This window comes from Thunnus albacares, chromosome 10 (assembly GCF_914725855.1).
Source record: "Thunnus albacares chromosome 10, fThuAlb1.1, whole genome shotgun sequence".
NCBI classification, from domain to species: Eukaryota; Metazoa; Chordata; class Actinopteri; order Scombriformes; family Scombridae; genus Thunnus; species Thunnus albacares.
The window spans coordinates 29,867,396-29,924,629 of NC_058115.1; the positions used below are offsets into that span (position 1 = coordinate 29,867,396).

Sequence of the window (57,234 nt, forward strand, 5' to 3'; positions counted from 1 at the left end):
CTCAGTATGATCACATTAATGATAAAGAGAAGGCATCCTCAGTCAACTTTCCCTGGAAAAACAAGATAAAATAAAGCAAACTTTATTGAAAATAATAGAGATATCACTTTATGAAAAAAAAAGATCTAAAGATACTAAGAAATAAGAATAAAAAGGCAACGAAGGGTGTAAATAATGAATGCAATAAAATGGGGAATATATTAAAGATCTTTCTGATGTTTAATAACTACTGTTGAATAACTAAATGCTGTGATATGATGTCATGTTGCACTGACTGTGAATACAAACAGTGTGAGTTTGGATGAAGAGAGACTGTAACTCCACTCTAGCAGGACTTTTCTGACACTAGTCAACAGGAGACATCATTTAGCCCTGAGGCACTGACTTCAGCTGATATTCCTGTGGCCAGCAGTGCCCTGGGAAGAGGATTTTATATCAGGCAAAAGAAATCTGCAGTCCATAACTACTTCAAGGCTCACTGTTTAATTATAAACTACAAGGGAGCGACTTCTACCATCTGACTTTGAATGAGGTGGAGTTCAGAGAGAATTAATAATGTTTTTATCACAGCAAAAAAAATGTCTCTTAAAAGTCACAGAGAAGCAGGACTGCAAGTGTCCTTCTCCTGTAGTTTGACACATACAGTGTGCTCAGTTGAAGTAAGGGATCATCATGGGAAGGAAAGTATCAAAAGTGGAAAACATTGTAAAAAAAAAAAAAAAAAAAAATGTGCCATGAAACTGAAGATAAACACAAAAGTCTGTTCTTAAAAACATGCATCAAATAGAAAATTAAATAATAAAATGGATAAATTGGGGCCCTTGTGGTGAGAATTTTCATATATGTCGCATTTTCATGATTTAACCATCTAAATTGTCCCTGACCTGTTTTGGGGATTATTGTAATCTATGCAAAGTGAGCTAGAGTGAAGGAACGCAGCATCCAAACCTTTTCCATAAAACTGACATTTTAAGGACAACATCATTTTTCAATGCATTAATAAGAAGTTGGAATAAAGTTGGAATAAAGTGTTCCCCAAATAGCATGTAGTGCAGCAGGAAACGGGTATTCTGGGATGCTAGAACATATCTTTCATACTTATTTTCTGCTTCATTCTGTTGTTCTTTTAATGTTTGCTTGTACCAGACTATTTTAGAAATACTCTTATTCTCATAGTGCGGTGCTGGCAGGGCTGCGCTGATGTTGACACACTTAAACACTTGATGAAGCATATCTAAAGTTTAAGGATAAATGCTACTAATTTATTGTCATCCATGTCAAACGTACAGATTCTCTTCCGTCCATATTATCGGAAAACAACTTGAGAATGTAAAGCAAAGTCAACACAGCATGTTATTACATCTGCAACTGGAAAATACAGATGTTATACTGTTACAGATGGATAAACTGGCACAAAGAGTAGATGGAGCTAGTTGCAATGGAGCATGCAGCTTATACTCTAAAACAACATTATTCTGGACCGAATACATTTTGGGTAATATGCACATAAAAACATACAGAATACTGCTATAAGGGACACATAGAATATGATTTTATTCAGGAAGAGGAATAATGACCATAATACCCCCCTCCTTCCCTATATGTGTCATGCATCTATGTCTATACTTTATGTTTTGTTGCTTATCGTCTGCAAGATATTGAAAACAATAAATAAAAAATAAAGGAAAGCATAATGCTAAAAAGATACCAGATTGTCGTATTTACGCAATCTGTAATCAATTTAAAATTTAAAATGCAGATATAAAAAAAATGTAATTCTACTCTCATTAGCTTTGATGTTTGAAAACAGTTTATTTGCTTGATTTCAAAGGAAGCAGTGGTATTTCTGATTTTTTCATTCAATCTCTGCAGTGTGCTTTTTTCATGATCTGTTATTTCAAAACAAACCACACCGGTGTAATCCTGATGCTAATTTCACAAAATTAGTTAAGTTAGTTAGTTAGTTTAATTAATTAGTTTATCAACTGACAGTTTTAGGGCTTCCATCAATACTCAAACATTGTCACTGAGATCCAGAAATCTGAATCAGCAACCTAAAAGTCACAAACTTTCTTGTCATGTCTTATTAATTCTGTACACACTGGGTTTGTTTGTTTTTTTTCTCTTTGCAGGGAGAAACCAACACTAGCACCCTACTGTACAGGATTTGTTTAGAGTCTTATCAGCTCTCCAGTGTTGGGCTGCGTGGGTTTTAATGTTGTATAAGCTTTTTACTCCACTGAATGGAGGTTTAGAAACACCTCTGCTCTCTGACATCATTCATTCCTTCCATTCTCCGCGGCCACAAAAGACATTTAGTGTTACATAATCTCTCCCTTTCACAGACGAAGCCCGAGGATATTTTTTTTTTCTTACGCCTCTTCTCAGAAGTAAATCAGCAAAATAGGATTGATAATGATTTTCAGAATAAATATTGACTGAAAGGAATATAACAACACCTTGTTCAGTGCTCTTCATTTCTAACGGCAGCCTAAAGTGATTCTGAGTAACTCGGTGAGCGAAGCAAAAACCGCAGAGGTTAAGGGTTGATTCCTTACGTGTCAGTATTTTCATATCAACAAATGTCTGTTACATACAGTAGTGATGGAACCAATTTATGAACATTTATATTTGCATAGATGTTTTCATATTTGCTGTGATAATATTCAGCGTCTTGTAGCTCTTTCTCGTTGCACAGTGATGTGTTTCTCGTTTCCAGTTTGTGTTGAAATAAACCGAAGAACAAGAAGAACATCATCAACAAAAACACCTAAGAAAAATACAGCCTGCACTTTCTGTTGATCTCTGGGAAGTGCAGAGCAAAAGCATTGTAGCAATTAGTGAAGTAAAGAATAGTAATGGATAGAATATCAATTTTAAAGATGTATTGACATCATCAAGAACATTTTGGAGACAGCAAGATTGGATTGACAGGATGGAGGCAAAAAATAGATGCTAGTTGCTCCAGGCAGCAAAAACTGACAAGAAGCTTGAAGAAGCAAGAAGACATGTCCACTCAGTGTTTCAGTTTGACAAGAAAAATCCCTGTTTACCTCAAAGCTGAATGAATGTACAGACAGCAGAAGCACAATAAATAATGAAAAGCTGTCTCATACACACACACGCACACACACACACACATGCACAGACAGGCACATGGAGTTGGTGTGTGTGTTGTTAGCTATTTATATTAGCTAATAAACACACACATGAGAAAACATTCCAGCTGTTGAGTTCACACAAATAATTTCAGATGTTAGTTTTGTGCTCAGTCTGAAAAGGCCACACTACAAATGGCAGAATGAAATTTCTTCATGTGTCATATAAAAGCCATGTAGGTAGCCTAAAGCTACCTACAGTACTAGCTTACCAGCTGCCACAAAACAAGCTAGCTAGCTCAGCAGCAAACATTTTTCAGAACACAGTTGCACTATTATTTACTCACTATACTATTATGACAAACATCAAAACATCCCAGACGACACTGCAATTGGAATTTTTATTTGTCTGGAAGATGTGTTTGAAACTAGAAAAGCTAACACTGTGACCATTTCTAAGAGATCAAAAAGATAGTTTGCTGTTGCTTCACCTGTGTTTACTGAAGCTGAACTAAACCCTTAATGTTTACTTTGCTTATGTGACCAAATCAATTCAAATTAAATGAATTTGGGGCAAAATCTTACTGTCATATGGTGGTGTGACCAACATGACCACAATTAGCAGTTATTTTCTATATAAAACATGTTACAAAATATAAAATACATACAAAAACATCCTGTTGGACTAAATTAGAGTCCATTTCTCTGCATGTCCCCCAGCTTTAAATAAAGGCTGATTATGAACTGGTATGAATTGAACCGTAAGGCACATCCAATAAAAAAGCATAAATGACTTTGTGTTACAAAACATTAATTTCAACTTTCCGATATTTTCTGACGCTTCGGGCCGATTCTGTCTCTCAATCAGTAATTAACATTCATGCTGCAAAAGCTTGAAACAACAGAGCACAGTCTGTTCCACCCGTTCAATTAGCTGCGAGCCAAATGTTTATGCATCAGAAACTTTTTAAAATGATGCTCATGCTGCTCACAGCTTGGCCTCTGTTTCACCTCTCGCAGATCACACAGAACAAAGTGAACGCACCATCCACCTGTGAGTTTCATTCAATAAAACAGCATATCCTCTATCTTGCAGTATTTGCTCTCAGGGGGGGGGATTAAATATGAATCGCTTTAATGCATATTAATAAACACATAGAGCATACATGGCAGCACAATCGCCGAACTGAATTCTATACATTGCAGGGTCAAAAATGGTTGTTTCCAGTCAGACAGGAAGACCGCTATTAGGTTTATTGTGATTTGATGGTATCGAATGAGATCACATCGAACTAATCAATGTCTGCGGCTTCCCCCGGCTGCATCAAACAACTGAGGAAGACATGACGCCACAGTCGGAGCGTTCTCTTTCTCCTCACGTCCTGCTGATCGGGCTCCCCTTTGAAGCTGGATGATGAGGAGGGGAAAGGTTGACGGATGCTCACAGTCTCCTCCTCCGTGTGTTTTACACTCCAGTCCACCAGGGTATGTATGTGTGTATATGTGTGTGTTTGTGTCTGAGTGTATGTGTGTGTGTGTGTTTTGTGGTGGAGAAACATTTGCATGTACGTGCAGTTGTCCATGTTTTTGTTCGCAGGTGTTTTCTCTGCATCAGTGAGCATTCAAGAAGAACGTCTCCTTCAGTCTGCAGCCGACTTCTGTGTTTCTGGTTTTTTGCCTGAAATGAAGTCATTGACTGTTGTTAAGCATGCAACATGTAAGATGCATTCACTGCCCTCACTCACATACCGTTAAAAAAAAAAAAAAAATTAAAAAAAACTTTGTGTGCATAGGTATATAATTTATATGTATACAGAGTGTGTCCAAACTTTTGACTGGTACTGTACATGTCAGTGTATATTCCTTGTAAATATAATATACTGAAGTTTTGTAATTCTATTTTATTGCCAATTTTATGGTTTTATTCTATTGTAATTTAAAATATTTTAATATTTGTTAACATATTTTCTGTGTGTGTAGCGTGGAGGGGGCTACAATATTGTGCGATCCTGTGTTGTATAATGATAATAAAACTGAACTTTGAACTTCGATCTTTGTCTTATCCCACAACAACAATTATCAGGATGATATTGTGGAATATCAAAATAGTGAGTGATAAAAAGTGCACCCTTTTTTTTCGTAGGCAATACGTTCATTTTAAATCAATCCACTCTATTTACTAGTCAAAGAAATGTGAGTTGTTTGATATCATCATTAATATTATAGAAGATTTTATTTTATAGTGTATAGAATTTATATTATATTGTATAATAGCTCTTAAAGCAATTGTTTTACATTTTGGTTCAATGTTGTATCTTGTTTTTTACAAAAATGGAAATGCAACCTCACTGTCACAAGACTTCAGGACCAGATATAATGTGTTTATCAGTGAGTTTTAAAGGTGCAGGTCAGCTGATTTTTTTTTAATTTTTGTTTTTAACCTTTGGACAGAACCAGGCTAGCAGTTCCCCCTGTTTCCAATCTTTATGCTAAGCTAACCTAATCAGCTGCTGGCTGTCGTCTTATATTTACTGGCCAGATAAGAGAGGTATCGATCCTCTCATCTTGGTAAGAATGCATATAAGCATATCTCCCAAAACATATAACTATTGGCTGCACCACAAGGGTAACACATTACCATAGAAAGAACAACAACACCCTCTGGGCCCTCTGTATGTGCTTGCTGCATTTTCCATGGGAATTATGGTAGTTTGGTGTGTATATGTGTGTGCAGCTTCTCCTGCAGTGAGGTATGCAGGTCACCTCTTTAAAGTCTGTGTATCTGTTTTTGATTGTACTCTTAGGTGTATTCTTTGGTATATGATAAAGAAAGGAACTTCCATTTCACTGTGATTGTACCTTACATGATTACATGTGACAAATAAACTTGATTTGATTGTTTTTTATTTATTCCTATGGGGGGATAGATAAGAAGACAAAATTAAATTAGTATTTTGCATTATTTATATGGCATTCATGGAGATGCGCATGAATACAGAGAGCAAAATCCATCATTATGATAATGGTGATAAATCTTACATACTATAAATAGGTGACAGGAACATTATTGATCCAGACAGCTTTGTCTGACCTTTTCTTTTCATACTGGAATGCAAATGAGCAAACACAGAATACAAGAACTTGATAACAAAACTCAAATTTGACATCATGTGTCAGTGACAATGTCCATATTTTTTAAAAATGGTGTGGTCACAGTAGTACAATTGATTGAAGGTCCTGAAAGGTACTTTCCATCCAAAAAACATATGAAAATTGTATCTTTAGAAGAAGAAAGTATAGCTATCAGGTGCTGAAAATAAGACTTCAAGTCATTTTACCTTGACAGACAGTATCTGATCATTTCATGCATCATTTAAAATGCAGATATGAAAAAAGGCCATCCGGCTCTCATAATCAGACTGTGACCTTTGCAAATGGGTTATTCCCTTACTTTCATTCAATTCTGACAGCGAGGTCTATTCCTATAGAGACAAAATGCCATTGAAAAAGTAATATAACACAGAGTGGTGCCATAGGACAGATGAGGAAAGGCAGTGACATTTAAGATTTCTTGTTCCATTTCTTCAGTCGTCCCCCCTGAAGAACCCTAGTGATTTTCAGCCCGATCCAATATTTGAAAAGGAACCAAGCACGCCAGTCATGTCTCTATAGATGACAACTGCCATGGGGCGCGGTGACAGTCCACCGCCCATTATTTCAGTGTGAAACCGCCTGCATGCTGGGATATGCTCCTGTGGAAGAATGAAATGTCGAGGACTTCTTTTCAAAACCAACAGGGTCTCAGAGGCCAAGTGGACAGTTGACATGTATGCTACAAAATAACTCAGTATATACAGCATTTCAGGGAAGGGGTCCTAGGGGTTTTTAGACTGACTTTGTGCTGGAAAATATAGGTTGGATAGTTCAGTATGTTCACTTTTTCATGGCTTATGTATGTTTAAGAGGGTCAGGATGCAGAATGATCTCCCCTATGTACATTAGCTTGGGTGTATCTGTCTCTCACAAAGTGCACTTATGTTTCTTACTTTGTTTGAGTGTTTATATCCCATCAACTAGCTTTGTTCCACTCCAACAGCACACCTTAATTAACCCACCATGGATGAGTTTATTCTATTATTGGATTCTCTGTACCGGTGAGTATCCCACATGTGTCTGAGTCCCCTTGTGCTTCATGCGTTCATGCGGCTCAGTTCGGCATGTTGGGATTGTACAGGAGAGAACAATGCAATGCTAATCCTTAACAAAAGACAGAAACGTTGGACCTGAATATGTTGCCCTCTTCCCCTCAGGACCGCGTTTCCTTCAGCGAGGACTGACAGAAGATGGATTTACTTATTATCGTGCCTGTGCATGCCAATGAGCGAGACACAGGGAATCAATAACTCCCTGAGAAGAGTGCGAGGGCCATACAAATGCATGGTCAAGCCAGGTTGCAAAGGAGGGAATCACTCCAGTAAAAGTAAGCAAAGACGCCTAAGTATCCGCATCCCTTCTGCTGTATAAATTATTACAGTTACTAAGAAAATTACCACGTTAATTAACTGCAAATAGCCTCCTTTTGTCTTCAGTGTTTTGCATAATAACCTCATTTCAACCTGCTGGATCTGTGAGCTCTGTTGAATGGGTTTCTGAACACAATTAGGTTTTAATTGTGAGCCTCAATAGAATGATGAGAGGCTTTGTGTGGCTCTGCACCTTGGAGGATTTTACTATATCATACCGGGAATGTGCTCCTCTAAAGGTCAGAGAAGGTTGTCAATTTGATTCTTGAGACTGGTTTAGAAGATGAGAGCAGAAAAGAAACATGTCACTCTAATAGACAGACCCCAATTTCGAACGTCTATTCTTCCTTAAATCTTGATTTAATCACAGTCATTACAGACACATAAGCCTGCAAATATGGTGCAGTTTCATGTGTGATAAGAAACCCTTACCTTCCTTACCTTCATTCCAAAAGCACAAGTATGTGTGGTTTTCTATGCAACCTAAAAAGCAGCTAACCAGGTAGTTTCTGATATAGGATAAGAGGACCTTTACATCCTGTGTGGAAGATCCAAACTTGAGAGGTTAAAGCTTTGACTATACAGTCCTAAGATACAAATATTTAGCATCTAAAGGCCTAAGTACGCTTCAAACAAAGTGGTTGTCAGATTATCACACAGTGTCTGAAACCCTCCAGATGGCAGATCGGGGAAGGGCAATATCTGACAATTCTTGTAAGTTCACTCACATTTACGCCTACTTTGCATGGCAATAGACCAGCTGTGCAAAGATGTGAAAGTTGGCAGGATATGAAATTGTCTCTCAAGATCTCTGTTTCATTCTTGACACAATTACTTCACTGTCTGTGTGTACAATCAAGTGCAACAAGGAGAGACTGTCAAAAAGTGTGCACTATTATCGCTATTATCCAAATTTCTATGATACACCACATGTGGACTTCAAAGACATACCAAGGACACAGAGTTCAGATCAGGGAGACAGTTGGATTTAACCAGAAGAGCCTGTGGTGGCCATTCAGGACAAGTATAAACACTTCTGCCTAGAGAGGTGGCCAAATGACAGGTTGTACAAACTAGTTTGCTTAAAGCATATTACAGCCTTAAGATTAATGAAAGTGTGATAATGATTACTTTATTTCAAAGCTTCCAATAAATCAGCATCACAAGAGTCACAAATCTTTGGAGCTATTGCTGTTTTTCAAGCTTTAAGTTAGGAAATTACTCTTTCCTTGGTCACACAATCTTCTATCGCACCTTTATCAAATAAACATTGCCTGATTTTTAAGGTTTTTAAAGCTCCATGTAGCCATTGTGACCCCTGTTGAAAACGTTCCTCAAATGTCCATAAAGCCCGCCAATGTATTCTCAAACAATTTGACAGAGAAGACGCCCCAAGTTGTAGATGTCAGAGTTACATGACGGTAACAAGCAGAGATAGACCAGTAAGTGAAAAGAGAGAGCTTACCCTACTCTAAACCTTCCACTTGTGTCAGCACTTTGTTGGTGGGAGCTCCGGGAGCTTTTCAGCTGACAAGAGGCAGCGGCATTCACCCGGTAAGTGGATCGTCTCTATTTACGTTGTCATGGGTAGAAAAGTCTCCCTTATCCAGACTGCTGAGAGACCAGCATATATCAGTCCACATGTGTGCTGACTAGAACACCTGCTTACAGGCACAATCCCATTTCCAGCTCAGTGCTTTATCACCTTGATGACCTGTAATTTTTCAGACACCAATGCAAGCTGCTACACCATGAATGAACCCCATTCTGCGTGTTTGTATGGGTTTGTGCACTTCCTCTTCAGAAAACTGAATACAGTTCTGCAGCACTGTTGCTCCTTATTCCTCCTGTTTTTGTGTCAAGAAGATTGAGAATATCAATAAAGGTTTCTCAACGAGTCCCTTTTGGCTTTCTAATGCGTCCATTGAGAATAATGGACATGCCAATAAGACTGACGCTCACACCCGAGCAGCAAACAGCCAACGGGAGAAATCCATCAGGATTAACCCCTCCCCCAACAAGGGAGATCCATCAAGATTTATCCCCCCCCCCGCTCCACCTCCATCGCCAATACCTCTCACATACACGCACACCTTCCACCCACTACCACTCATCCACTCATGACTAGAGGGCAAACTGACTGGCAGAGAAATCAGCCATTAGCAAGGAGCTGTGAGTAGCTTCTCAACAGCGAATTAATGGACCCTTGTTCATTGTGTTCGGCTGCTGGGTACACTCAAGGGCAAAGCTCTTAAAGAGACATAAACAAAACCAAACAAAGCAATGAGGCTTAGTCGCTTGATTTAGCTATTTTTACTGTATTCAGAGTTTTAGCTCGTAATATTCCCTGCCTTTGTCCGTTACCGGAAATGTTGTGAAATGAAGCTAGCATATGAAAATTAAAATAACCTTTTTTTAATTTTCAGTGCAACAAAGGCAAGATAAATGGGAAAAGTTCACATAAAAGAGAATAGTTGCAATAGTATGATGGATGAGTGGATGTGTCCAACAATCTGATTTCAGTTTCAGTTGCAAGCTGATTGATTTGTAAGATGAAATAATGGCTCAATTAATTGTAAATACATTCTTTATTAATGCATTATAGATCATTAAGTAGCCATTATTAGCCATTTATAACGTCAAAGCTTTGGTTTCAAAAATCTGTTGGGTGTACTATCTCCACCAGCTTTTATCAAGCTATGAGACTATCCTCACCAAAAAAAATTAAAAATGGCAGCATTAAAGTTCTTCAAGTGACGTAGATTTACAGTTTCCTTACAAGTAACCTCTTCCAGTCATGTGAATAATGACTGTCCTCCCTAAGTAGCAAATACAGAAGTAGCATTATGTTGGTTAACCTCTGCATAAAGTCTTAAGCATGAGGCTGTGGCAGAGGCTTTCATTTCATTTATTTATTCTATAAATGTGTCAGTGTTTTCAACTGTAGTCCTGTAGCGAGATGTTCTGAAACCTGAAAATGAAGCGATGGTTAAAAATTACAGCCAGAAGACAACAAGATGCCAAAATAAGCATCCTCAACAATGCACAAGCCATGCAGAGCAACAGGAAACAGCAAAACATTAGTACAATAATATAGCAACAATATCCACTATTTGGGACATGTGGTCATACAAGCAAGACAAGGCAACAAAACTCAACCAAATTATACTGATTATAACCAATTTTTGATGCATGCAGACATGCAGAGCAACAATAACAAAATATGACATAAATAAGATATGATAATCATAATGTAAATCTTGATAAAAAAAAAATTAAAAGATGCAGTTACAGGATAGTAAAAAGGTAATATCATGCACCTAACAAATAAGCCATGCAGAGCTGTAATACATAAATTGAAAAATCAAAATGTGTGATTTTGTCACATGAGACTGTGTTTCATGGCCAGTATTCTACCGACAATGGTTTATTTAACCATGAAGGCAACGTTTCCAAAACCTAGACCAAGCAGTTTATGTTGCTTTAACTTAACCAGACCGTAGCTATACAGGGGGCAGATCAAAAAATGAGCAAGAAATTGGGGGATTTTGGCACTGAGTATTTTATCATTGAGGACTTGTGTCTGGCTCTTCAATCATATCAATCATACCACAGATCATGATCCTTCTGATAAAGCTGCAGAGTGTCTGGACCGAAATCCAGGTCAATTTATAACCCCATTTAAAATAAGCACTATGAATTGGTATCAAGTTTTCTATTGCAGATACACGTCTTTGTTTACAGATTGAGTAAATCTTGTTACATCATGAATGATAGTTTGCCTAAACCTTATCTAAAAGTTTTATGTTGGTAAAATGAAACCGGAACATGTGGCTCATATTTTATTCACATAATCCCGTCATGGTAAAACACTGTAAACATCAGATCGTTCATGCTTATGTTAGTGAATCAGGCTGCAGATTTGAAGCTTGCTGCAAGAAAAAACTCTCTCCCTTCTGTCATCAGTGCTGCACTTGAACAAGGCACATAACGCTTCACTTAAGCTGTTCACAGCAGGGAACACTGAATGCGAAAGTGCTCTAGTTCCAGGTTTTTTCCTCCCTTACATGTGTCATACATTTGATCTGATACGGTCTAGTCATTGTGACCTGGAAAAGGCTGCTCGGAATCATATTTTTTTATGATTCATACTCTAATCTGGATTGTGAATCAGCAGTACAACATCTTATCCTGAGTCAAACCCCTGGCATAAAGTTTTTGGTATTTGAATCTCTGCAACCGCAGAGCTTAGCTGACAATGTGTGCAAAGCATCTTTGCTGTTCAGATCTCAGAAAAGCCAGTGCATCCTACTCCAACAACACACCTATAATCCCCTCTTTAGCTGACAAGACAATGCAAAGATTTGGTATTATTTGTAATTTATTCTTATCTGTCTTAATCCTCATTAAAGAGTAATGCAACTGAATCTCAGCAGCAGGCCTTCTCACATCCTATGTGAGTTTGTCTGCAGTTTTTCTTGCAAAAAACACAAATCATATGAATATTTTTTGTAAATGACACTGTTGATCAATAAAAAACACTTTTAAATATAATTGTATCACTCCACACAAATACAGTGACACAACACTTTGCACATTTCAGCCAACATTTAGGTATGTTCGTCACCTTCACCTCGCCTCTGCTTCACTCTGCAGTGTTGTCATCTGTTGATTCATTCATCTATTCATCTCTTAAATAAGTTGCTCTTGGCTCCATGCTTTGATTTGTTATTATTGTCAGCGGTCAAGTGTCAGTTCAGCATTTTAAATGACTGCGCTTTGTTTCCATGAGAACACAGAAGACTGGATTTGTGAAGATCGTGCCAAAAAAGCAGAGTTGTGTGAAGTGTTTTTTCCTTTTGATATAGAAGCAGTGAATTGCAGATAAGTGCTTATGTTTTGCAGATAGTTAGAGTTTGGGTTTATGTAATGTTCATACTGGCTGCTAAAAGATCCCTTTAAATGTGCTTTCAATGTAAGTGATGGAGGCCAAAATCCACAGTGTGTCCACACAGTCATTTTGTGCAAAAATGCATTTAAAAGTTGATGTGAAGCTTATATGAGGCTTCAGCAGTCTGAGTTAGTCATATCAAGTGGATATCTGACACATTTACAGTCTTTTCTGCAGGACAGTGTTTCCCTGTTGAGCTGCAGGTGGAAGTATAGTAACAAAAAGAGGGACTTTGGCACTAAAAAGACTGTAACGTTGAGAGATATCTACTTGATTTGACTCATTTGGACGACTGAAGCTTCATATTAGCTTCAGATCAACTTTTAAATACATTTTTATCACAAGGAAGGAAGGAGGACTGTGGATTTTGTCCCCCATCATGCATCATGAAGGGATCTTCTAATGGTCAGTATGAACAGGAGGAATTATTACAGCAAGAAAAACATGTTTCAATGTTCATCTGGGAACCTGACTGTTGTTTTAAGACAGACTTGAAATATTGTTAATCTGTCCTCTAAAGTATAAACACCCAACATGCACTATAAAATGACGATATTTTGCTTTTCCTGCTTGAAAATGAGGTCTTGTGGGAATCATGTGATGCTAGACATGCATACATAGCAATGACTTTCATCACTCACCAGGTAGGAGCACTATCTGTTTTCACAAAATGTTTGCTTCCTTCTTTACATACCAAAGAAAGGCTGCATTTCTTTGTGGTGGTAATGTGTCCTAATCATGATGGAAAACTGGCTAAATTTACCGCTCACCAAGAACGGCACCTCACATAAATTTAGAATTTTCTTTGTTTTTTTTCCCCAGAAAGGATGAGGTGATTACATTACAGCCTTTTATGTTCCTGTCACTCTTCCGGCGTGGCGGCATCTCCCTCATTGGTAAGCATTCCCCAAACAGCCTCTGCTTTGTCATGCCAGGAAGATGGAGAAATTATATTGTCGGCTCTCCTCTGCTCTTAGGTTAATATATTCAGAATGACTGCGGTGTTATAGTATTGCCACTCCTCCCCTTCCTGTCCTTTCTGCTTCTCCTCACCGCTTCCCAATATATTTCTCCATCTGCAAAAGCAAATGAAACCAAGTCTGCTGTGTTCTTGGTGCCAAATTCATTTTCCAATGTGGATGGGGCTCACAGTTGGATTATGTCATGATTGCCCAAAACAATCAAACCCAGGCATGGGACTGCAGACTGAAGCTGAACATCATCATAACCTTGAAAGACCTTCACTGGCAGAGAGAAGAGAGTCAAGAGGGCCGCTGGGCCATAGCTGTGCAGATAGCGCCCCCTGTTGCTTAACCTAATAAAAAACAAGCAACTGCAGTAAAGCGGGATGTGAGAGTGGACACTCTTTTTTTATGTCAAGCACACCAGATACACTTTAAACATTAAAATATAAGTAACAATTACACCATAAAAAGAACAAATGTTGATCAAAGTGCTTTAATCTAAAAAAAAAAATCACAGACATAATTATGAGGATCAAATGAAAATGAATAAAATGTAAAATAGAATAAATCAAATTTGGGCATTATGCAGAGAACAAATAAATAATAAAAGCAGAGTGTGACCAGTCATGTCTCATAATGACTTTCAATAGGCTTAAGAAAAGAGATGGGTCTTAAGACAGGTTTTAAAAAATATCAATGGATGGACAAACTATTCCATAATTTAGGGCCAACAATGGAAATGCCCAATCATACCTGGATTTTAGATAGAAGCATGGAATGACGAGTAGTGATTGGTCAGCACATCTGGGAGAATGAAGTTCAGAAAGATAAGTTGGTGCCAGTCCATGCAGTACTTTCAATACAAATTAAACCATCCTAAAATCAATTCTATATTTCACTGGAAACCAGTGAAGAGAGGCCAGTACAGGCATGATGAGGTCTCTCTTCTTGGTACCAGTGAGGAGTCTGGTTGCTGCAGCTGCAGGCGAGATAAAGCTGATTGACTAATTCCTATATAGAGAGCATTGCACTAGTCGATGCAGGAAGAATAAGGGCATGTATGTTCTCCGAATCCTTAACAGACAGAAATTATTTTGGTGTTGTGAGTGATCTGATGTTACATGAGTTACATTTAACAGAATGAAACATTCTTAAGTTACAATTTGCTTCATTTAAAAACAATATCATGTCCTATACTGGAATTAATGATTCTCTGACAGTCTTAACTACATTGCCATTGCCATCCGTGTACATGATATGTTTTTTGTCTAGGCTTTACGGTCATATTGTCTAAAATTCCCTTCAAAGTGTAGGGAAACTTCTGGAGCCTTTTTGTAGGATTAGTATATTGCTCCTATTTCATTATCTATTTTGTAACGACCCCCACATGTATAAGGTGGTGAATCACAGTCTGAACCAGGAGGACAAAATAAAATCCGCTCTTCAGTCCAGTGAAAGTTTTATTTTGAAGGTTCCTGACTCCTTCCTGTACTTCCGACTGTACTTCCGGCTGTCCTGCGTGCGTCCTGTTGCAGACTCGATAGCATCTTGTGACTGTTGTTTTGAGATAAATAACCATGTCTCTGGAGGTCGAATCCGCAGAGTAAGTGACCCAACTAATAAATTCCAATTTCAAGTCGACCATACAACAAATCGCCCGCTTATTACTCCGCATTTGATGCTATTTTCTATGAGTGAGGCCTGCGTTATCCTCTGCTGCAGTGCACTAGTGTTAGCGCGCTAAGCTAAGCTAAGTAGCTAAAGTTAACCCCATATATTGTTGCTATTTCTTAGCGTGGCAAAGAAAGCATAATTGCATTGTTGTTCATGTTAAATGAAGTCCACATGTTGGGTCTTTTTAGTCGCACCGTTTTGGAAAAAGAGGATTGAAAGCTAACGTTAGTAGAGTTAGGATAAGTTAGCATTAGCTAACATCATATTGCCAGTTGAACGAAATCATTCAAACGTCTCGCACCGAAAAAAGCATAAAAGTTGCATTATTTTATTGATATACTCAGTATCTGCGCTTTGTGTCATTATTTAACACGCTAGTGTCAACTAAGTTTCTGTAATGCTAGATTGTGTTACATTAAAGCAGCTGTTACTTACCGAATAACTTTAGATCCCAATTAATTTATTTAAACAAAGTCTTCAACTGAAATTTCTCTGTTTCATGCCTCATGTTGTCAAACTTTGTCCCTGCTGAAGTGTCTGATATTTTAAAGAAGTAAAAAGTCAGATATGAAGGTGTATTGTCTGGTATTTATGTTTGTAGTGTAGAGATTCCTTGCACACCTACTTTCTATGTACATGTAGAAAGAAAGAAGTCTGAAGAGGTCAAAACTCCAGCAACATTTAGTATATTATTAGTAGAGCTGCAACAATCAGTTGATTAATCGATTAATTACCAACTATTAAATTATTCTCCAACCATTCTGATAATTGGTTAATTGTTTTGAAACGATGCTAGTATATTTTCATTTCTGTGCCATAATTTCTCATCACTTAGGCTGACACACACCCACTGAGCACTTTATTAGGTGATAATTTTACGTATGTTTATTATTGAGGTCATTTTTTCAATCCCATTAATATACATGAGGAGGCAAAATATTAGAAACCTTTGCAGTATAATCGGTGAGTGTATGTGGCGATGCTAATATATCTGTGATAAGCTCATATTTAGCGATAATATTCATCCAATAGTTACTGAGAAAGCTGTTCTTTTGTTTTTTTTAGTTTCTATTGCTAAATGACCCACAGAAACCTCACTGTGCCCACTTGTAATCAAAGTCTTTTAACTGCGTTTCCAGTTGACTCACGTCATTTTTTGTTTTCCACAGCGTGATCCGTCTGATCATGCAGTACCTCAAAGAAAACAATCTGCACAGGACTCTGGTCACCCTGCAAGAGGAGACCACAGTGTCTCTGAACACAGTGGACAGTATAGAGAGCTTTGTTGCAGACATAAACAGCGGCCACTGGGATACTGTCCTGCAAGCCATCCAGTCCCTCAAGCTGCCAGATAAGACCCTGATCGACCTTTATGAACAGGTAAGGTGTGGCGATACTGTGGTATGAAGCTGGAGTATCCTGTTATGCGTCCTCAGCATGTTTATTGCTGTCCCTGTTGAAGTCATGTTTCAGTTCATGAACCGGAGCGTTTGTGTTGTTGCTTCCAACCAGGTGGTGCTGGAGCTGATCGAGCTGAGAGAGCTTGGTGCAGCCCGTTCGCTCCTCAGGCAGACCGATCCCATGATCATGCTGAAACAAACCCAGCCGGAGAGATACATTCACCTGGAGAACCTGCTGGCTCGCTCCTACTTCGATCCCAGAGAGGTGAGTCCAAACCAAACACACACACACAAAAAAAAAAAATCCAATCTTTGTTCATCCATCCATATAAAGATCAAGTGGTGTGGCAGATCACCTGCTTCAAGCTCTTCAATAATAAAAACCCTTTCGATTGTCTGTCAGGGAAGACACATGTTGTGTGGCTAAGCTTTAGGGAAATCCATAATGCATTATTGTAGAGGGACTGGAACATAAACAGCAGGTCTTTTGGGTTTTCTCTTTATTTTCTATCACTTGGAACAACATTCAGAACTGTCCTCGTCACATGTTGACCTCATTTACTGCCACAGAAATGACTACATTTTGGATGTATGGTGACATAAAATGTTTTTGAATTAATCTGCTTTTACAAAATCCATTTATCTTACAGTATCAATTAGAAAAAGACATTGTAGACAAGCCTTTCTAATGGGCTAAATACTGTTAAACAGGCTTCTATCTCAAGAATAACAGATAAAATATAGGACAGTAAAGTTATTATTGAAGGCATCTGTATCCACCTTTTAAAACTCACACTGGTTAGATTCATTCTGTTGTACAAGCAGAAACACATGGCCGGTTGAAGTTGTGCGGAGTGTGATTGTTGATGTTTGCCCTCCAGGCGTACCCGGACGGCAGCAGTAAGGAGAAGCGCCGGGCAGCCATCGCTCAGGCGCTCGCTGGGGAGGTCAGCGTGGTGCCGCCCTCTCGTCTCATGGCTCTGCTCGGACAAGTAAGAGATCTGGAAGCCTGCGAGTGCAACGAGAGAGTTTGGTTATTATGATTCCCTAGAAAGTTACACTATCATCTAAACAAAGTGCTGATTTTGGTGTCGTCCACTGTCTCCATTCCTCTTCTCTCAGTCTCTGAAGTGGCAGCAGCATCAAGGTCTTCTGCCTCCTGGAATGACCATCGATTTGTTCAGGGGTAAAGCTGCCGTCAAAGATGTGGAAGAAGAGCGTTTCCCCACGCAGCTCAGCAGACACATCAAGGTACCTACCTGTCCTAAAGTGTGAATGCTGGGAGACAACGTTGATGTATCGCTTCCCTGATCTGATTAATGCAGTCTGTTCAGCCAAAAAGCTCTCAGCCTATCTCAGTATCAACCTGGTGATACTTTTTTAATCATATAAATGTTTAAAATGTTGTGACGTGGCCTCTTTTCTCTCATCCTCCCTCCACAGTTTGGACAGAAATCCCATGTAGAGTGTTCCCGGTTCTCCCCTGATGGTCAGTACCTGGTCACCGGCTCTGTGGACGGCTTCATCGAGGTTTGGAACTTCACAACAGGCAAAATCAGAAAGGTAAGTGATGCACAAGAAAGACACAGAAACCAGACTGTCCAACGAGATTAATGACTACATTCACGCTTGATATTTCAAAGTGATTTCTGTTTATTTTTGAAATGAAAAAGTCAAGTGAAGTGTTGCATTTGCATGTTTGCAGCAGAGGGCAGAAGCACGTTAACAACACCAGTTAAAATGAACTGATTGAAGTCATTTGTGATTCATGTAAAACACAAATTAACTGAGTGTTTTGGCGAAGAGGTTATGAAATATAATGGCTAATGCATTTACAAATATGGCCTGTGTGGCTGTAAAAGATGTTTCATGTCATCTGAAACACAACAAGGTTGATGTCTGATGATATGAAAGCACCGGTTAAATCCATGTATGATTTGATCTGACGTTGTATTCATTGTGTCCTTCAGGATCTTAAGTACCAGGCTCAGGATAACTTCATGATGATGGACGACGCAGTGTTGTGTATGGGCTTCAGTCGGGACACAGAGATGTTGGCCACCGGCGCCCAGGATGGAAAGATCAAGGTAGACGAGGAAAATTGAGTCTCTTCCTCTTAATGCTCCTCTTAATCCTTTATTACCAGTATAACCAGAGAATATGTCCTCCATCAACCAGAAGTTAAAACAACAGAACATCAACTAACATATTATGTTTGTTTATATGTGTGTGTAGGTGTGGAAGATCCAGAGCGGTCAGTGTCTGCGGAGGTTTGAACGCGCCCACAGTAAAGGAGTAACATGTATCAGTTTCTGTAAAGACAGCAGTCAGCTCCTCAGTGCCTCCTTCGACCAGACAATCAGGTAAACTCATATCTGACATTCAAACCTCTTTTTAAAGTCACCTGTAGTCCCGACAGTGTAGTTAAGTTTCTTGTGTTTTTCCTCTGCATCAGAATCCACGGACTGAAGTCGGGTAAAACTCTGAAGGAGTTCCGCGGTCACTCCTCATTCGTTAACGAGGCCACCTTCACTCCAGACGGTCACCACATCATCAGCGCCTCCTCTGACGGTACAGTGAAGGTAAGAGAAGCATCACTTATTCTGTGCTGTAAGCATACAGTAAATATCTTGTATCAACATGCCTGTACGCATCTTGTCGATCATTATCCGTGTGTGTGTCTCCTTCCGCCTCAGATGTGGAACGTGAAGACCACCGAGTGCAGCAGCACCTTCAAACCTCTGGGCACGTCGGCCGGCACGGACATCACCGTCAACAACGTCATCCTGCTGCCCAAGAACCCCGAGCACTTTGTAGTGTGTAATCGCTCCAACACGGTGGTCATCATGAACATGCAGGGACAGGTTAGTGTACAGCTGCCCAGATCTGCGTTTTAGTTTAGTTTTTAGCTCTTTGAGGAGCTTCAGTAGGTCGCTGAACCTCGGCTCGTGTGCCGCTACACTCGTTTGAAAACAACAAATGTCTGGAGAATTGTGGGATTATTTAGTAGATGATCTCCTGTGATAAACAGAATCAGATACAGCTCATTAGTTTCTCTCAAGTCGCACCTTTTTCTAACATTTTAACTTTTAAAGTCTTAAACTTTTCTTTGTTCTCTCCAAATTTTTGCATGTAATTTATCAGATTTAGCGCTTTATTGGTCCCAAGATGGAACACCAGCTTATAGGTGGTGTTTCTAGTGAGATAAATTGGTTATTATTCATTTTTAATAGTCGTTTTAATGCAGCCGTGATAGCTCACAGCAACAACAACAACACACTGAATCTCAGGAAATAAGTGAGACAAAGCAATGCGGTACAATACCCGCAGTATCAGCAGAAAATAAAACAAACAACATATTTTTCAAAAGAATATCTCCACATCCCTCCTTATCTACAAGTGATGAAGTTAAGTGCTGTATAGATAACTCATTTGAGACACTTTAACCTGTGAAATATCAAATTTAAAAGCTTTTTTGATCTCATTAGTTTCTATTTTTTCATGAATGCTGAGCAAAAGGATTTTTATTTGCAAAGAAAAGTTACTTCATCAGTAATATTTTCAAACATGCTTTATTATGTAACAGTGACGCATGCGTCTACCTGCCTGCCTTCTCATGTTTCTTCTCTGTGTGTGTGTTTGATTTCATCTGCGGCTGCCGCTGTGCAGATCGTGAGGAGTTTCAGCTCCGGTAAAAGGGAAGGAGGTGACTTTGTGTGCTGCACTCTGTCACCCCGCGGCGAGTGGATCTACTGCGTGGGTGAAGACTTTGTGCTTTACTGCTTCAGCACCGTCACCGGCAAGCTGGAGAGAACGCTGACGGTACGTTACAGCGCTCAGGAGCGCAGCAGATCAAAGTGTCCAAAAATAATACAAAGCGCATTTTCCTCCTCCTCCTGCTTCTGCAACAAAAAAAAATATCTGACAATCAAAGTGTTGAAGATGTGGGCGAAACTCTGTGATCTTTGTGCGTTTTGCAAGTTTTTAGAAGAAGACCGAGGTCTGCAAAAGTCATGAAACCTTTTGTATCTACTGTGTTTTTGTACATTTGTAAATATACTGTACTATTTAATGCACCAGTATCATCACTCATGTATTGATGCACAGTTTCCTCTAATAATTCAAATGTTATTACAAAAGTTAAGACTATGCAAGAAGGTCACTTTAAGGGTGTTACCAGATTACTTAGCAAATACTTCAAATTGATACTGTTTAGAGTTTTTACTGAAATTCTACATTTAGCTTGTATAAAAGCTTTTTTATACATCTCATTTGACTCATGTTGGTGGTCTTATTATTAATTTTATTTATGACATTCTACTTTTATGAGCAAAATTAATGACCACAAGTCAAATGTTAGGTTCATATCAGCATAATTTAACTAACTTCTGATGGACCGTTGAAGGTATTCTGGGGTATTTTGTTAAAATTACTTAAATAAATCATATGATTTACTGGTGACACTGTGTGCCAGTGACACATTACTTTGTGGTTTCTGCAGTTTTATAACTGTAGCTTAAAGCTTAATGTTAAATAAAATAATTTCAACCTTTTAATAACTTTTAAAGTTGCAATAATCAATGTATGAAATGACGGTTTGTAATGTGACAGGATTTTCTTGTAGTGATGAACATACAGAGAATTATCAGCAGCTCTGCAGCTCCGTTCGGATATACGGAGCTTTATAGCGAGTTTCAGCTCATTGTTTAGCTGTGCAGCTGCAACTTTACTGTTTTGGTTCACTCTCAGTGCTCTCAGGCAGCTCTAAAAAGGCACTGTACACTATCTGTTCAGCACCAAACAGCAAACAGACATGGTAGAGAGCAAAAACAGAGCTAAAAGAGAGTGAATATTGGACTTAGATTCACCAGGTGGACAGAAACACGACTCTAAAAGAATGATAATGTTCAACATATCAGTTTAAAAGGTGATGATGTGTCAGTTTTGTGTTCACAATCTGTTTCCTTACCAAAAAAAATCAGTGAATGCAGGTTTTAGTAGCTTTGTAATGAAATGAATTTTTAACGATAGGATCTTTTCTCACATCTCCTCCACCTTCAGGTCCATGAGAAAGACGTGATCGGCATCGCCCACCACCCCCACCAGAACCTCATCTCCACCTACAGCGAGGACGGTCTGCTGAAGCTCTGGAAGCCTTGAGGTGTTGAACTCAACACAGAGACCGGACGTTCTCACTCTGCAGCTGCTCTCACTCTGGACACTGCTCTGCCTGGTTGTTTTTTTTTTTGTTTTGTTTTGTCTTTTATACTTTTTACAGCTCTGGGTGAATCACTCCCAGGTCAACATGGACTGAAAGTTTTGGATGTTGATGACCTCAGTGACACAAATCACTTTTACACATTCAGATGCATGTTTCCATTTGAGAATGAACACGGGTGATTTAAGGTTTTTGTGCGTATTTTTTATCTTTAAGTCACACAGCTGAATATCAGCAGTTTGGGGGATTTCAAGTGTTTGCACAGTAAAGCCTTATATTTCCTGAACTTGTGAGTCTGAGAAACTATTTATAGTTTGTCCAACAAATAAATAATTGAACATGTGTCTTACAAAACAACGATTTGCTTTTATTTTAATGCTACTCATGAATTTGTAAGAGTCGATCAAGAGGTGGATGTGATTTAGGAAAAACCTCAAATTCAAAATGTGAACTACACATAAAATTATTACAAACACTCATCAAACCATTCTATCTTTTCAGTTGCCGTTAAAATAAATAAGGCTCTGCTGTTATGAGCTTTACGTTCAATAACTTTTTTTTTTTTTTCTGAGGCTTCTGCTCAGAGTTGTCAGATGTTCGGGGCAGCGAGTGTAGATACTAGACTCGACTCTTATTTTGAAAATTCCATTCTTTTGTAAATATATTTTTTATTAGCATTTTTTGATTTTTTTTCAAAGAAGACCTGGTTAAATAGTGTTTGTTTTTGTGTTTGTTGATGTCTCTTTTTTTTTCTAGTCATGGCAAGAAGTGAAGGTCACCATCCCAAAAAGTTCCATATAAACGTGTATATATATATATATATATATATATATATGTATAGTTTGTTTCCTGAAATTATTCAGTTCTAACGAGGATCGTCTTGTTGTCAAAAACAGCTACTTTGTCAGCAGAAGGTCTCAAGGTGACCTGTAACTTCAGGAGTATCAAATTATACATTCAGTTTGATAAGTCATTTTATTGTCAGGCATTTTTTTCCCACATTGAGTACATGTATGCATCTGAAATGAGACTTAATGTTTCAAGGATTGAAAAGTTGCTGGATGTACAAATTTCCCATAAATCTCTCATCTGTGCCATTAAAGTTATTTAACCAGAGCTGTTGTCTTTAATTTATGTTTCCTGTGTTAGTGGAGAAATGGAATATAGGAAAAACTGGATAATACTTAAAAAATGTGATTTTTAGAAGGCTTGAAGAAACAAGGACACCAGATGTCACTATGTAGTCGTTACTAAAAGTCTTTGTATGGGGACTTAAGACTTAAAAAAAAAAACCTTGAATACACAATTTTCAGCCATGCATGCAGCGTCTGTGTGATAGAAAGAGGTTTGCAAACTCTGCTCCTCAGATGAAGAGGAGAGTTGACTGAGTTAAATCTCTGAATAAACTCTGGTGGGACGGTTGTTGGTACAGCGGCTCTGCGGAGACGAGCGTCAAACCAGCCGCCAGCAAAACGCCAGTTATTCTATAAGGGCTTCAAAATAAAACCATAAATCAAAATTGGTCAGAAATTTCCAAAAAAATAATCAAAAGAAATGACAATGATGGACAATCTCATATCATGTCAGTGTTTCAAACATTAGACATGGATCAGTGGAGGGAAATAGAAGCTGTTGGCATCATTTGTTTTATCAACAATTACGTTTTTTTGGCAATTTTTTCTCGATCTTTACTGCTCATAATGACACTATGTATTTTTGTCTTATTTACCTAATGTAAGTTAATGTAAGTTATCACAGATTCTCCATCTCATCATATCCACGTGTAGTTTTATAATGAGCTCAATGTTTTAAACTCTTACTTGTTATGATAGCTGACATGCCTTTTATGCTGTAGCCTATAGGGTATGACTTTCTGTATGCAAGTAATGATTATTTTCACCAGCAGTTCAAGTAATAATCGCAAGTAATTGTATCATCATATAAAATATCAGAAAATAGTAAAAAAAAAAAAAAAAAAAATGGCCGTCATAATTTCCCAGAGCCCAAGATGGCATCTTCATATTCTTTGTTTTATCCGTCAAAAACCAAAATATATCAGTTTTCTATTATATATGACAAAGACAAGCAGCAAATTTTCAGATTTCAGTAGGGCTGCAACAAATTATTTTCATTATCAATTAATCTGCAGATGATTTTCTTATTAATCAATAAATTGTTTTATCCATAAAATATCAGTGAATAGTGAAAAATGCGATATATGTTATAATTTCTAAGAGCCCATGTTGATGTCTTCAAATGTCTGATCAACAGTCGAATATTATATTATAATAATTATAATAATATACAGTCTGATATTCAGTTTACTGTCAGGTAAACCGGTTCTGTCCAAAAGTTAAAGGGGACGTTCGTGCATATTTCAAGGTCTATATTTATATTCTGGGATGTCTGTATTTATATTCTGGGGCTCTGCTGGAATATTTTCACATGATTTACAGTTCATAAAACTCCTTATTTATCTTATACTGACACTTTATTGCAGCCCCTCAGTTCAGCCTCAGTTCAGGACACAGAAAAGCTTCGGATCCTCACATCTGAGAAGCTGCAACCTGCAAATGTTTGGTATTTCTGCCTAAAAAATGACTGAAACAATTAGTTGATTATCAAAATAGTTGCTGATATTTGTTTATGTGTTTGTTTATTTATTAGGATACCCATTAGCCATGCCTTAAAGCACAGCTAGTCTTCCTGGAGTCCATGATCAATTTTCTGTTCATCGACTAATCGTTGCAGTTCTACAGTTGAGAAACTGGAATCAGATAAATTTGGGGTATTTTTGCTGAAAAAAAGACTGCAGTTATTTATCAATTATTAAACTTACTTTTCTCTTCATCAACAAATTGTTTCAACTCTCTTTTCTACAGAATCTTAATTAAACACTCTTTTTTCTACCTAATATTATCTGCACAAAAGTATGTCTTTTATTTTTAAACTCTGTGACCGGAAGTTGCTTTTGCGTTGCAGGTGTCTTGACGGCGTTGCAGAGCAGCAGGTCAGGGAGGTTGAATGAGTGTTTAGTGTTAGAGGGTCTCTGCAGGGAAGAGTTACTATGGCAAGAGTTCTGCACCTCACTTTGCTTTTATTTCTACATTATGGATCAATTGTTCTGATTTCCACCAGACCTGCTGATGACAACTCTGCAGTGAGACCCACTGTGGATTCAGATGCAACTTTTACTACAACTGTGAGCAGTTTTTCTACAGGAAACAGCACTAATGTTCCCACCACAGGACTTTATAGTAAGTCAACAACTAAACCCCCCACGACCACAGCAACAACTGAACGTCAGACTGAAGGTAGTGATAAAAAAGTAGCTCCCAGAAAAGAAGCTGAAGAAGAAGAAGAAGAAGAAGAAGGTCCTTTGGAATTTGGTGAGTGCATATCAAAATTGTATTTTTGTAAGTTTAAATGTCTTTAATTGATCTCCAATGATGGAAATAATAACTTTACAGTGAACAAACTGAACACTAAAACCTTTGTTTAATATTCCTTTAAGGATTTATGTTTTTTTTGTGAGATTTGTTGTATGATTACTACTTCATGGAAATATTTCCATGAGGGCAGTTAAATTAATCAGCCTAAATGTACTAAATGTACTTTTTACAACTTTGTCAACTGCTCATTGGTTTCATGCGTCTCATTACTTTCCTCATAAAACGAAACAGCCGTGATGTAACATTCTGCGTAAAGATGTGCTCTCTTGACCTTCTCTGTGAACAAAGAAACCAAAACTCTAATATGAGGAATATGTGTTTTTTTTGTTTATATCTTTTAAAAACAGATCCAAACTCACAGCTGTCAGGGTTCTGGGAATAATCCTCCTCTGTGGGTTTCTTACTAGACCGAACTCAAATATGTAAAAGATCTCTTAAACAAAACCTCAAGGCTCATGACTCATTGATATGCAGTTGAATATTGAAGCCTCAAGGTTTCAACTTCAAGCCAAAGAATCCTTCAAGGTTCCTCAAAGCTTCTTAGATTCGCCGGGTAAAAAAGCTCTCTGTTGGTCTACATATCTGCGGTCAGAGAGTCAGTGTCCGAGGGTTGGGGGAGGATGTTCCACATTCTACGCTGTGTGCTGTGAGACATTTTAGCCTTGTGTTTTCTGCTGATGAAAACCAGATGCTTGGTGTGATGCCTCAGGCAGAAAAAAAAACAAGAAAGAGACCCCTCGCACTCTGTAAGACCGATCATGTGTAATGTTTGTCATGCAGGCAGACTGTATATTCATCTACACACTGAGCTGAATGTAAATAGATGCAAACATCTGCAGCCAAAAACTCCCCCCACAGCAGCATTTACATTAATTAATTCAGTCTCAGGTTTGAAAGCATGTTTGTGCTGCTTGATGTGCCCTACAGCATCCTCTGGAGGTGGACCCCAACCAATGTTAAAGGAATAATTTGACATTTTGGGAAATATGATTATTATATTTCTTTAATCTTTAATTTTTTTATTCATTTCATTCAAAGAGTTGTTTATCAGTTTTGCTGTAAGCTGTAACGTGTATTTCCCCTGTGGGATCAATAATAAAGTCTTATATGTTATCTGTTTCTTTCCGAAAGTTAGACAAGAAGATCAATACAACTCTTATCTTTGTCCTTTAAATATGAAGCTACAGACAGTTAGCATAGCATAAAGACTGGCAATAGGGGGAAACAGCTAGCCAGCTATTCTGTAATGATGTATATTGTTTGTTTAATCTGTACAAAATCAAAGCGTAAAAACAGACTATTAGTGAACTTCAGAGACGCTGGTAGTCAGATTTTTTTGAAAAGGATATAACATGCTTTTTGTGATTTTCTGTCATTTATATACTGTAATGATGTCTATGTTAAACATAGTCAAAGTTCCAAAACTTGAGGTGAACGTAAAACCTAAAAATGCCCCCTGTAAGTCAAAAGTCAGGGTTTCAGCCTGTTCTGATCGCTTCGTTTGCAATGTTAACACTACTTCCTCCTCGTGATGACATCATATTGTTTGCACATGCCCACAAATTGCTGTTGATTCGGTAGCCTTTGTTGCTAAAGTTGTACTATGAGTTGTTCACTCACATATTTCAAATTTGGGCTCGAACATATTTGAGAAGTTTCCATTTCAAGTAAAGAACGAGAAAAAGAAGTAAAAATCTTACTACTACAGTTTGTTGACTTAGTCTCTTAGCTGGCGGAAGTCTGCCAAGGGGCAGCTTCAGGAAACTAACCAATCAGAACAGAGCGGGCTCATCAGGAGGCGGGCCTTAAAGAGACAGGAGCTAAAACGGCCTGTTTCAGACAGAGGCTGAACTGAAGAGCTACATAAAGGGCCAGTATAAGATAAATAAGGAGTTTTATGAACTGTAAATCATGCAAGAATATTCCAGTAGAGCCCCTGAATATAAATACAGACCTTGAAATGTGCACGATACGTCCCCTTTAACCAGGCTACTGGTTTACCCCTGTTTCCAGTCTTTATGCTAAGCTAAGATAACCAGCTTCATATTTAATGGAAAGAGATAAAAGCAGTATCATCTCATTTAACTGCAAGTTAGAAAATAAGCATACTTTCCAAAATGTCAAACTGTTTTATTTGAAAGTTAAGTTTAAGTTGCAAAACAGTTTTTCTTGGTATATTAAACTATATATATAAACAAATGTATAAAGTCTAATACTATAAGGTATGCATGTGTCTTGCTGTGCATAAAACAGTTTGCGTTTTTGTAGAAAAGAGGTCCATCAGGAGCATTAAGGTAACAAAGAAGCCCAAAACGGTCCCGAAGAAACCCAAAGTCATCACCAAGAAGCCAAAGGTTGTTAAGAAAGACAAACCTCAGGTCAAAAAAAGTGTGAGCCAATCAGTGACCAAGGAGACAGTCGAACGTATGTATGAGGATAAGCCTCAATATATATACAGTATGTCAATCAGTCAGTCAGATATTAGTAGCAAATAGTTTTCAGTGCTTCCATCTGCTTTAAACATGTGGGGTTTACTGTCAGAACAATTCAAGTGGTCTTAGTTGAGAACATTTTTGATCCAGATGTTTGTTCAAGATCAACTTAAAAAGACTTTCCTGGGAATACTGAAACTTGCTGGGATACTGAATTATTCTTTCAGGTAAACCCCGTCCACAGTAGCATCAAACAAACCTTAAAACTATTTGCTAAATTAACACTATTAAGTGTTAATTTTTCTGATGAGACTGGTGTTTCCCCTACCACGCCACAGTGCTGATGGGAGACATACTGTATATCTAAACCTTTATAGGAATTGACTTAATCTGCTGTTTTAAATCATCGTTGCTGCGATTTGCGACTCACCTAAAAACAAATCTCTGAGAAGACTGGGAGCAGCTTCACCTCTGTCTGCACCAACACTGTAAATATTCAGTCAAAAGAGTATCATAGGTGATGTAGTTTCTCTTATCTGTTGCCAGCATTGCTCTATGAAATTAGTTTATTCATATCTTACATTTATATATACAGTACTGTGCAAAAGTTTTAGGCACTTTAGATTCATATCCATTACGCAACACCATCAGGGAGGCGTCTGATCGGTCCCAAATTTATTGTGCAGAGAATGACCCTAAAACTACATCCAGAGTCATAAAGAACAATCTTCAGTGACAAGAAGAACAAGGAGTCCTGCAACAGATGGTTTGGCCCCCACAGAGTCCTGATCTCAACATCATGGAGTCAGTCTGGGATTAACATGAAGAGACAGAAGCAGCTGAGATGCTGAAATCCACAGAAGAACTGTGGCGACTTCTCCAAGATGCAGGAACAACCGACCTGCCGAGTACCTGAAAAACAGCAGGTGTACCGAGGAGAACAGCTTGGCCACACCGAATAATGATTTCATTTAGGTTTCTTCTGTTTACTCAACTTTATATGAAGTTAATAGATAAATAAAAATTATTCATGGCATTCTTGAAAGCATCTTCATTTCACTTTTAATTCCTAACTCTTTTGCACAGTACTGTATATTAGTTCCAAACCATTTTACTATCAAGGGCTCCTTCGGATTCACAAAAAAAAAGTTTTTTGATGGCATTACCATCTGTAAGCACGCTGTAATGTATGTGTGACAAAATAATCTCAACTCACAGGCCTTTATCATGTGACCTAAGTAACATATACATAACAGTAATATAATTTAAATATAAAAAAAGACAGGGAGGTCAAAGTGACTGAAAAGGTCTAATGTCAAAATCATCTTTCAATCCATGAGGAGATACATTATTCAGGGTATATATCCAATACGTCTCCCTTTGGAGATTTCATTGGATCTATTTAGAGATTTTATATTTTGTTGTCATACAAAAGTACTGTATTCAGTAAGGTTTTACTTCTTTACTGCTGAAAACTAATCACACAGGTAGAGCAGCTGCCAGTCTTCCTGATACACAATAGAAAAGATCATCAGAGAGCTTGCTGGCCACAAAATGTCCCGTATCTCTATTCACTGTCCTCTGCAGACATGTTTCCTGCACAGTGCCTGTAGTCAAACAAGCTCCTTGTCTTCCTGCCTTTAACTTCATATTTGTCCACTTTTCTCTTCCTATCACTCACTTTCTGTCCCTCTCACACAAACCTGAGCTACTTTCTAAGGACAATCATTATGATTCATTCATGATTAACATTGTGGTAATATAAACAACATGCACACACACACGCCATGATGTGGAGGTTTGGTGTCATAGTGTAGTTTATCCTGTACAGTCTGTTTGCTTTGCATGTCTCAGTTTCATCTTCCAGAGAGCTGAAATTGGTTTTCCAGCTTCTTTGTGTATCGGTTCTTGTAAATGTGTGTGTATGTATATATACATAGCTCATGTCTTACAAATACTTGTGTGTGTGTGTGTCTGTGATGTGACGTAGATCAGTAATCCAGCCTTTTAGAACACATTAACTGCACAGAAGTTCCCGGATTCAACAAAACCAGAGACTTGTAAGCATAGTGGACTATGGATGAGTCACAAACAAACATTGTACCTGAAGATACACAAGAGATAATCTTAGAGAATGAAAACACAATGAACCAGCAACTACAGAGTCTGCTGATACATCTGCTTCTTCAGGTTGTCAGGTTGTGAGTCTATAACCGAAGCAGAAAGTTAGAACCAGGTCCGGTTGTTCTCCAGAATCTGAACCAGGAGGAGTGGGTCACACACGCACAAAGAGAAAATGGTGAACCAGACTTTGGAGGGGCTCGCTGTAGCTGAAGGCTTCCGCTCAGACATGAAGAGAACAAAGAAAGTTTGCAAGGTCATGCTGAAAGACCCAGTTTCTGCTGGAGTCCGTCATATTAATGCAGGATCCAGTTGTGGACGCGGCCGTCGTCCAGTCAGTGCAGACTCACATCAAAGAGCTCTCTGCTCGACTTGCAAAGAAAGCAACCTCCTGCAGTTTGTGGAAAGACGTGCTGCATTGTCTGATGATACTCATCCTCTAAAGCAGCATATCAGCAGCTGCAGGAGGCTTGCAGCACTGTAGCAAAGCAAATATATAAATACTGAGAAAATGTTATATTCGTTACTTTTTTGTTGCCTATTGATCTATTTATTTGTTCTTTTTGGAGAACTTTAGACTTATCATGCTCAATTACTGACATATTTATTCCCTGTGTCACTTTTAATAATCCTTTACTACTTGTGGGCAAAGAAACAAACATTTTATTAATCATTTGAATTTTTCATATTTGAATTGTTCAACTGTAACTGTTCTATTAGTATTTTCTGTAGACTTTATTATCCAACACGGAGGTCTAAAAGCTGCTTTAAAGTCTGCCATAAATATAATTTTGGTGAAAGAATCTGGTGGTTTTTGGATCAGCAGCTTGAGACTCAGAAGGGAAGTATTTCCTCCAGATAACTGAGCCAAACAGGACGCTGTTATGATGCAGAATGAAGGAGAGACTTTGTAGGCTTGTGAAAAGATGAAATGCTCTTTGTGTAACAGTGAGCGGAGCAGGTGGAGACAGCAGGCGAAGAATTTATCTTTATTTAAGACTCGGGAGTGCAGGCAAAGCAGGGCGGGGCTGACGAGGCTGATGCAGGGCAGGTTTGGAGGCAAAAACACCATGACCGTGATAAGAAAAATAAAGTCTTGATAAAGAGACAGGATTGTTATTCAAAAGGCCCAAATCACCTTTACGAGCCCTGGAGAACGTGTAACTATTTGATCTCAAAAGGGAGGCAGAAATAAAATATAAACTCTGCTATAAATCTCTGCTTTCCTATAAAAAGCCTGACTAATCTCCCTTCTTGTATATATGGATAATCAGTTTTCAATATGTGTATTATTGAGGTCGTAGTGGGTGGTGGTGATGTACTGGAGTGCATTATATTGAAAAGTGTTCCTAATATTTTGTCACCCTCATGTAAGTTAATGAGATGGACAAAATATTAAGAACACTTTTCAAATTAATGAGTGTGACAGTTTGCAAGAAATTCACTTTTGATGAACAGCTCTGATTTGATTTATGTTCCAGTAACAACTTGAGTTTCAACCACCAGAAAGAGATGTGTTCTCCTCCGTCATTTGTTTTTGTAGAGGCCATTTTTGGCAGAATTGTTTTTTTATAACTAGATTTTCAAATTTAATACCAATCTATCAGTAAAGGCCACCAGCACATATCCTGTAATCACTCAATAAACACACAAAGAGAGCATTGTCAGGTTATGAAATAATGTAATCAAATAATACAATCAGAAGTATAATGCATCATTGTTCCACCTAGCTATCTTTTCTTTGTCTGGAAAGTTGGCTCTTAACCAGTCCCTTAAATACTACTTGTGCAGAATTTAAAACATGTGTCTACTAACCTTACAGGTCAGCCAAACAACCCTCAGATAGAAACACAAGTCAAAAGTTCAACTAACCCACGACCATATATGACAGCACTCAAACATGCTCCAAGTAACATCACAAAATAACATTAGTCCCGTATTAAATTAAGGACAAACCACACTAACCTTATCAGATTAACACATAAACATCTACATAACTATAGTTTATCTTATCACTGGCTCAGTTAAAAGTACAACAGAATAAACTAACTGTTGAACACACAACTGCTTCATCTGACACAACAAAGGACTAAGTTTAGAACAGACACAGCACAGAGGGATTTAGAACAGGTGTGTAACACAAACTATCTGTAACATGTATGATATATTCAAGAAACACATCAAATGATAACCTACTATTCAGTTTTCTTTCATAATCCCAAAGCTCACACCCATTTTCTTGGAACTGGTCTCAGTAAAGTGCCTTAACGTTTGACTTGGCTACTCGTGAGTTTGAATCACTTGAAATGTTGCACAATTATTACAGCATTTTTAAAGGGCAGATTTATTATTTTTTGGGTTTTTTTTAAAGTTTTTACATCATTCTGTAATTTCCCAGTAGTGTTCCATATATTTGAAAATTCATATTGTGCTCGAAGTACCTCCCGAACCCTTCTAAAAACTTTTTCCCACGTAACCTGATGTAGGTTTCTGCATGACGTTGCTACATATAAACCGATATAAAGAGCCCGCCTTGCCAGTAGCCACAGAGACAGACTGAGCTCTCACTGCTGCTGCTGCTCAAAGATTGAAAAATAAACCCTGAGTTCTGCTCCCGCTGGCAAACTGCTCCGGATCAGAGCAGAATTCGGTGTGAACTCATGCTCTAACATACGGCGAGGGAGTATGTTAGGAAGACACTACCAGCAAACTGGGCGTGTGTGTCGGGTGGGAGGGAGGACTAACAGATAAGGAGGCGTTTCTATTTGACCAACATGGAAAAAAAAACGCAGATGGAGTCACCCTTTAAAGAGAGGAGAGAGATGTGATAAGTGAGATCAACAGGAGAGATGGGGCTGCTGAGACGTACTTAAATACTAGATTTAAGTTCCTTATCTTACCTTCTCTTTGAGAGAACATTAAAGACACATAATAATGACCTTCTTCCTATAAAAAAAACTTTATATTTCAGTTCCAACAAGTGCTCAGAAGATTTGCCCCCAAAAGAAACAAAGAGTTTCTCTCCTTATAGAATTTATTTACCCAGATAAGCTGAGTTATGAGCTGCTTCACTGTACAATCACTTGAATGGTATTATCTTCTGGGCATCATTGTATGTTTGCCAAGTTTCTCTGGCTCAACATCAGTAGTTTCAACAGAAATCTGTGGTTTGGCAGGGATCCAGCGGTCAACTGCAACAAAGAGACATTACTTTTTTTAGAAGCTGAGCAACATTTCGAGTCACAACCAGCTCAGCAGAGATCCTGCAGGACTACAAGGCAAAAAGGGGGGAAGGGTCCTTAAATACTAAACACCACCTACATTTAGAATTAATTTATACTGCTTCTATATTTTGGCCGGAGACTCTTTAGCAGCCAGTAAAGCTTCCTGGCAGGAGGAGGCAGTTTGAACCAAGCTGAACCCTTCAGACAACGAGAGTCTGTCAGCGGCTTTAGAGGACGCTGGACACGTTTAAAGACATTTCAACATTTCTCTTTCCTGCCCTCCTTTTCACTTTTATTTTAAACTTGCTTCTTTGGCTTGATATTTAGAAACATCAGTGTCGGAAGAGTAAAAGTTTCAACATCTCAGCATAAAAAATACTCAAATACAAGTAAAAATATTCAACTAAAGACAGAAATTATAGGTTTTGAATGTTGGTGGTGGAGAGCGCTGTCTGACACATATTATATACATATATATATATAACCTTGTAATCTGCAATTTTGTTATATCTTCATTTATTCATGTTTTTTTCTCATCTGTCATTTGTTACATTGATAAAATGTGACAAATCTCCTTTATTGCTACATAATGCCTGCGCATTGTACACCATTTAACCTACATAGAAACACAAATCTTTTTCTCCTCTCACAAGGTCAAGTTTGCGTACATATGTCCAACATTATATATGTACATGTGAGTGTGTTTGTGTAATTGCAGTGCATTTAGTGTGCAAACCTGCATACACTGTGATACTATACAGAGCAGTGAAGTATGTGGAGATGCTGGTTCCAGAAGTTTTCTTTGCACTAGTTGAAGTTTGGTTTTGAAATTTGACTTTTTTTTTACTCTCCCCCACCAGTTTTGTTTGTCTAATGGCACTAAACGCTACAGCAGCCATGACTTTCATCTGTTATGGAGATGATGTTATGGCTGTTATCAGCACTATTAGTTGTGGAACTGATCCAAGATTGATCAAAAATCCAGAACAAGTTCAAGAAAGCTTAAACACCTCCATTAAAGCAGTGCAGAGGTTTGATGCCACAATGCTCTATGGGTATTGTAGTTGGCTTCTTTCCTAAAAAAAAGTCTTGCAATCTCTTTCTTTTCAAAACAGTCTTTCATTGTTTGTGCAGATGCTTGAACAGATGTTTAATAAACATCTAAATGCCAACGCTCTACTAGTCTGACTTTTACCTCTGGAAACGTGGCTTTCTCTTACTTTGCTACTCTGCTGTTTACTGACATGATATGATGATGTTCATATGGTAAATAAACATCTCTTGACTGTGTCAGAATGTCCTCCGCTGGGTCTGGAGTCACTGAGGGTCAAAGACACTCAGCTGAGAGCATCGTCCTACAAGCGCCGTGGTCTGGGCCCCCACCGCGGCCGACTCAACATCCAGGTAACCAAACAGACTGACGGCAAACCAAAAGTTTAATATATTATAAGCTATCTACAGAGTAACATGATGTGTTTCCTGTGTGTGTGTGTGTTGCAGTCAGGCATAGAGGACGGAGATATCTACGATGGAGCCTGGTGCGCTCAGTACAGAGACAAGAACCAGTGGTTCGAGGTCGACGCTCTGCGGCCGACTCGCTTCACTGGGGTCATCCTGCAGGGTCGCAACTCCATCTGGAGGTCAGTACTGGAAGTCACCATTTTCTGACTGAACACTAGGAAATGTATTTTCATAGAGCAGAATGAAAATGTGTCTCTCAAACCAGTTCTCTAAAGTGATATTCCCCCCAAAGGCTATCATTCAAGTTTCAAACATTTACCCACGTAGATTTGAAAGGTGGTAATAAAATAGAAATGAATGACTGCAGAACAGGCCTGAGAGAGTCTGTCTGCTGATGTCTGTAAGTTGGAAACTTAACATATTCACTCACTGCAAATAATATGCAGATTCTAAATATAAAGACGTTATTTAAATTAATTTATGTCCCCTAAAAGTGGGAAACTATATATGAAAAGTAATGTGTATTTTGGGTAGAGTATCACACATATACCAGGCTTGTCTTCCTGGATATATGTATGTGCAGTTTTTCTCTTAATTGGTGGATTTTGGACCCGAGCTCCTCTGCACGGTTTTTGTGTGTGTGTGTGTGTGTGTGTGTGTGTGTGTGTGTGTGTGTGTGTGTGTGTGTGCATCACATGTGATACTAAATAACTACATACGTCTTGTTCACACAGTTGGAACATGGTTCATTCCTACAAGGTGCAGTTCAGTAACGACTCTGTGGTCTGGAAGCCGTGTATGAACGGGACTGAAGAGGCTGTAAGTCTGTTTTTTTTTTTTTTTTAATCATTAGATCTACTCTGATTCTCTTTCATTTATTTTACCCACTTCCACATTTCACTTTCCAAGTGCTGCCGCTTCCAATTGAGGTCACCTCCATGTATTAACAAGAATGATAAAGTTATAATTTTCCCTACAATAAAACTAGCTGGAGAGTGAAGATGTAAATCAAATGCAACCTGTGCAATCTGTAATCATTCCTCCTGTTCATACTGGCTATTAAAAGATCCTCTTTTATATGTGCTTTCGATGTAAATGATGGAGGCCAAAATCCACAGTGTGTCCACACAGTCATTTTATGAAAAAATGCATTTAAAAGTTGATGTGAAGCTTATGAGGCTTCAGTAGTCTGAGTTAGTCAAGTGGATATCTGACACATTTACAGTCTTTTTTAGCATCAAATTCCCTCTTTGTGTTTCCTCGGACACTGTTTCCCTGTTGAGCTGTGGTGAAAGTATAGTAACAAAACGAAGGACTTTGGCGCCAAAAAGACTGAAAGATATCTACTTGATTTGACTCATTTGAATGCCTGAAGCTTCATGTTAGCTTCAGATAAACTCCTAAGTATTTTTTTTTTTGCACAGAAGGACTGTGGATTTTGTCCTCCATCATTTACATTGAAAGTTCATCTTGTAATGGTCAGTATGAACAGGAGGGATGATTACAGCAAGAAAAACATGTTCATTTTGGCTCCTGTCTGTTGTTTTAAAACTGACTGAAAGATTGAAAGATTATGGTTTGGGTTAACATAACTAGCCTGTTGGAGTTAGAGAAACATTTTGGTTTGAGTCAAAATAAGTAGTGGAGCTTCGTCGCCATGGTTACAATAATAAACACTTATCGATCGTGGTCATTCTTTAAAAAAAACAAAAAAACAAACACAGTTTACAAACAGAAACAAACAGAAGTGTCCCATTTTTAAAGTCCAATGTTTAGCTAGTTAATCCAAACACCCACCGGGACCACCTCCCCACATTCGCTCTGCGGCTCGCGGGTGTCCACGAGACGATGGAGGGCGGCGGTGAGACACACACACGTGTGGACCGGAGCACCGGCACGCGCTCGCTGCTTTTACCGGCATCCCGCAGTGAGCGACGGGCAGCGGCGACAACATTTCTGGCAGAGATGGTGCTGAGCGACGAGGTATTTAATATTATATCATTCAAACAGGTTTACTTGAAAACCGGGTTTTATATGTGTAACCTTACTTCTGTAAACTTGTACATTTATGTTTCTAAGTTTTGTAAACTGTAAACAGATATAAAACCATGTTTTCAAGTACACCTGTTTGAATGATATAATATTCCATAAGGAGGAGGGGGAGGAAGAGGAGCTACTCTGCTCCGACATCCTTTCATCCTTCATCAACAGCCTGCAGGACCAACAGTGGGAAAGAATCCGGGAGAGGATGAGAGAACCAGTAAGTAACAACAACACACCTGATATGTCTGAGCATTTTTACAGAAAGTCTGGTTTCTGTTAAAGTCTGAAGTCATAATGAAGTAGATAGTTTAACACTTTCAGCTACAGAAACCAACAATAGCTCGAGGTTGTGTGTTATTGTTTAGAGAATTTAAAGCAAAAAGTCCCAAATACAGATGAATCCATTCAGCAGCGCTGCTGAACAGATTATGATTTCTATTTTTTTAATTAATTAATTAATTTATTAAATCTAAGATCGATACAGTTTTAACACTTAAAAAACAGTTATTTTAATATGAGAAGTACCTGGTGAGTCCTGGGAAATGTGTTTTAGTGGAGAAGAATGAAAATGTGTTTTTCCAACCGGCTCTCTACAGTGAAATTCCTCCCAAAATCTGTCTGTGGTGTCTCCTGATGTCTGTAAGTTGGAAACTTAAAACTATTCACACACTGCAAATGATTTGCAACCAAATAAATGTTTATTTAAATAAATTTATGTCCCCTAAAATTGGGGAACTACTGAATATATGAAAAAGGTTGCAATTATTATATTGAACTCAACACTTCAGCTCATAAGTGTTGTTTCAATTCAAATATTAAGGAAAACAACATAACAAAACTAATACTTTTTTTGCCTCAACTGCATATTTTGGGTGGAGTTTCACTTTATGACACAAATACCAGACTTGTCTTCCTAGATATTCTGTATGTGCAGGTTTTTTTCTCAGATGGTGGATGTCTTATTTTGAAAATCATCTCATGATGGACACACACCTTACTGTAACATAAACTTGACCTTTGATCTCTTGATTTTTAACATTTTGGGACTGTTTTCTAAAATAAATCATACATTTTGCCAAGATCTATACAGTTTTAACACTTTAAAAACAGTAATTTTAGTATGAAAAGTGCTCAAAATGTGTTCAAAGATATTAAATTTACAGGTTCTGTTAGTGAATTTAAAGCAGTTGAAATAATTCAATATCTTATTTCTGGTTTTGGAAACGTTTTAAGACAGAAGCTGCAGTTAAATCTGTCCAGCGAAGTCGATATCAAACAGCTTCTGTGCGTTTTCCTTCCAGCTGACTCAGGCTCACATGGCCAGGGTGTCCAGGAGGATCATCAGGGTGGTGTCCGAGCTGGTGTTCCAGCTGCTGGTCCCGGCCCTGATGGTCCGTCTGCAGACCGATGATGTTTCAGAGGCTTCGGCCAGCAAATCAAGCGAGCAACACCATCACAGCGAGGGGGGGCCTCGGAGCAAAGACAGCAGGTTGGAAAGTCCACTCAGATACACCTCATACCTAAACTATCCTTATATGTGTAAGGCCAGGAAAGGGTGTAGTCAGGGTCAGTCCAAGCCTTTTGGGTCCTAAATAGGCATCCGAATCACAAATTATCCTTCAGTTTGTCTGTTAACAAATTATTACTACTTAATTTGATAACTCATGATAATAAAAGAATATGAAATAGATTTTAAAGCAAGATATTCCTTTTAAACTGTCATTTTAAAATGTTTATCAATAAACTCAGACAATTAATTTGATGAACAAATAATAAAATCATTAGCAGTACAGCAGTGGATTTAAGCAAAATGCAAACAGAGGAACCAGCAGGACATTTTAGCACATGAGTCTTCCTGTAGAGTTGTTTTCCTGATTAAGAGAGAATAGTGCTTAAAATAATTAGTTGATTAATTGATTAGTCAATGGGGAAAAATCCATTAATTGTTCTTTTATTAAGCAAAAATGCTCCTGTGTGAAAATCAGCTGATCTTTGGTATAGTTTGTATGTATCTTTGTTGGTCCGGCATTTTAAGATGTCGTCTGGGGCTCAGAGGAATTTCAAACAACATTTTTCACTGTTTCCTGTTTAATTTTATAGACTTAACAATTAATCAAATAACGTAAAAATTAATCAGTAATGAAAATGGTTTCAGCGCTAAAAGAAAATGCTGTTGCATGTTTTTGTTTTATTTGAGACTGTGACTCTTTTTTTACTCAAATATGCAGGTGAAATGATGAAATGTTCTGGAGCCTTAGGTCTGTAAAAAAGGACTTATTAGCAGATATCAGTAAGGCAACTGCTGATTGTGTGATTGAACTAATCAGTGATTGTTTGTTTGCAGATCTTCCCCTGTGATAGTGAGAAACCTCGCTGAAGATCCTCTCAAGAAGTATTTTAGAGTCAGTGAGGAGAATCTGGCCCCGGCGTTAGGCAGCTCCGCCTCCCAGTCGCCTGCCAGAAGCATGCTGGTGGAGGTTGTGCAGCAGGTGAACCAGGGTCTGTCTGTACTCGCTGCCTACACTCCGCCTCATGAGAGCTCTGCTGAAACGAGAGCAGAACCGGCCCAGGAACAGGTGGCTGAGGTCATGTCTGCCACCATGAAGTCCTTGGGCTTAGCGGGCGAGGCCCTCGCTGAGGTGGCGTCATGGCAGGATGTCGATCAGTTTTTGGAGTCGGCACCGGGGGAGGTGATCTCGGCCTTGGCTGACAGCTTGGCCATCTGTCAAGAGAAGAGAGAGGCAGGTGTGAAGACAGAAAGCGCTGCTGGGAGAATCCTGAGACACCTGGCCGTCAAAATGAGATGCCCAAAATGTACCAAGGAAGAGACAGAAGACCAGTGTTTGGACAAGTTTGATCGGGACAGTTTGGAGGACTTCGGATCGGGCTACTTTTGCTGCTGCTGGTACCTTGACAAGAAATTTCAGCGCTCTACCGGCAAAGTAAGAGACGCCTTTGAGAAAAGCCGAGAGGATGAAACACAAGAGGAGGCAAACCTTGAGAACAGAGATGGGTCACATCTACAGGACATAGGGTATCCAACGAATGTGTCTCCTGCAGAGGTCGTCAAAGACCTTTCATGCAGGAGGTTTCGCTGTACCAGCCTGACGGTATTGAAGGGATTCCTCATGAGGTTACTGGTCATGTTTTCCCCACAGAGCCTTAGGGCACTGTCCACCTCATGTGAACCTGTCCTGGCCTCAGTGGACTCTGCAGCCTCAGAGATGCTGGACGCTGTAGTGAACAGTGTAAATCAGCTGTGTCAGCCACAGCCAAGAAGGTTTACCTTCCCGTGGCAGCAGACTGAAAACACTACAGTGTCGGAGGACCAAGTAGCCTCCACGGCACTGGTGCTGAAACTCAGCTTGCAGGAGAAACTGCAGAACTTTTTCAACTTCCACAAAAAGGTTTCAGACAAACTGGAGTGCAAAACGGAAACGTCTACCTCTCTAAGGGACATGACAGACGAGGACACCCAGGAAGACCCTGCTGTGCACAGCATCCACAGCGCGGAAACTGGTTCACGAAAATCCAGGGTCAGCGGCATGGCAGATGTGGTGAGCTCCTTCATGAGCGAAACAGAGCTGTCACTGAAACAAGATGGCAGCATCGGCCAGAGTGCTGATGCACCGCTGACCAGGCTGGAAGAGCTGATCAGCCACGACAAGCTGGTCACGTTCTCTAAGCTGCTGGCGGACAAGGTCAGCAGTATGTTTCACAAGCAGGCGCAAAGTCTGGCTGACTCTCAGGATCCAAACAGAAACGCTCGGTCCGATTCAGACCTCAGCCAGCCGACGACAGGTGCCGTCGGTGTCATCACTCCTAGCGAGGAGGTGTACTTATTCGTTGAGGAGGCTGTGAAACGCCTGCTGACGTCGCTCCTCTTCCCTCCACCATCCTGGGGAATGGGTCACATGATCCAAGTTCAAAGCGGCGCCACATCTGCTGCCGACTGGGCAGAGTCGGTCAAGAAGTACGACAACGTCATCAGCCGCTTCAGTCAGATGTTGGCCAACCAGGTGATGGCAGGCCTCAGGAAGGTGTCTGCTGCCGCCAGGCTCCAGCAAAACATACAGGACCCTCTGAACGCCCAGGGAAAGGACACCCAGGATGAGGGATGTTCTGCGGATGAAGTTCCTGATGGAGACACCGAGCTGGAAAAGAACCATTTCTTCCAGGAACTACCAGGCAGGATCAGGAGGAAATGGAGGACACTGGCTAACAAGGAAGTCTAAACCTTTCCCTATCCCTAACCCCAGCAACCCCTACCTTCCCCTATACCCTCCTATTCCCCATTCCACCCTAACCCTAACCCCATCCTTCCCCTACACCCTCCCGTTCCCCATTCCACCCTAACCCTAACCCCAGAAGCCACTACCTTCCCCCCACACCCTACTACCCATCCATTTCACCCTTCCTCATTCCCCACGTCCTCCGTCAGCTCAGGAGTTAAATGTTAAAATGACTTGCCAACTACGCTCCACTCATTCCCAGCTGGTCCTAATTCATCTATGAAAAAAACCTTTAATTTTATGTAGATATAAATAAATAATTTCAATGTTGCCTGTTTTTTCGTTTAAATATGTGTCATTATATGCGTTCAGGTGTGTTTTCAATCATGTGGTTCTGTGGTTCTGTCTGAAGCTGACAGAGGTTCTAGGGTTACTCAGAAGATTACTGGTTTTCACACTAAAGAAGGCAAAGTGTTGATTTGTAGAGTTGAAAATAAAAAGATTGAATTGGAATTTCTTGGCTACAAAAAAGCTGCTACGAGTCAAGCAGACTTGTAGGTAAACATCAACGTATTTGCAGAGATCAAACTATCCTTTAGTTGTATATAAATAATCAGTTAATAATTTAAAACTCTTGTCAAGTAAAAATGCACATTTTTGGCTTCAGATTCTCAAATGTGAGGATTTGCTGCTTTTTTCTGTTTCATATCATTGTAAACTGTATATTTTTGAGTGTTGGTGAGACAAAACAAGACATCTGTAAATACTGTCTAACATGTTCTTGACTAAAATATGAATCAATTCATAGGAAAACTAATAGATTAACTGACAATGAAAATGATTGTTGTAGCCCTAAATTTGAAAGCATAGAGAGTGGTAGTTGGTTTAGCAAGAAAGTTGAATAATTATGAAGAATTGACAAGTTATTAATAACTCATTTACCTACACTCTTTTCTGTTTTCCATCTAACTACTACTTAATTTCCTAATTATGTCTTTAAATGTTAAATATGAGTGTATGTACCAACTATACCAACTGAACTAAACTAAACTGTTGTATGAAATTACATAATTATTTTCTAGGTAATTTCTAAAAATTAACATCTACTGTACATACCAGCAAGTTATTAGGAACATTTCTTGGAAGTTTGTATATAAAAAAAACCACAACTAGAGATCCATAAAATAAAGGATTACCAAGAGATTATAAACTCTCTACCTTAAGTGAACATATGATGTAACCATCTTGTAGTTGCTAAGTTGGTACTTATATGTATGAAGTAATATATCATTATACTCTCCCCATTGCAGAAGTAGAATCTCGTGGTGCTCTTCATACGGCATGTTTTACTGGTTTTGGTCAAATTTAATTGGAGTCTTAATTGTAATTTGATTACATTTTAACCGTAATGCTTCATGTTGAAACTCATGCAGCAGATGCTGAATGCCAGTATATGGAAGAAAATAAGAAAGGGAAAGTCATTACAGTGTAATTTATCCACAAGCTGTTCCCATCATTCCAACAAAGGCCTGTAAAGGAAAACTTAAATGGGAGACAGGCTGCCATGATGGAGAACTGATGGAAGGAAAGACTCTGTACTTTTGTACAAAATAATGTTTTCTTTTACAACCTTATGTATACATCCTGCAGGGGACAAACACTTGTAAGTTCCTCCTTTTTGTTAGGAGGGAAGGTTAAATTTATGAAACTCCTCTTCCCTTTGGTTATTCAGGATGCCAATGCAGGTTTGGAAACATTTCAGACTTGGTTAGGTTTGTTTATTTTACTGGTCTTTCTGGCATGTTTGCCACAGCCACAGCTGACTGTGAAGTGTCAATCATGCAAAGATTTTTTCCAAAGGGCGTCAGACCGGTAGCCTGCAACATTATATAACTGTATCCATTTACTGGATGTTTTTCAAAAAGGTTTTAATGTTTTATAGGAACAATTGAGTAAAAATAGACATCTTCCCACAAGGCACTTTATAGGTCTTTTTGTATTTTGTTGAGCATAACACAAGTATTCAAAAGTGTTCAGAGAGAAAAACAAAGCACCCCGAAGCAAAAGAGAGTAGAAGATGGTGAACATGCACAAACGGAAGCTAAAAATCATGATCATCTTCAACCACTTGTCCACAAGACTCTTAAATTCTCCATATTTCACCATGTCTTCTTGTGTTTCAGGTGTTTGAAGGGAACCAGAACACAGAGATAGCTGTACTCGCCCTTTTCAACACCTCCACAGTAGCGCGTTACATCCGCATCAACCCACAGACCTGGTACCAGAACGGGACTCAGGGTGATATCTGCCTGAGAGCAGAGGTGTTGGGCTGCACGGTCCCAGGTACAGGAGGCAAACTGCTGGAAACAGTTTTTATCATTTATTTACACTATGTTTGGCCACTGTAACACACACACACTTTTCTCATTTTATAGATCCTAATAACATCTACGCTTGGCAGACGGAGCCGATGGAGTCCAGAGACAAACTGGATTTCAGGCACCACAACTACAAGGAGATGAGAAAGGTGGGCATGTATGACTTAAAGCTTTGCCATCAAGAAATATTCTTTATAAATAAAACTCTGTCCCATGTTGACAAACCAGCTAGTTTTTGTTTTTTGCAGTGAGTCCAGAAAGCTCTCAGAGTGTGTGGTCTGGTTTCAGTGTGTGACCGTAGAACAAATATTATGGGAGGTTTCACTCCTTCGAGGCAGCGTCCTCACTGTGCTGCTACTACCAGCGGTCTGTTTGGAGATGCCGCCCGGCATCTGAGGGTCAGGAAACAGTCCACAGAGGCAAACACTGATCCACATTCCACATGTGGAAACTCATTTAGCGTTTTAACACAACTCAGGCAGCTAGGGGTCATTTAATGAAATAATAATTGCATATTAATCATTTGTTTAGTTTAATCAACTGGCCACTGCAATCTCACCGGACAGATACTCTCTGCTGAGACCTCCAGTCATTACTTTGTTTGTTAGTGTGAATTCGTTATATTTATACACTTAACCACACTGCATAAATTAATCCTGGATGACAGAAGGACACAAATATTCAACAGTGGCATTGATAAGAGGAGAGTCAGGTCAATTCCGGTAGTCTTTGTTATTAAGCTTTTGTTTCAAGATGTTTTTGTGGCTTTTATATTTCATTTTCATGTGTAAGAAACAATATTTTAGACCCTCTGCTGGGATTCAATCCCATGCCTCCATGTTCATGTGCAGCGTGCTTCCTCACTACAATATATTCATCACTGATGTGCATTTAATTGATTAAATTAATAATCAATGACAAAATGTGTTTTTTTACAGCTCACAAACTCCGCTCTGAATACACTTGAGCAGTTTCTGGTAGATGACAGTCACAATCTCACTTGCTCCTCTGAACAGCTTTTTTTTATTGTTTTTCTTTCCCCAGTTGATGAAATCGGTGAACGAGGCGTGTCCTGACATCACCCGCATCTACAGCATCGGGAAGAGCTACACCGGTCTGAAGCTCTACGTCATGGAGATCTCTGATAACCCAGGAAAGCACGAACTGGGTGAGACACACTGAGGAGACGAGACGTGAGAGAAAACTTTCCAAATGTGCCTACATCTGCTTCACCGTGGTTTGTCTCTAAAGTGTGGAAGATCCACATTTTCATCAACCAAAAGCTAAAAATCTTTGTCCTGACTTTTTTAATGTGCCATTATTTATTGTCAGCAGCAAATTCAGTACTCAAAAAGCAGCATTAAAAGCAGTTCAACTTCTTTATCTAAAACTACCACGTGTTGCGCTGCAGTGGGAGGAATCATTTCATCTAATGAAGGCCAGATCCTGCTTCAGGGGTCAGAGGGTCACATAGGACTTCTACAATGGCTGCCACTGTACTCCAGTCCTCCAAAACTACTCCAGCACTGTGTGAAACATAGACCCGTACAGAGCTGAGTTCCTCTTCGTTTATTCTGAGGCATACAAATGTTTTCTTTGGCCTCCTCTGCTAAGCCCACATGGCAGCAGAGTGGAGAGGTTTCCGCGCCAAAACACATGGCAGTGAAGGCAGCATGGACGAGAGGAGGGAGAGTGGAAGATAGATTGATCAGTCGTGTAAATGTGTTGTTATGTAATCCTAATTGTGATTATGAAAGGTAACAATTGTTTAAACAATCATTGAGTCTTAAGTGTTTTTTAATGGCTCTGCGGATTGTTTGCAGACTTTTGTTTTCATCTGTTTTTCCCTCCATTCTTCTGATTCACATAATTGTTTTATCCACTTCAAAGTCTTTTTCCAGAGATCAATGTTGGTTTGGTGCTTTCTTGGTTCCAAGAACCAAACACGCAAATTGGATTCAGAGTAGTCATATTTCCCACCCGGCCCCTTCCTTCCCTCTCCGCAGTTGAACTATGAATGTCTTTCTCTCTTTATTTCTACGCTGTTGCTCTCTAAATATAGAAGCCCATTTACAAACCCGACCTTTTCAAACTAAAAACTTCTAAATAAATAAGGATTATTTACTAGCTGCATTACGAAATGTATCCTAACAGAGATGCTTGCTGATGATTATGGGCTATTATTTGCTTAGAATCTGGACAAACCCAAATCAGCCAAATCTCAGAACGACTAAATGAGAAACTCATCTCAGTGTACAGTGTTTTGTTAGCAGGAGAGTGAACTGAGACTCTTCCTCGTAAACAGTTTTGAGGAGGATGTGTGAGATTTAGGAGCTGCCTGTCAGCGCAATGTATGTGGACCGAACAGGAAGCAGCTCCAGGTCTTTCATGGCTTTCATGCAGCTGTATTTTGAAAACACAGAAAATTTCAAGGACACTCTTCATCCTTTTTGCATGTGATATTTACTGCACATGTGCATATATGCATATATGTTGGAGTGATTATGTGACAGGCCGATGTGATAACAACACATTGTAATTATCAGCTGTTGGAGCATTCTTAAAAACATTTGCCTTGTGCAGTCTTTCTTGCTCCGTCTTGATTTAAAAGTTTTAGATAGACCTTATTCTATCTGTATTAACTCATTTGGCCATTTTTGGACATTGCACATCAGCAACAGCATTAAAAAAGCATTGAAATATCAGATGGTACAGTATATCAGACCCTGTCCCTGTGTGTCGGCGTCCCCTGCAGGAGAACCGGAGTTCCGTTATGTCGCAGGGATGCACGGGAACGAGGTGGTGGGCCGGGAGATTCTTCTCAATCTGATGGAGTACATGTGCCACGAGTACAAACAAGGCAACCAGCGCATCGTCCACCTGATCAAAGAGACTCGTATCCACCTCCTGCCCTCCATGAACCCCGACGGATATGAGATAGCCTTTAAAGAGGTGCCTGGAGCTGCATTTAGTCCGAGATTGTGTTTTATAGATGAATAAGGTGACCAGACATAAACATGACTAACTTCACAGGCTCCATCCTTCTTTGTTTATTCAGGGCTCGGAGATGGCAGGTTGGGCCACTGGACGTTACAGCTATGAAGGTATTGACATGAACCACAATTTTGCTGACCTCAATTCAGGGATGTGGACCGCCATCGAGCTGGAGACGGACCACTCCAAACTCATCAACCACTACTTTCCCATCCCTGAGAAATACACCTCAGAGGAGGCCTTTGTAAGTTTTAAATACAAAATACCACATTTGGGAAAGAAAAGTGTTGAAAATCAGCTCCAAATATCTGTCATCCTCTTTTCCAATATTTTTCTATTTCTAAAAATAAAAACTCTCCGTTCCTGCCTCTTTAGCTCTTTATCCGATTAGTTTTCTCTCATATTTGATGAGAACATTGTAAAGGCAGCATAGCTTTAAATTATTTTTTTTTTTACATGTTTATGTGTTTCAGTTTGTCATAAACATTATCATGCAACAGGAACAGGGTTTGTAGGAAAATCAGTCTCAAGTTAAAGTTGAGAAACATTAGATTTATTTATACTATTTATATAGAAACAGCAGCACCAAACATATTGATGATTGTCTCATTTTGTTTAGTGATTAATTGAATTGATAAATGGGTGACTCTTGACTTTAAGTCCACCTATTTAGCATTAATGGTTGGTTTATAACACACTAAAATATAGTTATAAGCGAATATAAGGACATTTTTATATTATTACAACTGTGATTCACTATATTGATATTCTCCCCCTCCCTCCTAGCTCTTTCTTCCTCTCTCAACCCAACCGGTCAAAGCAGATGGCCGCCCACCAAGAGCCGGGTTCTGCTTGATGTTTCTTCCCGTTAAAGGGGAGTTTTTCCTTACTGCTGTCGCCAAGTGCTTGCTCATAGAGGAATTGTTGGGTCTCTGTAAATTAAAGAGTACGGTTTAGACCTGCTTATAAATGCCTAATAGGGCGACTTAAAGTAAACTGTTACCAGTAAATTATGTCTCATGTTGCTACATGTTGCATTAAAGCCACGGTCTGTAGAATTTTAAAATTGCAACTCTGGCGCCCTCCAGTGGCCATATATAAAAAAGACACGAGTACAGACAATGTGTTGCTGAACATTTAACTCATGACTTATCAGCTGTGTCCGCTGTCATCGTCTTCCTGGATATTCCCATAAAACAGGAAAACATGGCTGTTAGTAGCAACAACAGCATGAACATGAAAGAACATTACAGTTTGCCCAATTTAAACAAATTCCTAAAGACCCCTCTCCATTTTTCTCTCATAAATGGCCAAGGCGATGGTTTTTGCTTCTGGTTCACAAACCTCTACTTCTTTTATTTTTTGCAACATTTCAAAAGTTTGCTTAAAATTCACTTGAAAATGAGATGGAAACATGGCTACTGTCTTGCACAACCTTTAATGGTATTGTCTCATAAAGCCCATGTAGCTTTGAATATGGTCATAAAACTTCGGGAACATGGTTCACCTTTTTAGAATGATGATGATGAAAGAAACCCTCTATTAGAAAGTTGTTAAGTCTGTCTTCTTCTACTGTGTTTCTTTGTCTAAATCTCCGTCACTAGGTGGCATCAGAAACTCGAGCTGTCATCAACTGGATGCAGAACATCCCATTTGTTCTAAGTGCCAACCTCCATGGTGGAGAGGTGGTGGTCACCTATCCGTATGACATGACCAAGGACTGGGCGCCTCGCGCGCACACACCCACTCCTGACGAGAGCTTCTTCCGCTGGTTGGCCACAGCGTACGCCAGCACCAATCAGGTTGATAGTCCTCATCCTGTCACTCTCTACTCTTATTTTTCAAACCTTGATCTTCAGGAGAGAGACCAAATTAGGGATCAGATGGCACCACTATCTACTTAACATGTTCTTTTAATTTCATATAACCAGATGATGTCCAACCCAGACCGGCGGCCGTGCCACAACAGGGACTTCCTCAGATACAACAACATCATCAACGGAGCCGACTGGCACAACGTACCAGGAAGTAAGAATGTGTTAATTTAACTGGATCTCATTTGATTTAAAGCTCAAATCTGTACAGTTTTAAAATTAATAAATCATTATTATATCTATTGATGGTGGTGAGGTTTGCTTGGTGTCAGCCTCACCCTCTCAGTGAGGCTTACACATGAACTAATTGGTGTATCTTACTGTCAATCAACATATGAAGAGTCCTGTTTTTGGTGTGCTATCATACTAGTTATTGGTGCATACATACATACATACATACATATTAGTTATCAGTTATGATGTTTTTCATAAATAATTCAGTGTAGTTGTTCATTCTTGACCTCTAATAAGACAGAGAGGTTAGAGAAATGATTTGACAGCTTTAATAATGCATAATACCTGTGTTATTTATTGATTTTAAGATGCTGTTGTAAATAGTTATTGTCAGTCACATCAAAAACCTTTCAGATTCTGCATATTAGTTGGATCAGTGCTTCGTAATGAGCTTTCATATTTGACACCTTCATTTTAATAAATGTATTATGTAAGTTAATATTTCAAGGCAGACCTACAGTATAAATGTATAAACCATCATAAATATTGACTTCATTTTTAAACAACTGTTGTCACTCTGAAAAAGAAAAACGTGCAAAACATTCACATTTGAAGCTAATAAGAGACTTTGAGAGGCAGGTAGATGAATGGAAGAATTAAAAAAAGACTGTTTGAAAGGGTTGAATACTATATTTGTATTCTCATTACCTGGCTGACTGATGACACTTTCACTGCAGTCCAACGGTAATGTGATGAAACAAAACTTCACAAAGTGGCATTGGATGTCCTGTGTTAATGCGTGGAAATGGACAGATTCAATGTCTGTATTTGTTCTGTCGTCGCAGGTATGAATGATTTCAGTTACCTGCATACCAACTGCTTCGAGGTGACGGTGGAGTTGTCCTGCGATAAATTCCCTCACGCCAGCGAGCTTCCTACTGAGTGGGAGAACAACAGAGAGTCTCTGCTGGTTTACATGGAGCAGGTCTGGATGCTACTGCTTAGATCTACAAAGATGTTGATCATTTAATAATCTTTTATTGCTTTTCATCTTTAGTTCCTCTTCTTTAAACGTGTTTTTTCTCTTTTATATCAAAACACTCTGCTCTCTATCATGTCTAGACGATCCCTCTACCCTGCATATTCCACATGTACGGGGGCAGCTGAGGTGGATTACTCTTCAAGACACATCACCTGTGGTGGCCTCGCTCTGATTAGCGACCTGTGGTTATATAAGCACCACTCATGTGTGGCCTCTCTGATTTCTTGATTTCCATGGTCAAGCAGTCAGATGTGTGTGTATCTTGAGAGCATTTGAGTTGTGCATGTTTTAGCATGTGTGTGTTAAGAGAGCTGGTCTACTGGCTCCTCTCTGGATCGATGCATTGTCTTTTCTACACAGGCTGGTGGAAGCGTGGCAGCTTGCGGCATGGGCTTTGCCGGTCTGCTTGCAAAGCCAATTTTTCACGTGAAATTCAACCTCGGCGGAGGAAGTGGCCGGTGTGCTTCCCAGCTGATCGCTACACCAACATGGCCAAGTGTGGCTTGAGTGTATCAGCTGCAGCCGATAGACATACTTTCCTCTCAGTTCACAAGCATTCACATTTTTTTGTGTGTGTGTGTTCGTTGTGCTGAGAATGGAGGATGATCATCATCAACGTGTGCATTGAGAGACTATCTCTCCAGCTAAGAGCCGCTCTGAAACGCATTCCAATCAAGGTTAAGTGGAGAGGCCACGCACGGTGCTTATATAACCACGGGTTGCTAATCAGTGCATGGCAACCACAGGTCATGTGTCTTAAAGAGTAATCCACATTAGCTGCCCCCATTGAGGTCAGTCCCCATACATGTAGAATATGTAGGGTGGAGAGTCTCTCCAATCAGAGAACCTGGGTTACAGTGTAACCGTCCGTCAGGCAAACATCCCTCCCTGAACAAACAGGGTGACGTCACATCTCAGAGCAAAATGAAAATGTTTACAATATCTCTTATTTGTGACTTATTCACCAGCAAATTTCTAATTTATATCCACAACACTGATAAAACAGTAATAGCTCATTGTTTTTCTTTAATGTTTTTTTTTTAGGTCCACAGAGGAATTAAAGGTGTGGTTCGGGATAAAGACACAGAAGCTGGTATCGCAGACGCCATCATCAAGGTTGAAGATATTGATCATCACATCAGATCAGGTACAGTCTTACATCTCACATGAGATATGAATTAAATAAAGTTTTTAGTTGGAAAACATAAAGAAAACATTCTGTACACACGTAACAAATGTACAAGTTGCTGTTAAAAGTAGTTTTATATTTACTCCTCTTTATCAATTTTCATCCAAAATAAACAATTTAAAGTTATCTTTAAAGCTAATTTGATTGATGCACTTCCTTGCACACTTCTATATGAAAAAGAAGAAATGTATTGTTGTAATAAGTTGAATTAAGTGTTTTAACAGTACAAAAGCCAATGGATTTGACAGATATATTTCCACCTTGCCATATAACGTAATGGTATTTGATTTAAATTGTTTGTTTTCATCATATCCTGAGTATTACTTCAGGTCACTGCTCACAATCGTCATCCTCTGCCATCTCCTCTTCCAGTGGCTGATGGTGACTACTGGCGACTGCTGAACCCTGGTGAGTACCGGGTGACAGCCAGCGCAGAGGGCTACTTCCCCTCCTCCCGAACCTGCCAGGTCATGTACGACTTCTACCCCACCATCTGTGACTTCCGCCTCACCAAGATGCCCAAGCAGAGGCTAAAGGAGATTTTGGCGAAGGGGGGAAAACTCCCCAAGGACCTGCAGCTCCGGCTGCGCCAGCTACGTCTCCGTAAACTCCGCGTCACCACCAAAGCCATCAACCGGAGGCGTGCTGCCGCCGCCAAAAGGGTGAAGAAGGTGTGATGATGATGATGATGATGATGATAATGGAGGATAATCTGAGAACAAAGCAGGACTTAGTTCAGTTCATTCTGGGTTCAAAAACAACCTATCTTCACTGGAGTCATGTCAGTTTTTTATTTTTTTTTTTAAGTTGTTATTTATCCAGGACAAGACAGCTGGGCACCATGCTTCAGCAAAACACAATGTTTTTACACATGTAAACAGTTATGAACAGTTTCATCCTCTGCTGTGGAGCAGCAGAGCAACTGAGGAAACAGTTTATGGTTGACGTTAAAGGACATGACTGGCAATTTTCTATATTTTTCTTCAACAAATCTCATGTGCAGAGCCAAACCAACAATGAATTTATCCTACTTATAAGTATTGTGTGTGTATCCAAAGCCTGATACCTTATTCCTCTGTGTGGTAGACCTCTGTTGTTGTCCAAAAACTATTAAAAACACCTCAATGAGCCACACTGTTGCACTGGGTGACATGTTCCAGTGTTAATACTGAAGTTCTAGCATCTGTCTTATAGGAAATACTCTCTGGAGAATGAAAACATGGTCGCTGTTATTACTCTTTGGAGCAGTTTCTTAACAAACTACCGTAAGCACGCCTTTCGGAGGGCGAAGGAACATGTCAGCCAGTGCAACACTGTGGCTCAGTGAGGTGTTTTTGGACAACAACAGAGGTCGACTGCACAGAGGAATAAGATATCAGGCTTTGGATACACACACAATACTTATAAGTAGGATGATTTCATTGCTGATTTGCACATGAGTTTTTTGATAATATGAAAAATATAAAGGTTCGCCAGCCGTATAATTTAAATTTAGTCACATTACATGTCTTTTCCATGTTTCAGATTGAATTGTTTTATCAGCAAGGTTACATGTTCAGTTCTTCAGGCTCTGTACACCAGCACACTGCATTTGAGATGAGGCAACTATAAGCGCTGATTTTCCTGCTGTTTGAAGATGTTCACACCCAATGAAGGAATTTTAACAGTCCCTTAATGTTTGGACAGCACAGCAGAGACTGTGCACAGACATATTTTCCCAAAAGGAAACAGTGTCGAGACATTAAAAAAAAAAACATAAAACACACAAAGCTACACCAGAAGGCCAAGAAGAGAAAGACAAACACTCCTCCCTTTTCATACATAAAGTCAAAACACATATAGCAATGAACTCGTATCATCATAGTAAGGTCATACAAAATCTACAATCCCAAGGTATTACGTAATGTTTGGTGCTTGCTGCTACACCCAGCAGGTTCACAGATGGCCTGAAATAAATCCACTGTATCATCTCACAATCTCCCCAAAAAACAACTGATTTACTTCCAGGATTCTTTGAGTATCACCTACAATGATTCATCTTCATTCATTCATGCGGCCATCTGTCTTGACAACTGGTCAGGGCAGATGGCCGCCCGGTTCCGCTTGAGGTTTCTTCCCGTTAAAGGGGAGTTTTTCCTTGCCGCTGTCGCCAAGTGCTCGCTCATGTGGGAATTGTTGGGTCTTTGTAAATGAAAGAGCACAGTCTTGACCTGCTCTGTGTGAAAAGTGCCCTGAGATAACTTTTGTTATGATTTGGTGCTATATAAATAAAATTGGAATGAAAGTTGAATTGAATTTTAAAGCTTTTCTTTTACTTGTACAGTGAAATGTTTTTTTAAAACAATCAGCTACTTGGATAAAATCTTTGGTGAAGATTTTAAACACAAGAATGGTTGAGTCTGGAAAAAAGAACTTATGATCTGGTTTTTTGTTGTGAGGATATGAGATGTATGAAAAGAAGAATAAGTACATTATTCAAAGTAAGTGAGGTTTTACACTTTCACATCCAGAGTCTAGTAGTTTTATAATCCTAACTATAACAACATAAAAGTTTGCATTTCTTACAAATTAATAAAGTAGTCTCCGTCAACCTGGAGATGTGAAACCAACAATAAAGTGGAAAAAGTGCAGGTAAAATAATAAAATCAACAAACAAACATCAAAAACACAGGATGGAGTGACAAACGCTCATAAACGGAGGTCATGGGGTTTTATTCTCTGTCATAAATCATGTGGATCATCAGGTCTCGAGTTTGCTGAATGAATGAGCTCAGCTCCGTTGTCTTCATGTCAGTGCTTAAGAGGAACAACATACGGTCTCCGGCCTCAGACAAGGACAGAGCGTCACGGAGCTCAGCGATGCTGCAGGCTCCTGGTAGATCCTGGAAACATGAGTCAAACATGAGGAGACATCTGAATGAATGAAAAAAAAAGTTTCAATTATTCCCCAAATGTATCCAACTAAAAATATGAGGTTACAGACTTCAGAGAAAGTGAAATTACCTTGAATGTATTTTCAGATTATGTAAATAGAATATAATCTTTTTTTTTGTGTCAACCCCCAAGACTTGGTCTCCAAAGATTCTTTATTTTAATTGTTCACACACCCTGAAATCCAAAGAGACGATAATCTTTTGTTGAATTAAAAAGCTGAATTTCTAAAATGTTGAATGTAATTAAAGTTCAAAACCCTTTAGTTCGACCCTTATTATTAGATCTGGGGACCATTTATTTGTGTCGAAATATGACAGAAGTCAGACCTTTTCAATCAAAATCATTGATTTTTTTTAGCACTTTATACATTTCCTATGTACACTATGTTAATAAAGTATACAAGTAAAGATGGCAAAACAGCATTTTATTTTTTCTAAGAGCTGTGTTGTGCAGATTTTGTTTACAGTTGGATCAGAGGTTGAGCAGATGCTAAATTAAACGTATCCAAATATAAACTTTGCGAGGTTTTTCGAGGACAAGAAGCCCGCCGGTTTATGTTGAAGACAGTCTGGAGTGTTTCCTGTCATGCTCACCTGTTTGTTGGCCAGAACCATTAAAGGCAGGTAGGGGTCAGAGGCCAGCAGCTCATGTAAATGCTTCTTAACGACGGGGAGGAGATGCGGTTTGGAGGAGTCGACCACAAACACCAGCAGATTAGCTGTGCACAAGTACCTGTGCCAGTACTGCCGCAGCTCCTCTTTACCTCCAACTGACAGACAGACAACAGACAGACTGGATTTAAAGATTTTGGTGCTAAAAAGTTCAAAGCAACAAAAATCCAAAAACATCAAATAGCACAATGATACTTTGAGAGGTCAGACTTACTCTCTAGGAACTCGATATGCATGTCTTCTCTGTCGACGGAGATGCCGTTGAAGCCATGTGTCGGCTTAGTGTCCTCCTCCAGGCAGCCGCCGGTGGCCAAACAGTGCAGCAGGCTGGACTTACCGGCTCCATCCAGACCCAGAAACAGCACCCGGGCCCCACCTGACACCACAGGCCTGGGCTGCAGCACACAGTCACCAGTAAACATACACATCAGATATGGTGCAAGAGAGCAAACTGCAAACTGGATATCTCAACTTTTGGATAACTGATCTCTTCATAGTATATTTTAATGACTGTAGCTGTATAAACTGCTGCTTCAACTGAGCCCTGCCGCATACTTTTTTAACTTTCAATAATTATGAATTGACTTAATGGTGCAGGTCAGCCTGAATTTAAATTGCTTTATTCTTCCTACACTGCAAAGGAAAGGCAAACAGATGAGAGCCGTGTAACTCTTCAATAAACTGCTGACTGTATCTTATATGTCTGCATGGACAGCAATAAGCTAGTAGTCTATAATGTATTAACTCAAAGATGAAGACCTTTAATTATATTGGCTGTACAGACTGAAGAGAAAATACAGTACTGAGATATACTGCCATGTTGCACCGCCATGTTTCTACAGTAGCCCAGAATGGACAAACCAAACACTGGCTCTAAAGAGGGTCTTTCGCGTTTTTCACGAGTTTTGCGGCCACCGTAGGTTCTCCTACATGCTTGGAAGGGGAGGGTTAGGCATATGGTTGCAGTCTACAACTTCACCATTAGATGCCACTAAATCCTACACACTGGTCCTTTAAAACATGTAAAAATACTCTGCTTGGATCGTTTGTCTGATATGATTTTTCCACAAAAACAAACAACAACATACAATTACCACTTTAAAATCCTTAAATGACATCCTGACCTCTTTCTTCCTCATTAAAAATCCCAGAATCTGTGAATATGCAAATATATTTCATCTCTGGATGAGAAGATGTCTCCTACTTCATTGTAAAATCCATGTTCAGTTCATGTGCAATGGAGGCTTCAAGTTGGCTTCCAAACTAATTGTGTCAAAAATCATGCTTGTAGACCTGCCCCTTAAACTCAGATTGAAGGTGAGCAGAGAGAAACTTTACACTTTTAGCAGCTGAGTGTGAAAACAGCTTCTAGTGTCAAACTGCACATACATCACCCTGCACAGTGAAGTTCATCCAAATGAAGGAACAAGAAGAAAAACATAATTTTGAAAAACATAATTTTAAACTTCAATAAATGAGAAAGAAAAGAGCCTGTTTTAACTTGTAGACTTGAACTTGAAAGTATTATGGCTTTTATACCCCAAAAAACAAGGAAAAAATTGTGATGACGATCATGTGATATGACTGAAAGCTAAGAGTAAGTAGACCATGAGGCGAGATTGTTTAATCAACAGTTATTTTCAAGGTCAAGCTGAACTTCCCATCTAACTATTTAGTTTGGTTAATGAATATAAATATTCATTAATTAATAAGTTAATAAATATAAAACCACTAAGCATGGAGCATCGGTGCTGTTGCTATGGTTACCAGCAGTGACTGAAGAACTTTAACGGTCAAAATGGCGAATTTACAGTTACCGAGTTAACGTTTCACCTGTGGCGCGTCTTGCGTTTCACCAGCAATAACGAAAGCTCTTCCAACCGGAGGTCTGTCCTCTTCATCTCCGGAATTTTGACCGTCTGGTCCCAGCCGCCGCTCCATCTCACAGTCTTCCTCCCGGGAAGAGGACACAGAGTCCCAGATAAGATAGGCGAGTCCGCCCGCAAAAGCGACGGAGGCGCCGAGGACCCCGGCTCTGCTCCAACCAGACATTTAGTCTTTTAACCTGCTGTGTTTCCCTAAAAAAAGAGTTTTGGTGGATGTTTAACGTTGTATCCACATCCTACTATTAATTCACGATGACACGTGCGTCTCATTGACAACATAATTCAAATAAAAACACAAATTTGCACTTTGTAAGATGTACTTGAATACACGGACTACTGAAAGATCCCCTCCAGACATGTTTTAAGACGTAGCCTATATATATAATACTCTACTATGAATAATCATTTGTGTCTGATATAATTTTTCTACAAAAAAGTTCAGCCGTCTTGTTAAAATCCTTTAAATGACATAATTCTCACTCAATAAAAATTCCAGGCTTCAAGTTTCCACATCACAGCAGTTGAATATCAGACCAGAACTGGCTCCTAACTTATGAAGGGTGGAAGTAACAAATGACATGACTAATTAATGAATTACAACAATGGAGGTGATGAAAATGCATGTGAATTAAAAGAGGGGTAAAAATGGATGTGAAATTGGAAATAGAAGTGATAAATTATCAATTGATTTGATTCATTTAAAGCCAATTTGATTAAAACTGTTGAGAGATAATGAAAAACAGAGCTGTGTTTCAACATTTTCCCTCTTATATTCATCATTCACAACACAAAATGTATCATTTAAGAAATTTAAAAAATAGAAGTAATGAAAATGCTTACGAATTTTTGAGTGGAGGGAAAACTTCAAACCTTCATGTGACAGATGTAAAGAGGTTTTTGTAAGATAGAATATAAAAGGCTTGCTCAAAAAAATAATAAAATGTTAACTATTCTGGAGCTCTAGAGAAAAGCAGTGATGTTTTAGCTTGATGACACGACACACTTATGAACCGAAAAGGGGTCTAGAAAATTATCTCAATTTAGAAGCGATTCATAAAACGTTCTGAAAGCACAAAACTCCAAAAACAGCCTACCAATTATCATATTTTTTATATACTCCTGTGATATTAACAGTAGTATTCTTATTATAACTATTCCTGGTGAGACATAATCCTGCAGGGAATCACTGTGTGTTGTTTATTGTATCCTCGTCTACTTCCTGCTCCTGTAAGTGTAGAAATTTCCTGTGAATTTCACTGTAAATGATTCCGATGCTGGTGCAACATGGCGGCTTTAGG

General features: G+C 39.1%; 4 protein-coding genes across 5 annotated transcripts; 3 read left to right on the top strand and 1 right to left on the bottom strand.

Moving 5' to 3' along the window:
• The first annotated feature begins 15,024 nt into the window (after positions 1 to 15,024).
• Positions 15,025 to 22,945, top strand: smu1a (SMU1 DNA replication regulator and spliceosomal factor a). Its single transcript, XM_044364162.1, has 12 exons — positions 15,025 to 15,140; positions 16,381 to 16,591; positions 16,724 to 16,876; positions 17,493 to 17,603; positions 17,734 to 17,862; positions 18,055 to 18,174; positions 18,582 to 18,698; positions 18,847 to 18,974; positions 19,067 to 19,193; positions 19,308 to 19,475; positions 20,281 to 20,433; positions 21,673 to 22,945. Exons 1-12 carry the CDS (start codon positions 15,115 to 15,117, stop codon positions 21,769 to 21,771), a joined length of 1,542 nt encoding a protein of 513 aa, XP_044220097.1. The 5' UTR covers positions 15,025 to 15,114; the 3' UTR covers positions 21,772 to 22,945.
• Positions 22,946 to 24,673: 1,728 nt separating this feature from the next.
• Positions 24,674 to 51,467, top strand: LOC122990196 (probable carboxypeptidase X1). The gene is made up of 14 exons (XM_044363390.1): positions 24,674 to 25,218; positions 34,353 to 34,462; positions 34,559 to 34,698; positions 35,254 to 35,338; positions 42,978 to 43,137; positions 43,230 to 43,321; positions 44,217 to 44,340; positions 45,928 to 46,124; positions 46,231 to 46,410; positions 47,771 to 47,968; positions 48,098 to 48,194; positions 49,060 to 49,199; positions 50,301 to 50,403; positions 50,818 to 51,467. The coding sequence occupies exons 1-14, from the start codon at positions 24,897 to 24,899 to the stop codon at positions 51,120 to 51,122; spliced, it is 2,253 nt and encodes a 750-aa protein (XP_044219325.1). The 5' UTR covers positions 24,674 to 24,896; the 3' UTR covers positions 51,123 to 51,467.
• On the top strand, positions 36,080 to 41,143 carry LOC122990194. Of its 2 annotated transcripts, none has more exons than XM_044363389.1 (4): positions 36,080 to 36,502; positions 36,675 to 36,779; positions 37,864 to 38,051; positions 38,907 to 41,143. In XM_044363389.1, the coding sequence occupies exons 1-4, from the start codon at positions 36,368 to 36,370 to the stop codon at positions 40,795 to 40,797; spliced, it is 2,319 nt and encodes a 772-aa protein (XP_044219324.1). In that variant the 5' UTR covers positions 36,080 to 36,367; the 3' UTR covers positions 40,798 to 41,143. The 2 variants fall into 2 exon arrangements, with proteins under 2 accessions (XP_044219324.1, XP_044219323.1); XM_044363388.1 differs by having other exon boundaries at positions 36,082 to 36,502; positions 36,672 to 36,779.
• Positions 51,468 to 53,136: 1,669 nt separating the features above from the next.
• On the bottom strand, positions 53,137 to 56,265 carry LOC122990197 (ADP-ribosylation factor-like protein 9). The gene is made up of 4 exons (XM_044363391.1): positions 55,884 to 56,265; positions 54,265 to 54,445; positions 53,973 to 54,148; positions 53,137 to 53,327 (listed from the first exon to the last, which is right to left on the bottom strand). The coding sequence occupies exons 1-4, from the start codon at positions 56,100 to 56,102 to the stop codon at positions 53,157 to 53,159; spliced, it is 747 nt and encodes a 248-aa protein (XP_044219326.1). The 5' UTR covers positions 56,103 to 56,265; the 3' UTR covers positions 53,137 to 53,156.
• Positions 56,266 to 57,234: the final 969 nt, after the last annotated feature.

Excerpts from the sequence above, each read along its gene's own strand:
- LOC122990197 (XM_044363391.1), bottom strand. The coding sequence starts at position 56,102 with ATGTCTGGTTGGAGCAGAGCCGGGGTCCTCGGCGCCTCCGTCGCTTTT. Across the intron at positions 54,446-55,883 it reads AAACGCAAGACGCGCCACAG|CCCAGGCCTGTGGTGTCAGG; the intron begins GTGAAACGTTAA and ends TGTGTGCTGCAG. Across the intron at positions 53,328-53,972 it reads TGGTTCTGGCCAACAAACAG|GATCTACCAGGAGCCTGCAG; the intron begins GTGAGCATGACA and ends TCATGTTTCCAG.
- LOC122990194 (XM_044363388.1), top strand. The coding sequence starts at position 36,368 with ATGGAGGGCGGCGGTGAGACACACACACGTGTGGACCGGAGCACCGGC. Across the intron at positions 36,503-36,671 it reads AGATGGTGCTGAGCGACGAG|GAGGAGGGGGAGGAAGAGGA; the intron begins GTATTTAATATT and ends ATATTCCATAAG. Across the intron at positions 36,780-37,863 it reads GGGAGAGGATGAGAGAACCA|CTGACTCAGGCTCACATGGC; the intron begins GTAAGTAACAAC and ends TTTTCCTTCCAG.
- smu1a (XM_044364162.1), top strand. The coding sequence starts at position 15,115 with ATGTCTCTGGAGGTCGAATCCGCAGA. Across the intron at positions 16,592-16,723 it reads TGATCGACCTTTATGAACAG|GTGGTGCTGGAGCTGATCGA; the intron begins GTAAGGTGTGGC and ends GCTTCCAACCAG. Across the intron at positions 20,434-21,672 it reads AGCTGGAGAGAACGCTGACG|GTCCATGAGAAAGACGTGAT; the intron begins GTACGTTACAGC and ends CTCCACCTTCAG.
- LOC122990196 (XM_044363390.1), top strand. The coding sequence starts at position 24,897 with ATGGCAAGAGTTCTGCACCTCACTTTGCTTTTATTTCTACATTATGGA. Across the intron at positions 43,138-43,229 it reads GTTGGGCTGCACGGTCCCAG|ATCCTAATAACATCTACGCT; the intron begins GTACAGGAGGCA and ends CTCATTTTATAG. Across the intron at positions 43,322-44,216 it reads ACTACAAGGAGATGAGAAAG|TTGATGAAATCGGTGAACGA; the intron begins GTGGGCATGTAT and ends TTCTTTCCCCAG.